Below are 72089 nucleotides of genomic sequence, written 5' to 3'. Positions count from 1 at the left end.
AAGAGCCATTACTTGGAATACAGAATATGCGATTGCTCAACATAATTGCTTCTGGACAGACAGCCCACTGTACTAAGTATGACCTTGTATACCATACATATTAGACTTAAATGTTGTTCTTATTTGAAGGTCATCTTGGTTTTTGATCTGAACTGTCCAGATGCTATTAAATTTGATTTGTGGCCAAACATAATTAGTGATTTTCCTGAATGTCATGGCTTTTAGAAGCATATTGCAAAAGCTATGTTGATGTTCTTAGTTAAATTGTTAAGGACTTGGAAGCCGGGAACATGAGACACATTTCTAAATTGCTGTCAGTAAATAATTCTGGTGAGAGAAATTTTGTTTATATCTCTTGTATCAATAAGATGTTAGAACATACATTCTTCTGGATGTAAGTAGGGGTAAAATATCGTGATTAAAGGTAAAGGTCTTCATTTTGAAGAAGACATGATAGTATTAGGGGTACCCCTTGTGTGCTAGTGAATGGAGATCACGTAATTTAGGATGGAGGATTAACGTTAAAAAAGAGAATGATTCTTGAAGCATGGATGCAATCAGTAGAATTTCTCACCCACAGGGCCACCTGGGTGGCTCAGTTGGTTAAGCATCTGACTCTTGGTTTCAGCTCAGGTCATGATCTCACAGTTTGTGAGTTTGAGCCCCACATCTGGCTCTGTACTGGCAGTGCAAAGCCTGCTTGGGATTCTCTGTCCCTCCCCATGTCTCTCTCTCTCTCTCTCTCTCTCTCAAAAAAAAAATAAATAAAAACTCTAAAAAATTTCTTGCCTCCACTGAAAAAATTTTCAGAGACATAATAATCATAATCACATCTCATTGCTGACTTCAAATTTGTCATAGGCAATCTAATGATTAAAAATCAATATAAAATCTCTCTAATCAATAAGAAATTCTCTATTAATATGAAAAGGCAGTTTAGGAAATATTTCATCATATTTGTGAGTACAATAAATATTCAGTATACCTGATCAATTTTTTAAGTCTAAGTCTGAATAAAAGCTCTTTTATATATATATATATATATATGTATATACATACATATATATATATTCAACAAATATAATTGCTGGTCTACAAAATGTGGACTAAGGTGAAGCTATGGATCTAACTATGGCTTTAGCTATGAACTTGGAGATTCTGAAGCTTAGTAGGGATATATTGTAGGTTATGTGTCTGCCAAGCACCTTGCTATGGGCTATGGGAGCTTTCTGGATTTTATTGTCCAGTTGGCTGGTAGTGGTACCATGATCCAGACAGATACTCAAGTCAGAATTTGTGGAGGCTTCCCATGTCTCCTCTCTCATCTTTGCAAGTGATTGGTAACTTTTGGGCTACCTCCTTAATATACATATTTCATTTTACCTATTTTCTAAAGTACATAGTCATCATTTGTCCCTTGGACCATGGCTAAACCTTCTCATCTATGGGTTTCCGAGATGCAAAGCCTCCCTTCACCCTTGAGTCTCTCTATTAAAAGCCTTTAATTAAAATGGCTCCCTATTGGATCTTGGGATGGCGCATAATGCTAATATGAGGAAAACAATGCAGCTCTCAATGTGCTGCAGTAGAAAGAAATCTAAGACAAGTCAGTTAAAAATCAATTTTCAAAAGAAAATGGACCATAGAACTTTCCACCAGACATGTAGCTCAGTAAACTTTGAATTATTATGTGTCATTATCTAAAAAATCCATAACCTCTCATAACTAGTTGCCTTTATCCTAGCCCCTCAGATGGTATGCTCCTCACTTTTCATCATGAGCTCCTACTTATCTTCAAAAATCAACTTCATTATTATGGAATGTTTCTCCTTATTGTACAAGACACCAGGTAGCATCATAGAGGAGTGCATCTTGTCACTTCCTGAAGACCCTACTGGCCTCTTATCCCTTATATTGCTCTTTCCTCACAACACTTACCACCAATAACTGTTATATACTTGCTTATTTGCTCATATTATGTCTTCCCCATGGAACGTAAAATCCATATGGGCAGGGACTTATTTATTCTCTTTTGCTCACCACTGAATGCTCGGTGTCTAGAGCATTGCCTGATATGTAGAAAGTATTTCATGAAATATGTACTGAATGAATCTATGATAGTACCAACCTATTAATTATTTATATACCAAATTTTCCATTGTATGAGGAGTCCTTTTATTATAATAATATGATTTTATTGATAAAAATTAAAAATACAAGATTTCATTTTTTATTTTAAACATCATACCGTATTCATCATTTCCATATATATATATTAACCATTTACAATATGCTAAGCACTCTGCTTGGTACAAAGGCATAACCACAATCAACGTCAAAATAACTAATAATGATCACATTTATTGTGTACTTACTTCATCTGACATTATTATACCTAAAGGGCAGAATTCAAGAGATAGGTATTGTTATTCCATTGTAATAGGTGAGAAAATTGTAGTTTGGAGAGCTTAAACCACTTATTCCAAATCACAGAATATTGAGTTTTGGGTTAAGAATAACCAATGAGGGGCGCCTGGGTGGCTCAGTTGGTTAAGCGTCCGACTTCAGCTTGGGTCATGATCTCACAGTCCATGGGTTCAAGCCCCATATCGGGCTGTGCTGACAGCTCAGAGCCTGGAGCCTGCTTCCGATTCTGTGGCTCCCTCTCTCTCTGCCCCTTTCCCACTCACACTCTGTCTCTCTCTCACAAAATAAAATAAAGACATTAAAAATTGTTTAAAAAGAATAACCAATGATATGTTACAAAATAGAGGATTCTCAACCTAAGCACAAGTTTGTGTACCTCAACACATGTAATAAAGATGGTTATAAGAATGCTTTCATGCCTCTACGATATTGCTGCACAACAACCACAAACCTCGATGCTATAGAATAATGTTAGATGCTCATCTGTCTGAGAGCTGGGTTTACTAACATGAATGGGGATCAGATTACTATAGGTGAAACTGTGTGACTTGGCTCTGCTCTTTATGTTTCTTTTTCTTTTCTCCTTTTTTAATGCTTTAAATGTTTATTTATTTATTTTTGAGAGAGAGTGCGAGTGGGGGAAGGGCAGAGAGAGAAGGAGAGAGAGAATCCCAAGCAGGCTCCTTGCTGTCAGCATGGACCCAGTGTGGACTGTAACTCACGAACTGTGAGATTATGACCTGAGCCAAAACCAAGAGTCGGACACTTTTCCAACTGAGCCACCTCATGCGCCCCTCTGCTCCACATGTTTCTTATTCTTCAGTAGTCTAGACCAGATGTGTTGTCATGGAGATGGCAGGAGTATGACAGCAAACTAGACGCCTGCAAGGATATTGGACACCCATATCTAGAACAGACACACCATTAATTCTTTCTCGTGTTATTGATCAAAGCATGTTACACGGCTAATCCAGAAGGCAGAATGAGAGAACACCACAACATCGTAAGGCAGAGTAGATGAGAGGGAGCAAAGCTTTGCATTCTATCATAGACCCCACTGTCTACTCTCTCCTTTGAAAAGTTTTTTATCTTAGGTAATGTTATCCATTCAAAGCAATCCATGGTTTCCTCTCTGCAAAAGGATGACTCTCAAACCTATATCTCCGATTGGTGGGGATTCCAGATACAAAATAGGACAACCTGTGAAAGTAGATTTCAGACCCAAAAAAATGTGTTTTTGAAAATAAGAATGTGCAAAGTATCATGTGGAACATACTTGCAGTAAAAAAAAGTGATTTGTCTGAAATCAAAATGTAACCGGCACTTTGTATTTTCATTTGCATGATATGATATCCTTCCCAATCTGGCATCTCTTCTGATATTTTTCTGCTTGAAGAATGTTTCCAAATGTGTGTCTATACAGGCAACTGAACCTCAAAATGTTCTGCCAAGAGATTATTCTCTCACATGTTACCCTTTCTGCCCCCAGACCTGCCATTCCAGCATTTCTATCCACCTGGTACTCTAAGACTGAAAAATCAGTAATGAAAATAATTCTTAATTTCTCTCCTATCTTCATTCATTGGTTGTTAATTCTCCATAATTCAACCACTTAAATCTTCCTCAAAGAGGCCCCATCTTCCTCATTATCAGCTATTTCCTATTTCAGCCTTTCCATGTTTTTATCACAATATTCTCACTTAAGGGTCTTCCTAACTCATTATTTACCCCATTCACATCTTAAGGTGCCACTCTTCCTCATGGTCATCTTATTGGTTAGAAACACAAAGTTTGAAGTCGGATTGCTTAGTTTGCAATATCAGTGTTGATTAACTCCAAGACCTTGGGCAATTGATTTTCCTTCATTAAGTCTCACTTTTGTTATCTGCATATTGAAGATGATTTCATTGTTTCTCCTGTAATGTGGACAGGATTACCTGAGCTCAGTTTGGTAAGGCATAAAGGAATGGCCAGACACAGACCAAACAATAGACATTATCTATAACTATTAGTATTACCTTAATGCTTTTATCTCCTTATAATAGCTTTTCTTTTCTGCATTTCATTCCACAAAAACACCTGTAGTCCTATAAGGACTAGATATAATAATTAAGCTTACATCATGGTCCAGAAAAAAAGAAAGAGCCTATCCGCAATAATCTTTTCACACATTTTCTTTTTTCCACAGCAAACTTTATTATACAATGTGATGTTTGATTATCGCTTTCCCCCTCTCAATAGTGAGCTTCTTCACTGAAATCTGGATTTACTCAGCTTTACTGCTTCTATGTTTGAAATTCATTATAGACTCATATAGTGAAATGTCTTAATTTCTTATTTCACTCCTGGATGTAATACTAGATGGCTATTAAACTTGATATGATCCTGTTGAAGTTGAGTTTCTTTCATGTTATATTTTTATGTTGAAATGATAATGGAAATAATTTGCTAAAAAAATTTAAGCATCCCATATAGAACACCAGATTGCTTCAGGGCAGATAGTAAATGTACAAGGTAAGTACAATAAATTATTATAACTCCCTTCCCAATAGTCATTTGTACCATACAAAGAAGCCAAAAGCCACGTTCTCCACAACTGTCTACTCCAAGGATCTGTTCAGAGATCCAAGGATAGCACCATTTAATTAGCAAGGAAGTAGTTAAAGGAAAGATACTAAACCAGTATCATTGTCTTCACTGTGTGCTTTTCTTTGGAGGTAGAGACTGTGAAGAGAAAGACGATTTATCAGACATGTTCTTCACTGAAAGAGATGGAAATCACTTGAAAAAACGAAACGTATTGAGAATGTGGGTAACTCGAAGAACCTGTTGGTACACCCAGAGATGAGGTTGACAAGCAGTACGGGACCCAGGAATGTAAAGACTGCTAGAATAGCAACCACACCAACACTGTAGCAATGGTTTTGTCATGATATCATTTTTATCAATTATGGCCACAGTTGCTTTTAGCCTCTACTGGATACCACAACTCTGGATGAATTCTGAATTATTCTTTTGTCTTTGCATCCCATTGTCAAAGATTGGAGACCAGGTGACATCCTAATACTTCATTCATGCATCTATGACATCACTACCAGGGATAATAAAAGGAATTGTCTAGTCTTCCTTGGATCTGTATTGGGAAATACAATACTTCCTTCCTCTAGAACAAAGCCTAAATACTGAGTAGCCCCCCACCAAAAGTAATGTCAATGACCCTCAGCTAAAATGAATCTATATGGTTTCTTTCATATCAGATTAAGCCAAGGAAATAAGTACATGGTCCTCTTAGCTAAGTGATATTGTAAGCTATTAATCCCTCAATCATACCTCCTGTTATGGTTTGTTATCTGTGTCATTTTGGCTGACTATGGTATCAGTGTTTTATCAAACATTAATCTAGGTGTTACTCTATGTTGTGTGGTCTCAGGCTACCAATAACCAAGGTTGGGACTGGACTAGACTTTGGGGTTCCTATTAAGATTGTAAGATGACTTCAGCAATAGCCATCATGAAACTTCGAGAATATAAAGGTTTATTACCTATAAGACCTAGAAATTACACAACACACCTGGGTCCACACATCAAGGTCATAGGTAGAGAGAAGGAGAGAGATAGTGCATGGGCCTGGGGTTCTGCTTTTATTGGGGTCAAGAATGGGAGCCTCAGGTTTTACACATTGCTGTTAGTAAACTTAAAACATAAGAGAGGGAATATAAAACTAGGAAGAAAAAATAAACCAACCAAATGGCCAAAATGGTCAGTTATTGAAATCAACTAAAATCTCAAAGACTACGAAGCCTCGATGTGGGAAGGTGGCCTAGTTTTTTATTTGGTGTGTGGCTGGCAATGTATTTATCCAAGATAACTGTCTTTGAAGTGGATGCTTCTTTGAAGTGTGGCAATCAAAGCTTAAGTCCGGTAGTTGCATTAGGAAAAGAAAACAACAACAAACAATTGTAAGGCCTTACACTACACTGTGATAGTATTTTGAAGACATGGTTAGTGTCTCTAATCAGTTGACTCTAAGTAAAGCAACCTGTGTAATGCAAGCAAATCTAATCCAATAATTAGAGGCCTTAAAAGAAAAAACAGGTTTCCCAAAGGAGGAATTCTACATCAAGACAGCAGCCTCAACTCCTGCCTGATTTCCAGTCTGCAGGCCATTCTTTCCCCTTTCTGATTTGCCACCCCCACAATCATGTAAACTGGTTCTTTAAAATAAAGCTCTTCATCTAATCATATGACATCACACACACACACACACACACACACACACACACACACACTATATATATATATATATCCATATATCCATTTTATACTATAGTATATACAGTCTAGAGTAGTAGTACGTACTACATACAAGAATATATATATATATACTAAAATAGTACACACACATACACACACACACACACAATATTGGTTCATTTTATCTCTGGAGACTCTGATACACCTTCCAAACCATTCCTCCAGTTTTCTGTAGTTGATGGAAACTCCCCTAAATCAAATCAAACTGCTACTTAGCACTTAAGGTTATGATATACAATCATGGTTAGAACTGTAACTAAGGGGTGGCTGAGTGGTTCAGTCGGTTAAACACTTGCCTCTTGATTTCAGCTCAGGTCATGATCTCACGGTTCATGGGATTGAGCCCTGCGTTGGACTCTGAGCTGACAGCAAGGAGCCTGCTTGGAATTCTCTCCCCCTCTGTCTCTGCCCCTCCCCTGCTCTTGCATGCACTCTCTCTCTCTCTCTCAAAATAAATAAACTTTAAAAAAAAGAACTGTAAATTCATTTCCTGGGGTTGAGAGGAAGACAGACTGTACCTTGCTCTCAACCTGTCCCTGGAACACGACACACAAAACTTTGGGAGGAAAAGCAAAGAGGAGAAGGAGAAAACGAAGAGACAAATCTGTAGCAAGAGATGGCATGTCAAGAGGAAAGGATCACAGGAAATGACACAGAAAGTGACCTGGAACCCAGGAGAGAGCACGTGGTGAGTAGCTCTAAGAATAGATATGACAAGGGCAAGGGGCAGATACCAAAAAGAAATGGTAAGGAATCAGCAAAGATCAATTATCTCTTCAAAAATTATGACCCAAGTTTTTATTGATCTAAATGTGTTGTAGATAACACCATCAAGTGTCTATCTTGCACCCCTTCTGGAGAGGTCTCTAAGTCAGTAGTTTAGGCTAATAGAAAACACAGAGGCTCTTGGGTCCAAGGCTCACCTAAGTTTATATCCAACCTATGTGCTGAATAGCTGTGATGCTTTGGGGCATGTTATTACTTAAATTCTCTATACCATCTGTGAATTGAGAGCAGTAACAATTTCTAGATCACAGAATAATTGCATTAAGTGAATCAGTACGTCTAAAGTTCCTGGCACAAGAGAAGTAGGAATAAACACCTAATATTCTTACCATTGTCATTACCCAGTTGACAGATGTGTCTGTCTCAGGTACTCAGTTGGAGCCATTAGCCCTTCAAAAGATGCTTGTTTTAAAGAATGGTGGACAGATCATGACATTTACACAACATATGTTCTTACAGAGAGTGTCAAAAGCAATCATATATAATTAGTGAACCAAAATAATCTTTTGAAATACAGTTTCATTACCTCACATAATGGAGTGAGTTTATGGGAATCTAAACCAAGGTAGGATACAAGCTAAGGCTTTGAGGATGGAAAAATTACCTCTAATAGGCACAAAGTTGATTAAAGGAAACCTAAATTAAAACATATTAACATGTAGGAGGCCCTCCCTTGCTGGAATCAAGGAAATATTAAAGGGTTTGGGGGTTCAGATGCCATTTGAACTGTGAAGTCTACAGGCTTTTCCAGCTTCACTTTTGAGGATTTGTAAAGTCCCTGTGCAGAGAGTGACATTTAAGCTCAAGTAACTCGGCTTTTACTATCCAACTGAATTCATTCCTGTAATAGAGAGTAAACTGAGACCAATGACAATCCAGAAATTTTGCAATGGGTATTGTGATCTCATAGTTTTGGTCACCACTCTCATTTTGATGGTGGAGATGAAGACTTTGGAATACAGAGTAAAAATAATATTCTGGTCTCTGTCTTGTCATGTTGGGGATATGTTATCAGTAATCAATTCAACACTCATTAACCTGATGCTAGCATTCTGTATTCACTATGTCTCATCACTGGGACTTATTTTGATCATTTGTAGACAAGGATCTTTAAAGCATGACATTTGGAAAACAAAGTCTATACCATTTAAAACATATCAGTCCAAGAAAACAATCAAATAAGCTGGTTTTGCAACATGTAGGACAACAGTGTTATCTATCTATCTATCTATCTATCTATTTATTTATTTATTTATCTTTTATATTTTCTATGCATCACATATTTAGTCTCTGGGAGAAAAAAATGGCCTATATGACAAAATACCTGTAAGATATGACATCCTAATCTCAAAGAAAATTTAAGAGAAGAACATATGGCATTGCATATAGCCTACTTGATCCATTTTTATTGTACCAATTCTTCAATTTAGAAAGTTGGCTTTACCCACAGCTCATTTGACTTTGTGGTTGCATTTGTGCAGTAACTTTGCAACGTTTGCTGACCTTGACCCCAGATACCTAGTTTTTATCTTTCACAATGACTGTGTGAGGCATTATTTTTCTCTTTGTATTTTCAATTTGAATCTACTCATTATTGTCATAAAAAAAAAACAACAGTGACTTCTGAGTATCATGCTTCAGTGTTGATTGGGTCTTCTAAATGAGCAATGATTTCTTATTTTTAGAGATAATAAGTGTTGTTCCCATAGATACCTGATTAAAATGAGCAGGAGGATACAAGTGTTTTTCAAAGTCAATTTAAATGATGTAGCTGATATAATAACTTTTAACTATTAAGAGAAACACATCTCTTCTTTCCATTTAGAAACAATAATAAATAGTCCACAGTAACTCTAAGTGTGACTTTATCTCTGGGGTTAAATTTTTTAGTTTTTATTCCAAAGAATGGCACAATACAAGCATCACACATCATTTATACATCATACTGACACTTGCATACTACTTCCACAGCTCACCCCACCTCATCCTCCTCATCTCTAAATACATGTGTTATACTACTTTCATGACCAAGGTATTTTGCCATTCTGTGATTCTTGATTTTACTATTGCTACTAGCAGAGTTTCTTTTGAATACTAAAATTTTATCTAGAAAATAAAGACAAATACCTTTAAAATACATATATATATGTATTTTATATATATTTTATTATTATTTATATATATATTATATATATTTTATATATATATATATAATTTTGGTTCATGGCAACTGGGTAAGAATTCTTATTACTCCTACATAATATATATGATTTGGTCCTTTGTTATTTTATCTTAACAGAATTTCCTGATGTATTGATTGTCTGTTTCAATTGGTTGTCCGATTTTCTATTAGGTAGCCTTTAAGGTCTTAAAGGAAAATGAGGCAACTTTCAAGACAAGTATGTTTTCAGCTTTACCTAAAGTTTTCACAAAGCTGTAAAAAAACAAAAAACAAAAAACAAAACCCTGCTCTTCAGTGTTGACTGAAGAATGTAGTGAGTATTTAAATTCATGACTTGAAGTGACGTGGGTTAACTGATTTTTATTTTCAAGACACTTTCTTTCGCTTCATAAATTGATGTTTATTGCTAAAAATAAAACAAGTGAACATATGCATGTTGATGAGTTTGGAGTTATAGTGCTCAGTGCTTAGTCTGGCTGGCTTCAACTTTAATCACCTGAGACCAATTTATTTGGATTTAATAAGAAATCCACCACTTAAAGCTGAATAATTTGCAACAATATGGATGAACCTGAGGAAATTATGCTAAGTGAAGTAAGCCAGACACAGAAAGACAAATGCTACAGAAAGAAAGAAAGAAAGAAAGAAAGAAAGAAAGAAAGAAAGAAAGAAAGAAAGAAAGAAAGAAAGAAAGAAAAATGATACATGATCTCACTCATATGTGGAATCTGAAGACACCAAAATTATAGTAACACAGAATAAAAAAGTGATTATTACCAGGGGCTGGGAGTGGGGGAAATGGGGAAATGTTGGTCAAAAAGTACAAACTAGGGGTGTCTGGGTGGCTCAGTTGGCTAAGTATCAGACTTCAGCACAGGTCGTGATCTCACAGTTTGTGGGTTCGAGCCCCATGTCGGGCTCTGCGCTGACAGCTCAGAGCCCTAGAATCTGCTTCAGATTCTGTGTCTCCCTCTTTCTATGCCCCTCCCCTGCTTGCACTCTGTCTCTCTGTCTCTCAAATATAAATAAACATTAAAAATTTGTAAAAAGTACAACCTTTCCATTAAAAGATGAAAGTTCTGGAGTCCTAATGTACAGCATGGTGGCTATAGTTAATAGTAATGTCTTGATTGTATACTTAAAATTTGCTAAGAGAGTAAATCTCAAGTGTTAACACCACAGAAAAAGAAGGTAACTGTGTAAAGCGATGGATGTGTTGGTTAACTTGGTCATGGTATTCATTCTACAATGTATGTATACACTAAACATCATGATGTACACCTTAAACATAGGCAATGTTTATTTGTTCATTACACCTCAATAAAGCTGGAAATCCACCACTTAAACATGCAGTTCTACACTAAACATTTCATCCTCATCATAAATTTAGAGAAGGAAGGGGAAGCCAGAAGGCCCCCTTGCTTATAAAACTCACCAGGTTTTATCCCCTTCACCACAAGGCAACAGCTGGCAAAATGCTTTGAGCTCATCTACTCTCTTTTATTTGTCTGATTCCTTTCTTCATTATACCTTTTTTATATCACTTTATCATATCACCTTGGTCCAAATTTCCTTTTTTCTCCTAATTATTTCCATTAAGCATTTTCTTTACTGAAACAGACAAAAAAGAATTATTTTCCAACATATTTGCCTCCTTAAATTCTTCCTACAGTATATCTCTAAATTAAAGCAATATAAAAATACACAGAATCAACTAATACATTTCTTGACAGATTAGAAACTACAAGTATCAAAAATAACTGTCTCTTTTGGTAAATATCAATTATGTGTTTGCATTTGAATGCATACATAAGTATGTTTATATTTGATTTTGAACTCCCTTTATGTGAGGGCCATCTCTTGCAGACTACTTAACTGGGAAATTTGTATTAATCTTCACCTGAATCAATATTAGAAGTATTTTGGATGGCTGCAATTTTTTTGAGACTCTAAGCTAAGCAGGAAAAAAAAAGTACTTTTTACATGAGTTGATAAAGTACTAAAGTTGATTGTTTCGGCTTGAGTGTTCTTCAGCTGGTGTCACTGAAATTATGAAGACATAATTTTAGATACAACCCCTTCTATGTCTTTTTTTAGAGCTTCTGAAGGAAGAGAAATGGGTCTTCAGAAATCAAAATGAGAAGTGCGGAGAAGACAGAAATGTTTTGGTAAATTGCTTTTAGTTTTGTTATACAAAGGTTGGGAATCATATCATAGTCGGAAGGAGTGTGTTGGTTTCTCGTATATATTTGATTGCTCCCCAGGAATTAATCACTACATTTATCTTTCATCTAGTGATTAAAAACCGGCTTCTGGTAAGTTTAATAAACTCCTGCTTATACAAGTGATGTTCTTCTGAAACTGCTAGGTACCATGACTGACACTTGAAAATTTGCGTACATTTCTAGACCTAAGAAGAATGTTATATATATCTGTCTGTCCTTACTTTGTGCAATTCTTCCCTCCTTTGTTACTTCTTTCTTTTTCTTTTTTTTCAAAACGTACTCTACTGAGGTATGACTGATATACAGAAAGCTTTATATATATGGTATACACAATTAGATAAGTTTGGAGGTAACATATCTATGAAACCGCACCCCAATCTATTCTGTCAACATATCCACAACCTCCAAAACCTTCCTCTCATCCTCTTAATGATGAAGATGATGATGATAATGATGATGATGATGGTCATGAAAGCCCTTAGCATAGGATCTACCCTGTTGTTAGCAAATTTTTAAGTGGGACAGTACAGCATTGTGATCTATAGGCATTATGACATATAGTAGATCTCAAGGATTATCACAGTGCAAAGCCACAACTTTGTACCCTTTGACTAATACCTCCTCATTCCCCGCTTTCTATAATCCCTGGCAATGACCATTCTCTCTTTGCTTCTATGATATTTACTGTGCTAGAGTCTTCACATAAGTGTATCAAGTGGTATTTTCCTCCTGTATCTGGTTGATTTCACTTAGCAAAATGTCTTCCAGGTTCATTCATGTTGTCACAAATGACAGTACTTCCTCTCTAAGGCTGAATAATGTTCCATTGCCTGTGTGTACCACATTGTAAATCCATCTGTCTGTTGATGAACATGTAGTTTGTCTGTGTGTCTTGGCTATTGTGAATAATGCTCAGTGAACATGGGAGTGCAAATATTGTTACTTCTATTTCTAAAGAAATGCATTAAAGTTTGCATGGGTGGCTTTAGAAAGCACTGACCTTATACAAGAAAATTAATGAGAAAGGTGTGGTTGCAGAGAAGAGGAATGAGATTAGCTAACATTAAAGATATTAAGAACCTCAGAATTTGTATGCATAATAATAGATATATAATATACCAAAATAGTGTAGCCATCACTTATTCATTACCTAATTTAAACCAGGAACTTTGAATACCTTACATAAACTCTGGAAACATTATAATCCTCAAATGCAAGGATAAAGACATTGAATCAGTGAGTTTAAGTGACTTACTCAAGACTACACAGCTAGTACGTGATAAATCTAGGATTTGAATTTGGATCCAAAATCCCATGTTTGTTCTTTTAACTACACCCTGCTATCATTAGAGAGCACAGGTGGGTAGTGATATTGAAATAAACTTTCAGTGTGGACAACTATGAGAGATAGTAGATGGATTTTAGTCATCATTGGTCAATTTAGATTGATCATAAACTAGTAAAATGTAATAGAGTTTTAGAAACCAGAATAAAAATAAAGAGAAAAAAAATGGGTCTTGCTTAAGATCACAAGTTTTTGATTGGAACGAATCTAGGTAAAATCAAAGAGACTCTACCAGAAGCCAACTATAAACTTCTCTCCATGGAATTCTGTTTTACCATCCCAAATTTTACATAAATTGGAGTAGATATCAATAATACTTTGTATAGGGATTTTGAATAAACCTAAATAGAGAATGGACAGAAAGATTACTTTAATAGAAGACAATTCTCTAGGCTAAGACCACAAAAATGGGACTCAGTCTAATAGGACATGGTGAAGGAAGAGTAGTTGATGCCAATCTTTCCTCATTCTCCTCTTGTCCTTCCCCCTTTCACCATGGAATATATGATATCTTAAACCCTTTCTGATACCTTTTAGGAAAGATAAGCATTTTGCAAAAGTGCTCCAGGAAAACAAGACATTTCATGGGAGATAGGCTAGGGGTTTGGAAGGAGGAAATTTAAAAGGATAACCCAGAAGGATGGAAAGTTCTGAAAAAGGAGGGAATCTCTCTTCACAGAACATTTTCCTATTTTAAAATATTGATTAACACTGAAGTCTAACTTCTCTATGCTAAATAAAGCTGATTGGACATTACTAGGCAGCAGATGATTTGAACAGCAGAGGTAATGTAAATGACATGCTCATTAGATAGGGTAATAAAGAAAACATTTAAAAATTTTAAAAATCACGAACCTGCGTGTAGAATCTGTATGATTTTCTCACAATTCAAGATTCTGTAGAAATCCTTGATAGGACGTTTGTAGCGTCCTTTTCAGTTGAGGAAGACAAAATAACTGCAGTGGTGCCTTTGTACACCAGGGGGCGTATTACAATTATTCCCTCTTTTTTGTTGTATTTATTTAATTTATTTATTTACTTGCCAGCTTTGAGATTTCTAAATAGTTTTCCGAGATCTTTCATTCACTCTTTACGTCCCTCCTCACCTCACTGATTATATTGATATTTTTTAAGACGTCCCCTTGCCTTTTCTGATACTACTATGGAGCCCAAAGACCTGATGCAGGCTGGGAGTTTCTACTTTAAGTATCATTTATAGGCCAAGGTAGAGTCATTTTAAGATCGGAACAAAACTTTTCGAACTTTCAATTCTTTATTTCTAAGTCCGAATTCTTTGTTCTATGAAGCCTGACATTTCTGTTGAGGTAGAAACTGGTGCAAATTAAGATGAACATGACCTAGTTTTCCGTAACTTCTCCTTTGGGTGGTTGTACTCCAATGCCAGCTTCCGGAGAATCTTTTGGACTTTACTTACAACAATTCTCGTTAAAAATCTATGCCAGATTAGGGTAAGAAAAATGCCCTAGAATGTTGCTTAATGGCTCTTAAATAAAAATTATTCATTAGCGAAAGTCCTTTCTTTGTAGTTTTTAAAAAGTGTAGAGTTTCAAACTATATGTATATATATAAAATTTATTGAAATATATAGAGTTTATCTACATAAGCTATATATATACAAACTTATATACATTGTATATAATTATTATGTATGGTTTCTATATGTTATAATATATATAGTTTATTACAATTTCAGGACACATGGCAAATATAAAAGTGAATACAAAAACTTATACTTTCTTGAAGAAAATTTTCAGTTTTAGTGTGTTGGACACCAATATTCTAGAGGGAAAGCTTTGTCAGCCAGTTGATGTTTTTTAACACTTGAACCTGAAGGAAACAGAGGTTATACCTCAATACCAGAAAACATGATTTCCTGTGTGCTATGCAGAGCACAGCCTTTGTAAGGCAAGTACCTCACACAGATCAGAATTAGGGAACATAATGGAGAGCAGTAACTGACGTAGTTTCTGAGGCATGTCATCAATCATACTCCATTTGCACTCTGGAAATGTCTCTGCTGGCCATGACCTCTGTTTTCAGAGGTCAGGTGGAACGCTCATCTCCTGTTAAATTCAATGCAAACTACAAAGCAAAGCTTAGTGGCTGGATTGTGGTTTATTTCTCAAGAGGCTGTGATAATTACAAGTGAAAAAATCCCGGACTGTTCCCATGATAGAAGGCTTTGGATAGAAATATACCAATGCACAAGTGTTGCTTAGCAACATGGTTTTCATAAGGGAAAGCCAATTGTTGAGCTTTTCAGAAAGCTATCGCAGTGAGTGTACCATATCCCTATTCCTTTAGTGAAAGGGTGAGAGAATTGGATAAAGGCCTAAGTCCTTTTTGACCCCATTATCAATGCTGAACTAGTGATGCTTACACATGAAGTTTTAATATTTATTTCCTTATGCAATACTTCACATTTTAGGGAACGTCTGTTACAAACTAAATAGGTACTCCAATGTGATGTCAATCCCAGCCTCACCAGAACATCATCCACTATCTTTTAAATAAGTAGAAGGTGGCAAGGAAGATGATTACTATGTCAGAGTATTTTCATACTTGTTAAGAATTATGAAGTTGGAAAGGAGAGTAATATTGTAGAGATCAGTGTTTAAAACATTGTTTGACTGGGAAGCCTTTTTAATTATAAGTACAATGCAATAAATATTAATGGATTATCTAGTATATGATTAAAAAACTGGGCCAGGAAAAAAAAGAGAAAAAATGGAGCACTTGGGTGACTCAGTTGATTAAGATCTGACTTCGGCTCAGGTCATTATCTCACAGGTTCGGGAGTTCGAGCCCCGCATCAGGCTCTGTGCTGACAGCTTAGGGCCTGGAGCCTGTTTCAGATTCTGTGTCTTCCTCTCTCTCTGTGTCCCCTTCCCCCACCCACTCACTCTCTCTCCCTCTCTCTCTCTCTGAAATAAACATTAAAAAATTAAAAATAAATAAAATAAAAATAAATAACTGGGCCGGATGTTGTATTTGATTTTTAATGAAGATGAAACTCAAACGGTAGGAAATAAACATGCATCAGTGGTCATGATACCAGAGAAAAATGGTAGGTACCATCTTATCAAGCAGAGGGACTCCTCAGAGAGGGTGAAAGTGTGAATAGGCTAAAAGTCCAGCATTTCAACATATAAAAACAGAGCAATATCCCAAAAAAAGCAAAGGCATATAATGTTGCTAATAGGACATTAATGAACAACTTGGAGTGTGTTAAGACATGAATCTGCAAAAGCAGCTTGGGACCATATGGAAGACTCTGTGAAAGAACAGTGCTGAATGAAAAGCAGACAGACCTAAGTCCTGGCTTCAAAAGTTACTAGGCATGTGTCCTTGGGCATGTGTCCTTGGGCATGTTATTGATTTTCTCTGATTTGGGGTACCTACCACAAAGAGTTGTGAGAATTAGGTAAGATACTTCATGCAAAGACCAGACTCTGTAGGCATACAGCAGTTAAGAGCCCAGCACTTTATGTAAATGAGTATGAGAGAGCCATATGAAAGGATTCAGGACATTTGCATTTCAAACACTATCTTACTCTTGTATTTGTTTTTTTGTTTTGTTTTGTTTTCTTTTCTTTTCAAGTTTTTATTTAAATTCTAGTTAGTTACCATACAAGGAATATTGGTTTCAGGAGTCGAATTCAGTGATTCATCACTTACATGCAACACCCAGTGCTCATCACAATAGGTGCCCTCCTATTCATACCCATCCCCCATCTAGCCCATCTCCCACTTACCGGCTTCCATCAACTTTCAATTTGTTCTCTGTCCTTAAGGATTTCTTATGGTTTGTTTACCTCTTTCTCTTTTATCCCACCTCCCATATATTTATCTGTTTTGTTTCTCAAATTCCACATATGAGTGGAATCATATGGTATTTTTCTTTCTCTGACTGACTTATTTTGCTTAGCATAATACATTCTAGCTCCATCTATATCATTGCAAACAGTAATATTTCATTCTTTATCATGGCTGAGTAATACTCCATTGTATATATATACCACATCTTTAGCCATTCATCAATTGATGGACATTTAGGCTCTCTCCATAGTTTGGCTATTGTTAACAGTGCTGCTCTAAATATTGGGGTACGTGTACCTCTTCAAATCTGTATTTTTGTATCTTTTGCATACACACATGAAAAGATGCTCAAAATCACTTATCATGGGAAATACAAATCAAAACTATGACGAGATGTTGCCTCACACTTGTCAGAATGGCTAAACTTAACAACACAGGAAATACCAGGTATTAGAGAGAATGTAGGGAAAGAGGAACCCTCCTGCATTGTTGGTGGGAATTCAAAATGGTGCAGTGACTCTGGAAAACAGTATGACATTTCCTCAAAAAGTTAAAAATAGAACTACCCTAGGATCCAGCAATTGCACTACCGGGTTGCATTTGTTATGTTTTCACACAGACACACTTAGTGTATTCAATATGTTGAAATAGTCTTCTTTCACAAGGATACGTGATCTTTTGTATTTTATTTTTAAACATAGAGCCCTCTCAGAATATTTTTTTTACTTTTAATGGAGACCAGTGTTCATGAACTATTTCATCACCTTTTGAACTTTAAGATAGAAAGTTGTGCAAGCTCACTGAAAAATTCTAATCACAATAGTGGTCAGTTTCAAAGGAAGTGATGAACTGCAGCAAAGTAGAGACCCTAACCCCAGGAAATGTCTGTAGGTTTCCTTCAGTATGCTGTTGTCCTGTTGAGGTCAGGATGTGCCTTACAAGATTTAAAAAAAAATGGAGTAGCAAGTTGTCTTTTAACCTCTCTATTTTACAGTCTTGAAGCTTGTTCAGGTTAAAAAAAGAAGGAGAAATATGGGCAATCAATATACATCAGTTGAACAAAACACAGAGCAGTCATTGACATTCAGGAGTTCTCAATAATTGAATGACTGAATAGCTGACTGAATAAATGAATGCAGGTCCAGTTTGGCCCCCAGTTTTTGGGCTTCGGAGGTAAAGTAGGAATCCTATGTCCCAGCACATAGTTGTCAATAAATATTTACCATTGTTATTCTCATCAGCAAACCACTGAATGTCTTTAAGGGGAGAAATGATATTATCTGAACTGTTTAGAAGAAGGCAACTCTGTTTTATTATTCAATTCTGTTTTATCAATCCAATTGTTTTATCCTATGCAGAGACTAGGTTTATGTGAAAAGAAATTAGACACAGGAAATTTGTTGCAATATTACCTCACAGGAGGTCACAAAGGCCTCACAAGACAGTAGAATAGGAGTGTAGAAGTGGAAAGAAACAGCAGCAATGTGGAACATTCTAGAGGTACAGGCTAATCTTATTGGTCATGACGGTTAAGAGAAAGATAAAAATCAAACCAATACCAAGATGTTGAGTCATGGTTATTGAAATAATGGTTTATTTTAAAAGTAGCGAGGAGATATAACCATGAGGTCAAATTTTAACAAGCTACACTGGAAATATTGATGGTTGATTTGTACAGTAAGGGAGGCTTGGGATTAGTTGCCATTCAGGACTTTCTTAGAAGAATAGTTACAATTTCAAATTCATATTTTAAAATTATCTGCAAAATTGATAGTGAAAAATATGAAAATAGATGCACTCATCCTTGGAGGGGTTATGGAGCATAAATAAGAGCTTGGTGCTCTTCCAAGATGGATGCCCACATCTGAGGACTGGATACAAGGAAATGGGGCCTATGGTGGGATGGATGGAAGGAAATCCATGGTAGTGCAGCATTAGATAAACATTCTCGCAGAAAGTTCAAAGTTCAAGAGAGTTTTAAGTTGAAAGTAATAAAATGGCCCCATGGCATGCAGTTCAGAAAGAGCAGGTAAGTTTAGGGAAGGAGAAGAAAGTACTGAGTTGGATGATTAGCATGGCATCAGTGGCCACTCACCTAGCGCTTCAGCAGAGTGGGCGTGGTGGTGTCCAGGAAAGAGTGAGCAGACACAGGGCACGTGGTGGTTCAGTCAGTTGAGCGTCCTACTCTTGATTTTGTCTCAGCTCATGAGTCCAGGATCATGGGATCTAGCTCTATGTCCACGCTCAGTGCAGAGCCTGCTTGAGATTCTCCCGCTCTCCCTCTGCCACTCTCCCCTGCTAGCTCTCAAATAAGTAAATATATTTTATTATATATATTAAGTAAATATATATATTTATTTTAATAATATTAAATAAATTTATAATAGAATTATAATAAAATGTGTTAATAATAAATTAAATTTATTTAATAAAATTAAACAGACATATATGTATATATATGCATATTAAAGAATGAGCATACATTAAAAATGAGCAAACATCAAATATAGAGTTTATGGGTAGATAAAGAGCCACAGAGGCAAACAATTGGGCTGGACTGTTGAACTAGAATGAAGGCAGGGAAAGGGACCAGAGCAAGCAGACACCATCAGTTTTTGTTGACTTATTCTCTGTCCCCATAGATCTACGTACCCCACTCTACACCACTTCGCTGCTGTTATTCTTGTTACGAGTTGATGGATTTTACTGTGAAAGTTCTTGGAATTTTCAACAACGATGGCTTTTTCTTTCCAATTATTTTCTGGAGTATGAGGTAGGATATTCTGGCTACATCTATGGCTACTGACAATGACTCAGGAATCTGGTCATTTAAAACCAGTGTCTCCGTCTTTCTTAAAGAATTAGAGGAAGGTCCTTTGGCAGAGGAAGTGACTTCCCAATGTATTAGATTAAAACTAGTGTAGTTCTTGAGGGTTCCTTTTTCTCCACAACCTTGTCAACACTTGTTGTTTCTTGTCTTTTTGACTTTGGTCATTTTGATATGTTTAAGATGGAAATGTAAATTGGTACAACCACTATGGAACACAGTACAGCAGGTCCTCAAAAATTAAAAATAGAAACACTGTATGATTCAGAAACACCGCTACTAGGTAAGTATCCAAAGAAAATGAAAACATTAATTTGGAAAGATATATGCACCCTATGTTTATTGCAGCATTATTTACAATAGCCAAGATATGGGAGTAACCTAAGTGTCCACTGATAGATGAATAGAGCAGTCATTGGGATGCAAGGGTTCTCAATAACTGAATGACTGAATAACTGACTGAATAAATGAATGCAGGATAAGGAAGATGTGGTACACACACACACACACACACACACACACACACACACACACGAATCTTATGCCACCTCAAAAAAGGATGAAATCTTCCAATTTGTGACAACACAGATGGACCCACAGGATACTATGTGAAGTGAAATAAATCCAGACTGATAAAGACAAATAGCATACGATTTCACTCATACCTGGAACTTAAAAACAAAACAAATGAATAAGTAAACAATCAAAAAGCAGAATGAGACCTGTATATACGGAGGACAAGCTGATGGTTGCCAGAATGAAGGGGGTTGGAAGCTGGGCAAAATGGATGAAAGGGAGCTGGAGATACAGGCTTCAGGTTATGGAATACAACCTCTGATTCTTCAAAGATAGGACATCCTTTGATTGCAGTTTTATGTTCCTGAAATGATGGATTTCTACAGATTACTTATGCATATTGTAGTCTTTCACCTAGAATTTTCTGTAAAACTAAGTCCAAATGAGGCTGTAGATGACCAAGAAAAGAAAAATGGCTGCAATAATTTGTTCTTTTCCGTTATCAATATTTTAGATAAATCAACCATAGTGGCTTTGGCTTTCTTGGCTGACTCATTGTTTCATTTATTCATTCAAATTCTTTAAATAGTAACTAGAGTTTTACTAAGGATATAAGTGGCATTTTCTCCTGAAGAATATATACAAAGAGCCAACTGGTATATGAAAAGGTGCTCAACATAGCTCATCATCAGGAAATGACAGGCAAGCAAAACCACAATGAGATAGCACCTCACACTGTTATGGTGACTTCTATCAAAAAGCCAACAGATAATAGGGGCACCTGCATGCAATTCTAGGTTTCAGTTCAGGTCATGATCTCCTGGTTCATGAGATCAAGCCCTGCATGGGGGCTCTGTCCTGAGAGTGCATAGCTTGCATGGGATTCTCTTTTTCACCCTCTCTCTGCCCTTTCCCTGCTTGTGTGAGGGTGTGCACTCTCCCTCTCTGTCTGTCTCTCGAAAGAAAGAAAGAAAGAAAGAAAGAAAGAAAGAAAGAAAAGAAGGAAGGAAGGAAGGAAGGAAGGAAGGAAGGAAGGAAGGAAGGAAGGAAGGAAGATCAAATAAACAAATACAACAGATAATAAGTTTGATGAAACTATGGGAAAAAGAGAAGCCTTGTACAGCATGGCTGGGGATGTAAACTGGTACAGGAACTATGAAAAACAGTATGGCGGTTCCTTAAAAAATTAAATATAGGACCAATATGTGATCTAGCAATCCCACTTGTGGGTATATAGCCATCTGTCTCGTTTACCCAGCACTCTGTACCTAACACTTGACTGATACAACAGGTCAAAGGGTGTTGACTGACAGGCTCACTGATGTGGAAATCCTTTCTGATACACCTGCTCTAGGGTTCTACTTGCATCTTATTTCCTTTATTCGATTCCAAGTATCTTCATGGTGGGGGGTATTGACTTTTAATTATTTTGGTTTCTCACAATTCCTTTGATAGATGTGATATTCTTTAAAAGTTTTCAAGGTGGGGGCGCCTGGGTGGCTCAGTTGGTTGAGCATCTGACTTCAGCTCAAGTCATGATCTCGTGGTTTGTGGGTTTGAGCCCCACGTCGGGCTCTGTGCTGACAGCTCAGAGCCTGGAGCCTATTTCGGATTCTGTGTCTCCCTCTTTCTCTGACGCCCCCACCCCGCTCATGCTCTCTCTCTCTCAGAAATAAAAATAAAACATTTAAAAATTTAAAAAAATAAATAAAAGTTTTCAAGGAAGGTGGGTGGCAGCTAGTTTAAATTATAGTTTTTCATCTCATAAAGCTATATTATCAGAGTATTTTTAAAGGCCTACTTTTTAGACCTCCAGTTAACTCTGGTTAGACATGGACTCTAATTCAGTGTTTGTATATTAATAGCTAAAATTATGTTGAACAATTTCTTTAAAAAGATAAAAGATTTCCAAAAATATTTTATAAGATTTATAACATATAAATAGGTTTTCTTACCACCAACCTGCAGGAAATTACACTAAATATTAATTCATGGAACATATTCCTGTCAGCAATTTCATGTGATAGATTCATCCAAATCATTATATTTAGATGTCACACATGCTAATAGCCCTTTATTGGTGAGAATAACAGGTATTAGACTCTATCTCAGATTACTTTGTTTTTCTTAATTTTTTAATTTTTAAAAATGTTTATTTATTTTTGAGAAAGAGAGAGCAGAGAGTGAGCGGGGGTGGGGGGTGTGGGCAGAGAGAGAGAGGGAGACACAGAATCTGAAGCAGACTACAGGTTCTAACCCATCAGCACAGATCCAGATGTAGGGCTCAAACCCAGGAACCCTGAGATCATGACCTGAGCTGAAGTCATGTTCAACCAACTGAGCCAGTCAGGTGTCCCTAAAAACACTTTGTATAAACAAATTCATCAGAGTCACTATCATCTGTTATTCTGGAAGCTCAGTCAGGGCCACAGGGGCTCTCTTTAGCTTCTCTCCTGCAGTCTTCCAATCCTAGCCACTTTATCTCTTGTCTTTCTGGTACCTTTCAAGATAGTTTCCAGTTCTGCAGTGACTGCCATGATTCTTTCTGTGATGCCACTGGCTCCCAGTATTTCCATCCAAGACTTTCTCCTCCTCTCATCCTTGGCAAAGAACGGATCTTGAGATTATCAGAGTAGGTTCTACCATCTCAGCATAGGATCCCCTGAGTTCCACCATTAAGTTATGAAAGCCTGTGATATCCCACCATGTGGAGAAACTGGTCATCTGTGACGTATTCCAAAGCATCCAGGATGTGCCACTGAATTTTCAGGAATTCTCAGTCAATGGCCTGGCTTTCTTTTGAGAAGTCTTCTAGTCATGGGTATTAGTAACCTGCAAGGTTCCTATTATGAGGAAATTATAATGCAATATCTTTGTGAAAGTAGTAAATACCTTCTATAATATACAATAGGTGGTGCTCATAAGATAATGTGTATGTGTTAAAGTCCATATACACTGTAAAACACTATATAAACGTTAAACTTTGTTGAGTATTACTTGAAAGAATTCGAGGTTGAATACTTACTCAATTAATATCTTTCTTGGATCACTACTGAGCAGAGATATAAGTGGGTTATTTTTTAAAACATTTACTTAAACTTGCATCAATATACTTTTCTAATTGTTATTTATCCCTTTAAGGGTAGAGACCCTGATTTTCTCCTCAACTATCTCTCAGTTCAAGGTTTGCAATTTTATCTTAAAGAAGTGTCCAGCAATCTAAAATTTCTTCAGTGGCCATCTAGTGACCTGTGCTTGAACCATGGGTTAATTGGAATTTTGTTTCACATACTAGGGGAGAGACAGTGGGCTATTATATAAAGGAATATAATTTTTTTTGAGCTAATTTCAACCAGGAAGACATGGAATTAGCTGCTTTAATAACTCCCATGTGGATAATCTCAATTGCAAAAGCTTCCAATATGTGAGTCTTGTATCATTAGTGGGTCACAAAATCTATTTATCGATGGTGATCAGTACTTCTTTTAATGAGAAATAATAGAACAGAACAGGCTGAGAGGGGATGAGAGACGATGGAGAATGTTAGAGTCACCTTATACACTTGTTTTTTTTTTTCTGAAAGTTTGGTTTTTGAAAGAAGAGTAAGAGAGAGAAACGCATAGGTTGTGAAGTAAAATCTGTTTCTCACTGTGGGACAGGATCACACAAATTCGAAAGCCTGTGCTCTATGAGAATCTTCCCTTGCGCCCATTGCCCCAACTGCATCGTGAGGCCTGCTGTGTCAGGGGTGGTGTGGACCTTAAGCATGAAGAGCTGTTCTGGATACAGTTTTAAAGACTCACATACACAGAGGGAAGAATAATAAAATCCCTATGCAAAGGGTCCATTTGAATTGTACAGCATTTGAAAACTATTTTCTTCTTTAGCAAAATAGAACGTATTATTTCTAATGCACTTAAATAAACACAGGGATTCTGTTTCTACTAGTTTATTTTTTTTAAACTGCCCTGCATTTTGTTTAAGGATAAGAACTGTCTTCTCATCTCTGTAGACCCAAGGGCAGTGCAGTGACTGCCACACAGTTGGCATTCAGTAAATGCTTGTTAACTATCCACGGATGACATCTCCATGTTTTAGGACCTGTAAATTAAACCTCATAAAACAATAGCAGGAAGAATTGAACATTTATCAACTGTCTTCCATCAGTTAACAAGTGTTGTTTTTTTGTCTTTGTTTTTTAAAACATTATTTTAACATTTATTTATTTTTGAGACACAGAGCATGAACAGGGGAGGGGCAGAAAGAGAGGGAGACACAGAATCTGAAGCAGGCTCAAGGCTCCTAGCTGTCAGCCTAGAGCCGACTGCGGGATCAAACCCACAAACCATAGAATCATGATCTAAGCTGAAGTCAGATGTCTAACCCACTGAGCCCCACATAATCTCTTCTTTAAGTCCCTTGACTAATCCTGCCAAATAGATAATTTTTTTAATGTTTATTCATTTTTGAGAGAGAGAGAGGGAGAGAGAGAGAGAGCATGAGTGGGGGAAGAGCAGAAAGAAAGGGAGACACAGAATCCACAACCAGCTGCAGTCTCTGAGCTGTCAGCACAGATCCCGATGCAGGGCTCAAACTCACACACCGTGAGATCCTGACCCGAACTGAAGTTGGTCATTTAACCGACTGAGCCACTCAGGCGCCCCTGCCAAATAGATAATTTAATCCAATGGTTAGAATGAAGAAAATGAAGCTAAAATAGATGTAAGTCACCAAAGCTCACCAGCTGGTATGCCAGAAAAAATCATCCTTGATAACTAAGTTTAAAAGGAAAAAAAAAACCAAGGTCATTTGGGTAAGTGTCCAACTTTCAGCTGAGGTCATGATCTCATGGTTCATGAGCCCACACAGGGCTCTGTGCTGACAGTGCAGATTGGGATTCTTGGTCTCCCTCTTTCTCTGCCCCTACTCCTTTGTCTAGCCCTCCCCCTCCTCTCCCTTCCCACATGTGCAAGCGTGCTCTCTCTCTTTCTCTAGCAAAAAGAAATAAAAACATTTAAAAAATGGAAGAAAAACAGTTTAGCAGATTTCTCAAGAATGTGTGGAAACTAAGAAATGGGATCTTAAGTCATCTTTCTACCACATCCCAGCTCATAGGATACTCAGGATCTGAGCCTTTCAATAAATACTCTCTGCTTCTGTCTGTCTCTTTATCTCTTTCACTCTCTTTGGTTACTTAGTCTTATTGGTTTTAGAAAACATTTTAAAAAATGAAAACAGTTTTCTTCTTAGTAGAGCTCAAGTCAAGTTTTATTCTTAATAGAGTCCATTGTGTATATTCAAATACAACATGGTTGTAAACATAAAGCGGTTGTATATGACTTCACTCATATGAGGACTTTAAGATACAAAACTGATGAATGTAAGGAAAGCAAAAATAATATAAAATCAGGGAGGGGGACAAAACATAAGAGACTCTTAAGTATGGAGAACAAACAGAGGGTTACTGGAGGGGTTGTGAGAGGGGGAATGGGCTAAATGGGTGAGGGGCATTAAAGAACCTACTCTTGAAATCATTGTTGCACTCTATGCTAACTAACTTGGATGTCAATTAAAAAATAAATTAAATTTAAAAAGTAATTTAAAAATGGTTGTATATGCAGTAGAATAAAAATATAAATAAATACTGAATAGTTATATTATATAACTATTGAAATACAGGGTGGTGTCTTTGAGGATTGAAGTGAACAGCGGACAAACTAAATAAATACTAATTTCTTATAATAGACTCTGTACATGGGACACCTGGGTGGCTCAGTTGGTTAAGCATCCGACTTCGGCTCTGGTCGTGATCTCACGGTTCATGGGTTCAAGCCCTGTGTTGGGCTCTATGCTGACTGCCATCTCAGAGCCTGGACCCTGCTTCGGATTCTGTGTCTTCCTCTCTCTCTGACCCTCCCCTGATCTCTCTCTCTCTCTCTCTCTCTCAGAAATAAATAAAACATTAAAAAAATTTTAAATAGACTGTACAAAATTGGCATATTTTAAGGAAACTGAATGAATTTAGAATTAATTGACCACAGCTTCACAGCAGCCTGGTACTATGAGCTTGAGAAATTTAGATTTATCAGTATAGACTTCCATTACTTTGTTTCAATATGCAGCAAAAATATTCTGAGCATGACATATGAAAGAGCAAAATTAAAATGTTCCTTATTCTTAATTTTCTTGCTGGTTCTTTTTGTGTTCCCTGTACAATTATGTAAAATCCAATTACTTAAGTCAATATCATAATAGTTAGAAATCTCTAATTTAGTAGTTATGAGAATGTGGTAACCAAATGGGTTTATTGAGAATGCAGTGTCTCTTCTGCAAGAAAGCCTGCTTTTTACTTACGTCTTCTGTATGAATGCTCCTGTCTTTGTGCAGAGATATAAACCTAGGTGGGACTTCTCTTCAATTGTATGCAATATTATTTATGTCTCCAGACTATTTCTTTTTTTTTAATTATCATTCCTTCATTTATGCTCCACTCACTCAAATAAACAATCTTAAACAATTTTTTAACGTTTATTTATTTATTCATTCATTTATTTATTTATTTTTAATGGCTTTAATATATTTCTGAGAGAGAGAGAGAGAGACAGCATGAGCAAGGGAGGGTCAGAGAGAGAGGAAGACACAGAATCTGAAACAGGTTCCAGGCTCTGAGCTGTCAGCACAGAGCCCGACGCGGGGCTCGAACCCACAAACCACGAGATCATGACCTGAGCCGAAGTCGGACGCCCAACCGACTGAGCCGCCCAGGTGCCTCTAACATTTATTTATTTTTGAGAGAGAGACAACGAACAAGCGGGGGAGGGGCAGAGAGATAGGAAGACACAGAATCCAAAGCAGGCTCCAGGCTCTGAACTGTCAGCACAGAGTCCAACACGGGGCTCGATCCCACAAACCATGAGATCATGACCTGAGCCAAAGTTGGACCCTTAACTGCCTGAGCCACCAAGGCACCCCTCAAATAAAAATTCTTACATACTTTATCATATGTCCTGCCACATCCATTTAAAAATGTTTTAGCATCCATTTGCCTTTTACAGAGAATAAATTTGTAGATATGCAATTTGCTAATGGCACAGATCCCTAATAACTAAATGCTCCCTTATTCAAGATTTTTGAAAAAATAATGCTCAGTTTTGACATCATTTCTTTGATGTCAAATGCTAATTTAATATTAATAAATAAAATATATACTACCTTATTACCTAGAAGATTGTGACAGTTCACCATTCTCAGAATGAGCACTCTCTTATTTATCTTTACTCCTCGTAGTGGGTTATATGCTTTATAAAGGTAGAACTGAGTTTATATTATAAACTGTGTGATTTTGGACAAATACGCTTCTCTGTACCTCAGGTGTCTTACAAATAGACAAACAAGCAAAGAAACAAACAAGCAAAACCAAATACCCAACCCAAAGCTTTGTATTGCTTTATGGATTATAAGAATATATTGCTATAACATGTATTATTAAAAAGAAAAGCCCACAAAATTTTGACAACTGCTTTTAGCAATAACAAAAGTGAATAGACTAACGATTTCAAGTTTTGTAACTAATTTTTATTTTTAGGTATATTGATGAATCAATTGTTAACATTTCATTAAACGATACTCTGAAAGTAACAAATGATGTGGAAGACAACATCCCTGTCTTGAGGGCCTCCTCTCAGACAAGCCAGCAAGAGTTGGAAAGTAGGATATAGCCCCAACCACAAAATAATACCAATGCCTTTCTGGCCAGAAGGATTCCAATAACAAAACATGAGAAAAGAAAAAAGTGAACTGTAAATCTTAAGCAAATGAAATATTTTCTAAAACAATCAAAGGAAAGTTCTCTTTTTAAGTTATGTCCCCAAAAAGCATATTAAATTTAGGTGACAGAATGAAATTCTAAAATTTCTACTCAGAAATCTCCACTGTTCTCCAGTTCCTTATGTAACATAACATAAATTTGTTAGCATGATGTTTACGGCCAAATTATCTTTCTGGTTCAAGTTCCTTCCTGCATGCAAAAGGAAAGAGACGGTCTTTGTCCTTCCTCAAACAAGTGCTTTGTACACTGAACGTCTCCTGTTTCCTTTTCTGTGCCTTTGTTCTTCCTGTCCAAATGCATTATCCTCTAAGTCCCAACCTGAGCTTTACATTTTTCTGGAAAAAGTCCTCTGATCTTCACTTCTTTTCTCATGAGATTATTCCAGTCTAACTAAAGTTATATCCTAATGTTGTTGATAGCTGTGTGTCAATTCCATTACATTGTTGCTTAAACTTGCATCCTCCAGGAACTAGCGTAAACCCTGGCTTGTAGCAGGGACAAATAAATATTTATGTAATGAACTTGTTTTCTTGTATTTGAAATATGAATCCCTTTAAGCAGATGCTTGTTAGCATGAAATATTTGGTAGACACAGCTGAAGAAGTTCACAGTCAGTAAAGTTCTCACATGATGAATTGAAATGAGGTGTTGAGATACTTAGAGAGTAAAGCCCGTGGTATCAGCTTCAAAGCTTCAAAATGAAGAAATGTAGCTTATGATCAGCTCCATCATTGCTGGTAGATACTGAAGAGTTGAAGGTGGTTTTTTGTTTTTGTTTTTGTGGAGTACACAAAATGGGTCAGACGAATTGAAGAATGCTCTCAGAATACCCAAAGATATTAAAGCAGAGTCCATAAACCAGAAATTGGTCTCAATTGGTCTTAATTACCTGAAATATGGTGAGAAGATAATCTAAGTCTTGCTATTTCTTCTAGGTCTAGGATGATCAAAAAATGGGTGTGAGCCTAACAGACAACTTAGATGTTCTGGAACTGAGAAGTTTGTCACAAAAAATGCCATTTTTTCCCTTCCAATTGCAGCTGAACCAATCATTGAAATTATAAACATCATCACAACTTACTACATTTGTGTGGAATAGTGAAATAATATTTACCAAGAGAGTAGCTCAACATTATTTTAGATTTATGGAATATCCATGCATTTTTTTCAGTACTTTAATACTTTATTCATGTAGGGAGTTAATACAATATTGCGTTTTCACTGTCCTATCTCCATCCCAGTTGGGAGATAGGTCCAGAGGTGACAGTTAAGAACTATCCCAGGCAGCTCATTTCCCAAATACCCATTTAAATCAGGGCTCTAAACAAAGAATAATTTTGCCTCCAAAGGACAATTGGCAATGTCTAGAGACATATGGGATTGCCACAAGGGAAGTAGGGTGTGTGTGGGGAGGCTGGGGGGGCGGCAGTTCTGCTGGCATCTGGTGGAAGAGGCCAGGGATGCTGCTAAGCATCCTATAATGCATGAGACAGCTCTATCCTAACAAAGAAAGATCCAGCCCAAATCTGAATAGTGCCAAGAGCCATGGAAACCATGAAGAGAGTAAATGCTTGGTTGAAGTGCAGGAAACATGGCAGAAAGGTAGAGAATGATAAAAGAAGGGCATGGTAAAAAGGGGATAGGGCATGACAAAATAAATGAACGAAGCAAACATGAGAAATATGAGGATGAGAAATAGCAAAGATGGGAATATAGATTAAAACTTATCTTGGGGGTCTCCTGGGTGGCTCAGTCGGTTAAGCGTCCAACTTTGGCTCAGGTCATGATCTCACAGTCTGTGAGTTCAAGCCCTGCATTGGGCTCTGTGCTGACAGCTCAGAGCCTCAACCCTGCTTTGGATTCTGTGTCTTCCCCTTTTCTCTGCCCCTCCCCTGCTCATGCTCTCTCTCTGTTTCTCAATAATAAATAAATGTTAAACATTTTTAAAAAAATTATCTTGGAAAAAAAATTCTCTGAACATTGCCCTCTGCCCTAATACATTTCACGTGCACAGCTAGACCCGAGTTGTGTTCTTAGAAGTCCTCTGCTGGAGAGTGTGGGGTGATCATTAGCAGAAAAGAAATTATTCTCATGAACACACATAGATGTGTATTAAGAGGTTTCAGTGTTCCAGTGAGCAATCATGAAACTGCTAGAAACCACTCTTACAAATCAGGCATAAGAATCTGAGAAAATGGTCTTTAAAAACTATAAATTTCATAAAATGAGAGGAAGATTCCTTACAAGTAATTTAATTTACCCTTGCTTAAAGTCTTGTGCACTAATTTAAACTATATATTTTATGAAATAGATATGTCAGCCCATATTTTCAAGAAAATGGAACTGTGGTGGTTAATTTTTTAAAATGTTTATTGGTTTATTTTAAGAGGGGGTGTAGGGGCAATGAAAGAGGGAGAGAGAGGATCCTAAGCCGACTCCATGCTGTCAGCACAGAGCCTGACCTGGGATTCCATCTCATAAATTATGAGGTCATGACTTGAGCTGAAACCAAGAGTCAGATGCTTAACCAACTGAGCCACCCAGGTGCCCCACCAATACATCTCTTTTAGGGAAAACTCTATTTGGCAGCTATTTATCAAAGGACTACAACTAACATATTGTATCAGCAGCAAGATTTATTTTTTTAAAAAAATTTTAATGTTATTTTTATTTTTGACAGAGAGACAGAGAGTGAGTGGGGGAGGAGCAGAGAGAGAACAAGGCACAGAATCCGAAGCAGGCACCAGGCTCCCAGCTGTCAGCAAAGAGCCTGATGCAGGGGCTGAACCCATGAACTGTGAGATCATGGCCTGAGCCAAAGTCAGATGCTTAACTGACTGAACCACCCAGACGTCCCAAGACTTTTTTTTTTTTTTTATGTTGAGTGATAACTTACTTTTTGGATTGTCAGTAATGAGTTTTATGTGATTTCCTCATGTTTTTTGAAATTGCTGTTCTTCTTTATTACTATTGAAACTTAATTTTTGTCCCCATTATTGTACATGCTACATGATGGTGAGTTAGAATTGTATGTGTATGAACTTCATGGAGGCATGGAATTTATGCCTTTCTTCAGCACAACAGCTGGTCTATAATCAGAAATCAATAAATCCTTTTTCAGTGAAAGTTTAACTAAAAACATTTTCTAAAGCAATTAGATGAACAAATTCACCTATGAGGGAGCATAAATCCTTTAACATGCAATATATGTCAAATATTTGAATTATTCTTTAAATTCCTTGATTTTTATTGAGTAACTTATTAATAAAACATATGAAACAAAGAGAATAAAACAAAACAAAAAGGTGCCTACTTAATGAAGACAGTTGAAGGTTTGGGATGCATTCAATACATGTACCATATAAATAAAAAAATAGAATGTCATAATTCATGGTAGAAAAAAATGTTTATTTTATTTTTTTAATTTTTTAAATGTTTTATTTATTTCTAGGAGAGAGAGAGAGAGACAGCGTGAGCAGGGGAGAGTCAGAGAGAGAGGGAGTCACAGACTCTGAAACAGGCTCCGGGCTCTGAGCTGGCAGTCAGCACAGAGCCCGACGCGGGGCTCGAACCCACGAACCGCGAGATCATGACCTAAGCAAAAGTCAAGACGCTTAACCGACTAAGCCACCCAGGCGCCCCAAAAAATGTTTATTTTAAATGACCAATTCTATTTGAAATTTAAGTGAAAGAATCCTAAGAGAAAATAAGAGGAAAATCTTAGAAAGAAAGTAACAGAAGGGATTCTGGGCATTGACATAAGAATGAAAATTCAAGACGTGTCTCATATGTCTGATTTAACAAAAGAGGTCACTTTGTCCACAGTGAATCACATCCTTCTGGGAGGACTGTGACGGCAAGTCCTGCCAAAGGAGATGGTCAGTGATTACAGATATTGGACAGGCTGCATGTTAAAGTTTTCTAAGGTACAGACATAACCATGAGATAATGGGGGGTATTCAGTAAGTTGACCCCCAAAAGCGAGAGCTAAAGGCTGGTTGGTAACAAGTTGAGTGGCAATTCCTGGAAGAAAAGTAAGTGGGATGACAGAAGCTGGACCCACAGCCCAGAGACTGGAAACCAGTGCTTCCACAACCAAAAGCCCCAAGGCCAATGTTTCCACATCCCAGAGATCCAGTATAATTTGTTTGGCAGGGACTGAAGAAGATGGAATTCTTTGGACGGAAGCAGGATGTCTGGTAGGATCTGGGCCCAGTACAGTACGTCCATCTGCTGGTGGGCTCGCAGCAGGTCTCCTGGCAGCCAGCAAAGAGAGGGGAGCCCAGCTGGCAGATGCTGGGAGGGTTGACTACATTTCTGGAGTAGAAAGAGTCATAGGTGGAAACTGGGTACCCCAGATAACCCCCAGGAAAGCAGGAGGAGAAGTTTGAAGAGCTGCCGTTGTCATGCATGTTGGGAGTTCTGGGTTCAGCTGAGTTGCAGAGAGGTGTGGTGAGTGTGATTGTGACCTTCTACTGGACGCTTATATACCCAAGCAATGGGTTAGTAGCATGTGCCTATTTTACTAAGAAGGCTTAATTAGGCTCCCGTCAAAATGAAATACATTAACCATCAAAGCCCTTTTTTATGAACACAGACATTTAAATGAAAGAATTTCATTGGTTTTTCAAAGCAATTGTTCATGAGGTAAAAATGTCACCTCTCTCATTCATCTAGCTTGGGTAGATTAATGTAATTGTATGGTATCCTACAAGATTGGTTTTTTCTTCATCCTATCCCTCAAGATATTGTATCAAATGGGTAACACAGTGAGAATTTTGCCATGTTTCAAGTTCTCAGAAAATTACTTTGTAGTCTGGAGGAGATATTTATTTTGTTCTAATTTTAGGAACCCAACTGAGAACAGAAAAAAAAATCCATATTCTGTTTTCTCTCCCAAATCTTGTGGACCTTATAAGAAATAACCCCTAAGCATTCCTAATCGATAGAAAAGCTAAATGAGTACCGACACATTTGGATTTTGGTGTTCTTACAACACAAGTACCCAGGCTGCTTTTGTGTGTCTAAGTATTTAATTTAAAAATGAAGGGTCCAATATTTGAAGGAGTACTTTGAAGATTACATTGTAAAAATACTGAAGTCAAGGAATCCTTGCCCTGAAGTTGACTTGCTTCCTGTTAAAGTCATCTATCAATTACCAAAAACTCTTCATCTCTGTAATGTTTAAGTTATTATTTGGTGGCGTTGATGTGATCAGGAACAAAAGAGTAAGCACTACACGTTAAAAAATGGGCCTTTTAGTCTCAGTTTCCTCTCATAGGGTGGAAACTTTTCCATAGAAGGTAAAGGAAATTAAAAAATTAGAAAAGTGTCTTCCTTATGTAGACTTCAAAGAAACATCAAACCTTTGAAGAATTCATCGTTACAAATGACTTTTATAAGTTGAAATGGAGTGGGGGAAATCAGAACAGATGATAATGTGAAATTAAGAACGAATGCCTTTGATGTGACACATGTACCAAGTGGCATATATATTCCACCGAGAGACTAGTACCATTAGTATCTTTCTAAATTCTCCTGCCAAGTTCATCATTGATAAGTGCAGGTAGAGTAGTGCATGGGTGCAGGAATCGGCTTAACAACCTACGGAATCGGCAAACGACCTAGGATGCCCATATTCTAAAACTGATATGTTGTGCAATGAAATGAACTGAGACTCATTCTAGAAAGAATTAAGATTACTACGTAGAAGATTTAAGGGAAGATTCAGCTAAAAATCTAAAACAGGCCACTTTTGTAAGTAATGAGACTTCCATCTCGAGGGCACTGGGAATATCTTATTAGGATGCTGCCAATGGTATTCCAAGCTGGTAGAGGAATGGAGATAATTGCTAAACTCCCTTCCAAATTGTCGACTTTGTGGGCCTGAACTTTTCAGTAAACAAATTGGTTTTCAAGCATGTTTCATTTATTACCTAACATAGTTTGTCCTCTCTAAAATAAACAATTCTTATTATATAGGCTTCTTAATTATGAATAGCAGAAACCATTCTACTATGTTCCAAACCTTCCTGTTTTATTTGTGTATAAAATATTGAACATTAGAGCTCCTGGGTGGCTCAGTCAGTTGAGCGTCCAACTCCTGATTTCAGCTCAGGTCATGATCCCAGGGTTGTGGGATCGAGCCTTGTGGCAGGGGCTATGCTGATTCTCTCTCTCCATGTGCCCCTTTCCCCCAATCACGACCTCTCTCTCTCTCTAATAAAAACAAAAATATGAAACACCAAAACATCCATATATTCAACTCACCTAAATTGAATTTGCTTGCTTATTTCAATGTCATCTGCTCTTATATAAGCTGTTTCTGTGGAAGAATATTCTTATCTCAACAAAATGGAGGGTTTTGTGCTCCAACACTTTTGTTCAGGAGTTGAAGGGGAATGCTCTACTGTGAAATGAACAAATCAACCAGCACAGAAGCCACAGGAAGATAAACTTTCTCAATCTCTCCACTTCCTTAAGGTATCAATCTTCATTACCTTACTACACAGAGCTGGAATACAAGTCATAGAAGAAGAAAATATATGACCATTATTTTAGAAATTTTGTAATACTTGTCAGAAACACCCGAAAACCATTTAAGTCAAAGTGATGTATGTTGCTTTTTGGGGCGAGGAAGAATCTTCTTAAGATGGCTCCTTTGGTCCAATACTTCAAGGCAATTACCTTATAAACTTTCTTTAGAACAAGAACGTTTTCCAGAGTCTGGGGAGTTTTGTTTCTCTTTTTTTAATGATAAACATTGCCTCTGATTAGAGAGAGAAATACATTGGGCATTTTTGCCATGGCTTATTTTTTTTTTAATGCTTTTTCAGCATCTTAGATGAATTACCTCTAACATTCCAAAATAGCATAAAGCAACTTATAATATTTAACTTATACCCCAGTGAACACACACACACACACATACAAACACATAAGAAAGAAAAACTAAGATTGCCCCCTCTCTCTATATATATATATTTAAGTTTTTTCAATATTTAATATATTAATATTAATATTTATAAAAAATAATATTTAATATATAAATAAGTATTTATATATTTACCTCTAAATATATATATTTTTAAATTTATTTATTCCCTCTCTCTCTATATATATTATATATATATATTTAAGTTTATTTAGAGAGAGAGAGAGAGCAAGTAGGGGAGGGGCAGAGAGACAGAAAGAGAGAGAGAGAAGAAATTCCAAGCAGGCTTTATTCTGTCAGCACAGAGCCCAACACAGGGCTCCAGCCTATTAACTGTGAGATCATGACCTGAGCCGAAATTAAGAGTCTGATGCTCAACCAACTGAGCCACCCAGAGGCCCTCAAGATTGACCCTTATTAGTCTGCATACACTTTAAGCAAAAACGTGGGGAATAAGGAAATCTCAGTTAATATTTCACCGAAGCCGTTCAAATTGAGATCTGAGTTTTAAAAAACCCTCATACATCTTGCATATTACCATTGCTGCTTCCTGATGACACTATTCATTAAGCAAACTTGCTTGGCAACAATCAATGTATGTTTTTGTTTAAAAGAAATGACTATGAATAGATCAGTTAGTTAGCAACTTTGCTATCCAGATGGTAACGATTTGAGACAGATTGTGAAAGGGGTATCAATTATTTTTAATTAAGCCAGCTTTCCTCATCCCAGGCACTGTCTACCTCTAAAGCAGTTCTCTGAGTGATCTGCTGGGTGACCCTTGGTAGAGAAGATGACTAATAGCTTTGAAGATGCAACACTATTACTGAACTCCAATCCACAAACATGACTGCACTTTCCAGTTGTAAAACCACAAACTACACGCGTTTGATTATGATGATCTTTTCAATTCAATTAAAAGCAGAAGGTAACCTGTTTTTATGTGTCAGGCTAATGACACACCCAATGATAAGGGTATATAAATGCCCCAGTCCAAGAAGTGACATTCAAACTCAGAATCTTCTTTCTGTAAAGCACATCTCCTGTCACCATGTCCTACAACTGCTGCTCTGGAAACTTCTCCTCTCAGTCCCTTGGGGGGTTCCTGCGCTACCCAGGATCTTCTTGTGTCTCTCTCTCCCCCAACAACCTGGTCTACAGCACTGATCTCCGCTCTCCCAGCACCTGCCAGCTGGGCTCCTCCCTCTACAGCGGCTTCCAGGACACCTGCTGCGAGCCCACCAGCTGCCGGAAGTCCTACCTGGTGTCCAGCCCCTGCCACGTGTCCTGCTACCGACCAGGGACCTCCATGTTTTACAGTCCCTGCCAGACGATGTACTCTGGGTCTCTGGGCTTTGGATCCAATGGCTTTCAATCTTTTGGTTATGGCTTTCCCTCTCTGGGCTTTGGATCCAGTGGTTTCCAGTCAATGGGCTGTGGTCCCAATGCTTTTTCATCCCTGAGTTGTAGATCGAGCTTTTATCGTCCGATCTCCTTCTCTTCTAGAAGTTGCCAGCCTGCTTTTTACCAACCAACCTGTGGATCCAGCTTCTACTAATCTTATGTTTGAACATAATACCTCCTATGTCTAGAAATTTAATGTAATACCTACTATATCAAGATCTATACTATCTATTGATCTCTTGTCCTATCAATTAGCTTATAAATTTGACTTGTACTGTTACCTACTATGGACTAGAAATAATTCCAATTCCAGTAATTGGAAAATACATTCATTGAAGGAAGATGTTGAAACAGGTTTCTTGTAGTGATATAGACATGTAATATTGAAGCATGTTCCTTTCTTAATGTTTCTTAACACCATTTATTTATTTCTTCTAGTACATTTGTTTCAAATTTTACAAAATGGAAAGATATGTTTAAATAAAAATATGTTATATGACATTCACATGTAAGATTTCATATTATTTGTTTACTCTGTCTTCAAAACTACTTTTAAACATCTAACTATATATTTCTGATATTTGTATTTACCATTTAAAAATTTTTTATTTTAAAAAGTAAAGTCAACAGGGCACCTGGATGGCTCAGTTGATTAAGCATCAGGCTCATGATTTCAGCTTGGATCATGATCTCACAGAGTGTGAGATCAAGCTCCATGTTGGGCTCTACACTGACAGTGCAGAGCCTGCTTGGGGTTCTCTTTCCCTTTCTCTCTCTCTGACCCTCTCCTCGCATGCTTTCTTTCTCTCTCAAAATTAATAAATGAACATTTTTTTTTAAAAGTAAAATCATCAACTGTCTTTTTGTTTGAAAGAAATTATTTCACCTTTAATGTCTACTCCATACTTTCATATGATAAAAGCTAGACATATATTTTTAAGATCACAAACAAACAAATGTGGTCTTTTGTTCTGTATGGAGTTAGAAATTTCAGTGTTTTTATATAAAATAATCATAAATTGTAGAGGATATTAAACATACTACAGAACTTCAGAAAGAAGATTACTCTAATAAACAATTTCCTAAAATAATTGAGAAAGTGGAGTGAAGCTCTCCAGTAGTAAGTTAGATATTAGTGAGGTAGATTTGGTAAGGTTTCCACTCAGCCCATTCTGCTGACATATAAGAAATCAAGTCTCAAGTGTTGAATCATTCCATTGTACATCCAAAACTAATATAACACTGTATGTTTACTACACTGGAATTAAGATAAAACTTTCATAATAATAATAATGGTGAAAAAAGAGATCAAGTCTCTAAATTAAATATCTGACACATTCTAACATTTATTAGTAAATAAGCCCAATAGAGTCAGTCCTGTAAAGTTTGGTGAAGTCCCAACTTTCTCCTGCTTTTGGGTTGTTTGGTTGATAACACTCACTGGAAAACAACAAAGACAAAACAAAACTCAAAACCAATGCAAATATTCTGTTGTTACAGTATTCAGCCAAACATCCAGGCAGGTGGTAACCTTTGAATCAGCACTTCTGCCCCAGATTTTCACCCAGTAAGTCAAGGACATTACTAAAGGCACAGATAGCTAGATTCGTGCCCACAGGGTAACTGTATATCTTGGTTTATTCTGTTTGTCTCAGCATCCAGACTCATTTGGTAATGGTCTTAGATTTTTTTACCTTTTATTTATAATGAGTGATCGTTGAATTAACTTAAGGGAGATTGGTTTGAGAGACCTTCACTTTACTTTGGTCATGCTTTCAGCTAGTGGGGTATAAGATGCATATATAGTGAACAGAGTCTGCTTTAACCTATGTTAAATCCGAAAGAAGACAAGACTTTCCTTATCCTTCCTTTGTTCAACTTTTTTGAATAAAATAGGATTATCGCTTTCCTTTCAAAGAGAGTGTGTGAAAGGAGAGCTAAAAAACAAATTACACTCAGGTACAAATGGTAGAACAGCTCACACATTCAAATCTTGGTGGAGGGTCATTTGTTTTTCTAACCAAGCCAGTAGTGCTTTGGCTCTCTTAACAGTTGGCAACATGCAATATAATACACCAAGTTACCAGTAGGTGGAGATGGTGAGAAATTTGAGAATCACTGATTAGTTGTATGTGAAATATGAGCATGAGACTGAGGCTGCCACACAAAATATAAGGAATAATTTACGTGCTTTTTTTTTTCTGTTTTTACAAATAGTTTATTGTCAAATTGGTTTCCACATAACACCCAGTGCTCATCCCCACAAGTGCCCTCCTTCATGTGCATCCCCTCCTCCCCTCTACGTGCTCTTTTTGCAGTGGCTGGACCACATATTATATTAGTTAAATCTGCAACTATTAGTTTTGTTTGGGAACACTTTGTTCTTTAAACTTTGCAATATTTTATTTTTAGGAGCAATTGCTAAAATGAAAAGTTCATATTCCATGAAAAATGTAGATACAGAATTTCTATTATTAAAGCAAGTTGATGATGAATATATAATCTGTACCATAATTTGATGCCATTGACTATCCACCATGGAGGCCAGCAATGTCACTGACCCCATGAAAAGTTAGAGACTTTTGCTGAAGAAGCATAACTACTTCAAAGTAAGGGGCAAGTTTTGTTCTAAGCTAATTTATACTTTTATTTATGTAATCTTTCCACCCAGTGTGGGGCTCAGACTCATGACCCTGAGATCAAGAGTCACATGCTCTTTCAACTAAGCCAACCAGGTGCCCAAAAGTAGTTTTTAAGATAATGTGATGAGAGAAAATTCTCTAAAGACCTAATATACAAAGGAAGCCATTTTAGACTTCTTTCTAAGTCAACCTGACTGTACATAAACTTTGTTCAAACCAAAAGTCTGATTTATGGCCACCATAATGCATTGTATACCTGCACTGTGAATGAGTAGCTTTAAGGGAAACCATCTTGTCCTTGAGATATCGATCATTGCTTCCACTTCCTGAATTCCTTGATTTTAAAACTCATGATTTCTGCCTGTATGTTAATCTACAATATTTTTGAGCTTTTCCAAGACATAGAAAAGTATATAACCCTATGGAGCACTTTCTTTCCAGTGAAGATTGTGTTTTCTGGGTAGCTGTCCTAATTGGGGCTTGGGTAAGACCGTATTTTCTTTCTATATTGGAGTTCTCGCTGCTAAATTTGCATTGCCAAGTACTTCCAAAGATGGTTATTTACCATTAGCAGTTGCAAAAGATGTGTTAATCTATCACTAGGATGCATACATTTTCATTTTTTTTTTATTTTTTTTTACTGTTTTATTTATTTCTAGGAGAGGGAGAGAGAGACAGCGTGAGCAGGGAAGGGTCAGAGAGAGAGGGAGTCACAGACTCTGAAACAGCCTTCAGGCTCTGAGCTGGCAGTCAGCACAGAGCCCGATGCGGGGCTCGAACCCACGAACAGCGAGATCATGACCTAAGCGAAAGTCAGACTCTTAACCGACTAAGCCACCCAGGCATCCCAGGATGCATACATTTTCATTTAGGTCAAATAACCATCTTAATGATCTTCACTCACTCACCTAAAACCCCAAGTTTTCCTGTGCATTCAAAAACAACACACACACAAAAGCAATAGCCATTGATGTGCTCTTCCATTAGCAGGAGAAAACCTTCACTAAGGAGTAGATGAAGGCAGTTTTATGTCAGTATTGTCAAATGCTTCAAATAGAAAACGAACAAATTTTAAAAATGTTTTGATTTCTTCATCCATTTGAAGGGGAATAAAATATGCCGTCTCAAAATCTGCATCCTTGTCCCATTGATTATTTTAAACTGGTTATTTTAAAGAAAATTCAGACACCAAAGAAGTTCTGAAAACATAGTCAAAGTTTTATAAGAGACATTTATATTTATGAGGGAAATTGCAGTTTGTAAGGACGTCTCCCATCCTGTACCAGGAAAAGGGGATTGGCTCAACAGTCTAGAAACTCTTATCAATGGAGAAGGTGAGGACTTCAGTCTGTATAATAACCTCATCTTGTTTCCTAAGCTTTTTCTGGTCACCTCCCATAATGGACTCCCTGTCCCCAACATTTTCTTTTGTCTTTAGCTGAAGATGGTATATAGGGTGATGGCTTTAGGCCATTTCAAAGGGTTAGACTCCTTTTTTGTTTTGTTTGTTTTACTGTTGTTCATTTGTTTCATATCAATTTACTTATTAGACCAGCCAAAGAACCTGAAGAGTAAGAGTAAAATGCTCTTCTTTTCAACACAATATGAAGAATCCAAGTATGTGAATGGGCGCCTGGGTGACAGTCAGTTAAGCATCCGACTTTCGCTTAGGTCATGATCTCGCGGTTCGTGGGTTCGAGCCCCACGTCGGGCTCTGTGCTGACTGCCAGCTCAGAGCCTGGACCTGTTTCAGAGTCTGTGACTCCCTCTCTCTGACCCTCCCTTGCTCATGCTGTCTCTCTCTCTCTTTCTCTCTCTCCTAAAAATAAATAAAACATTTAAAAAATAAAAAAAAAAAAAAAGAATCCAAGTATGTGAAGCTATCGAAAGTTCATGATGCTCTATTTGACAATGTTAATGTGAAGTCATTGAAAAAGTTCAACGTTGAAGAGAAAATTATTGGTTGATGCCTCAGTAATAATAAAAAGTACAAATCTGGTGAAGGACAACATCATGGTACAGATGAGTAAGATTCCTGTGGAGAAGAAATACAGTTGTAAGCATTGTAAACAAATAACTCATAATTGTATCCAACCAAGCTTTAATATCCTATTAATCAAACTGGAAACAGTAGTTTTAAAATTTTTAAAGCAGTAACATGTATACCCACAGTAGCTTAGTTCCACAATCAATGCTTTTCCTCATCTCATCTGTAACCTCTGTTGTATTATTATCTTTGTGCCTTTGTGTTGCTGGTTTTAAGGTTTTTAGTATGTTATTTTACATAACAAAGCATACACACAAAGAATTTTCTCCTGTTTCTTGCTTGGGCTATGCACTCTGCCATGCTAGATTCTAAAAGATACCCCACCCCCCCCTCCCGCACACACACCCTTATGCTATTTCTTCGTCTATAATCCTACTTTTCTCTACTCGAGGATTTTCCCATGATTTTTCTCAGATTGCTTCCACTCCTTCAACCTGACTCACCAAGATGGGAATTCAGTTTACAGTGTCTGGGAGATGTCACAAGAGTTTGGCATTTTACTTTTTTATTTTCAGAGAAAAATTTCTAGGAGTGACAGTATTTGTTTTGGGGAATTGGAAGGAAAGATAAGAAATCTGTCAAATAACATAAGAATTATCTTTATCTTCTTGTTTATTTTATCTTTTTAATTTTCAACAAGAAGCTAATCATCCCAAGTTTTTAGTTGCTGGTGTTTAACTTGAATATACCAAGTGAGATGTAAGGGGGCTTTTTTGGTTCTTTTTAAACTATTTAACTGTTCATGGTGTTGGGTATTGAGAAAGGGAACGTCATGATGTGACACTAATAGTGGTAATTAAAGTGAATTGTCATAGCACTCAGGATTTCTAGCGTTATCTTCCTGAGAGGTAATCAAATATTTCTCTCTCAGCGTATTATTAGGTGTTATAGTTAATACAAATATTTTTAAAAGAAATTAGCTCATCCTTCCTTCACGTTCTTCTCCTAAACTCTAAATTTATTTTCAGTTTTATTCTTTATTATGTATATCACTCATGAAGCTAATGAAACAAAATGTCATAGGAGTTGAAGTCTATTCATATAAAGCAATTTCTGTAGCACAAGTGGTACTGAGGTACTCTTTGTTGAGAAAGGAGTTGGATATTAAAGGGAAAAAATCAGAAAAGAACAATAAAAGATTCAGGAGATCAGATTCTGCTAGATCTTTGATTTATAAACTTTGGCAAGCTTCTAATCCTTTGAAGTTTTTATTCCCTTATGTCTGTAAAGGTCTATACAACATAATGTTTATCTTTCTCACAGGGATGTTTGAGCATTAAATGAAAGTGGTATATCTGATACCTCTGTGTCCTCCATTATATCCATAGTCTCTCACCTCGGATCCCAGGCACAGATATGGTGAATAGTTTCATGCAGACTTCAACCCTCCTTTCCCAGACAAACACAGATAGTCTTTCATTCTCAACCTGAGCTTCTCCAAGGTCACAGCCAGGAAAACAAATGGAGCCTACTGTGACTCCTTCTTTGCACAATGAATGAAGTTCTAGGAAGTTAACACACATCTGGGACAATCTTGAACCAAAGATAGAGATGGGAGCTGTTGAATAAATCCCACCTACTGATCAGATCCTGGAGTAGACAATTCCAAGAGTCATTCTATACATTTCTAAAAAGCCCCAGAAAGATGGAGTCCCCATTGCCCACTGTAATAACAACTAAAAAATATATGTCCCTTAATGAGATTTTCCTCTTCGATTTTTTCATCTTCCATGATCTCCCAAACCTGCTCCTTGGGATCTTGTATTAAGTAAACCACCTGCACTGAGGTTTCTGACATCAGCTTATTTTGGGTAGACGGGGATTGAGGCTGAGCCTCATAAACAGAGATGCTTGTTCAACATCGCTTGGGTGTGTTTCTCTTTGCCTGATTCAGGTTGAACCTTGGAGAAGCATCAGGAGATTATCCACACTTCCTTAATCCAGTTGCTACACACCTAAGCTAACTGAGAATCTCACACATGATTACAGGCACTTACCCTGTGGCAGGCAGGGATCATGGCACTTTTGCTAACCAGCAGAGAGCACACATAGCACCTGTCCTGGGAGTTCAGGGTCATTTGTTTTCCTGCTGAAAATCCACACTCAGATTCTAGACTTTGAGGTATGTGTCTATTGATATATAACCTCACCTTATAAATTATATCTTGTTGTTTGCATTATATCTTCTTGTTGTCTGCATTTCTAGTTTATGTACCAATTTCTTTTATTCCTTTATCAGCAAAAATCCATGTCCTTTATTCTCAGGCAAGTGTCACTGACAGTGAGTCATGCAAAATATGGACCTCCATGAAATGGCTACTCCCAACAGTAAACATAACAATATCAACAGCAATGTGCTCAAATCTACCATGTGGTAAGTTCACCCACCTGGTTTCAGAGTCATATCGATACTTCTCTAAATCTCCCAAATCCATAAAATACAAAAACTACGGGCAGATAAGAAGAAGGAGGAGGAGGAGGAGAAGGAGGAGGAGGAGGAGGAGAGGAGGAGGAGGAGGAGGAGAAAAACAACGTATTTGAGTGCCAAGTTACATAGATTTATTAGATTAAAATTTTCATTTTCAATTGCATTTCAGTGAAGCATATATTCCATCAATAGTACAGAATTAAGAACTTAATTTGAGAATACTCATTAAGTTCACAGTCAGCCAAAAGTTGGGGGATGAAAGAAACTGGTGATTTAGGAATAAAAGTTTAGTAGTAATTGCTGGAAATGAAAATGATGGTTGTGCCAAGTAGAAACGTTTACATCAATACTCAAAAGCATCTGGAGCCTCAACAAGTTGATGTATAGAAGCCAGCTTCACAGGTTGGCGTGTAACATGAGGACTGATAGCTCCTTGAGGTAAAGTAGGTTGGGCGGCAGAATCTGGATCCGTAGGCCAACAAGGGGAAGCCATGGACTCTATAACCCAGGGGTCTGAAGCCCTGGGATCCACAGCTCAGGGAATAGCAGCTTCTGGATCCAGAGCTCAGGGAACAGGTGCTTCTGGACCCAAAGCCCACACACCCAGGGTAAGCAGGCCAGCAGGGACTGCAGAGCGTGGAGGTCCTCGGGCGGTAGCAGGACTTGTGGCAGGGGCTGGACACCACGCAGGACTTCCGGCAGCTGGTGGGCTCGCAGCAGGTGTCCTGACAGCCGCTGTAGAGGGAGGAACCCAGCTGGCAGGCGCTGGGAGAGCAGAGGTCCGTGCAGTAGACCAGGTTGCTGGGGTAGGAGGAGCTTGGGCAGCGCAGGTAACCCCCAAGGGAGCGGGAGGAGAAGTTTCCAGAGCAGCAGCTGTAGGACATGCTGATGGGAGATGTGTGAGTTCAGCTGAGTGACAGGGAGAAGATTCTGAGGTTGAATGTCCCCTCCTAGACTGGGGCATTTATATACCCACAGCAACAGGTGTGGTAGCCGACATGGTCATCCTTCACGTATTTGTGCGCCTTCATTTACATATGTGTAACTCAGAAATCTTCTCTGTAATTGCAGTTGTATTTATGGGTGCTATAATTTTGGTGTTACAGCCAAAGCCAATGAACTGCTCCTATGTCAGAAATGCCGTGACTGTTTGACATTAATGATCATCCCACCTCAGCCAGGAAAGCCCTTCCTTTCCTCTTGTCAGAATCAGAATCTTCAGGTATTTTGTTTCTGGAAATAATAGGCACATACTTTTCTCAAATGGTAGGAAATAAAAAATAACTATTTTCCTTCTTTGTCAATTGATCAGAGGCATAGTTTTGGCTTTAATAGGAACATCGTAAATACTGACCTTACTTGTCACCATGTTTTCTCATTTTCCAAAATCATTGTCCATATATATCCTCATTCTATTACACAGTATGTCTCAGATCCAATGGAAAGGGGGAAAATGCCAGCCAATACAAGTTAAATATTATTGATAGTTAATGGAAGAGAGAAACCTGGACATTTATTTGGAGACATGGGAGAGAACCAAGACAGAATTGCAAGTGGAGATCAATGGGGGCCTTTAGGAGGAAAATCAAAGAATTAAGCAATATTGAAATGAGGGAAGAAAATAATTGGGTTTTAGATTCAGTGTATCTGATATGAAGCCTGTAGTCCTAACAGATTCTCATCCATATGTGTATCAGCCCTGGGAATTTCCTTCTCAGCAGGAGGCTTAGTTCACCATGGGCCACACTATACTACGATACAGCAGAGATATTAGAGAATCTAGGTCCTGGTACACATGAGATGTCTCTGATTCCAGTTACAAAAAAAGTACACTGTTAGACTATGTTGCATATGCCTCTTATACTCTTTCCTCTGTTTTCATTCTTTTTATCGCTTTATGCTTTCACTTGGGAATTTCTTTCTATCCCATCTCCCAATGCATTCAGTATTTGTTCTGCTTTGTTTCATCTCCTGATAAAACATATCAGTTAAGTTTTACAAGTCAGAGGTATTGTAAATTTCAAAAATTTCAGTGAGGTTCTGTTGTGCGGCTTTTAGTTCTCTGTCAGAATTCTCAATCTTACCTTTCCTTCTTTAAACATAATTACTCCTTAATAATACCTTCCTATCTCTTATTGTTCAATTCTTCACATAAGTATTTTAGTGTCTGATTTTGACATGTGGACCACGTATTTCACATTTTACTTTCTGGTGTTCTCTTCTGTTTGTCTTTTCTTCTCATATTCCCACCATATTTTGAGAGTATAGTAGATATACATATGAAGCGCGCAAGCGCACGCACGCACGCGCACACACACACACACACACACACACACACACACACACACATCCCAGAATGATTTACCCTCTTCCAGAGAGAATTTGCTTATGTTTCAGGCAGGCTGCTAGGGTGAGCTCACAAGCAACCTAGATCATTTATATCCAATCAATGACTGAGATAGTTCAAACCTGGGATTCTGTCCTTATGAAAAACTGTTTATTAGGAATTCAATTTTACTTCTAGGAATTGGCTCTCCAAGGTCTGGGATATTTGCCATGATCTCAACCCTGAGAGATGCTGAATTCCGATTTTATTTCTTAAGCCCAGTGTGTTTATGAACTTCTCTTAGCCTCTCAGTCAGTACTTTCAAAATCAACATATAATTTTAAGGGAATGGCAACTTCAGATGTAAGTTCATTTCTTTTGACTTAGTTCTAGCCCATATAGAACCTCTGAGACTCTGAAATATTTAGGTATTTCTTTGAATTTTTAAAACAGAGATGATGATGATGATGATGGTGATGATGATGATGATGTATATTCATCAGATTTTCTATCCTCATTGAGAGAAAAGATTCAATGTTTTAAGGAATGGTAACTTGCTAATTATATGTAATTTTGAAATATTTATTTTAACTGTATATAGGAATGATTCAGATAAGTGAGTTGCTACGGTGAAGGTGACCATTTAATGTCTTGTTATTGTAGTTTCAGTGGTCGTAGATGACACCTACCGAATCCAGGAGATTCAAATGCTACAGTTGGAGGCATCCAGCCTTTCTTTTCAATTCTGTCTTCCATTTCCATACCACATACACATAGTTTACCTTGTGTTACAATATGGCCTAAATTGACCATGTGTCTTCATACCTTTCTGCTTTTCTCATCCTATTTTATCCTCCCAGATCTTACCTTATTTCTTTCCACATTTATTGTATCTCTATTTTTCTAGTGACACCCCATCTCTAACAGAAGCTGTCATACCTTTCCTGTATGTCCTGGGTAATCATATGTACACTCTGAAGTGTACTGATTACTGGGGGTATCTATAAATCTCTACCCAAGGATTTTTTTTCACTCCATAAGGGCATGCTGGGCCCTGTGCAAGGAATTCTCCATTAAAGTTGAATTCCAGTTGTCCTGGCTTAGTAACCCACCTGTACTTCCTTCCTTTCATTGTCTACCACACTTCCCACTCCCCTGCAGGTCATTACCAGGATCAACTCCCAAATAAACAACTTGTATTTGAATCCGGGTTCTCAGCCATTGTTTTTGGATAATTTATAGAAAAAGAACGACACATACTTGGATACCTCGCTGATGTGCTTCTTGAGAAATCTTCAATGTTCCTCCACCTTATAAAATTTAAATGAAATGATCCCTAGGGAGAAATACCAAGAATATATTACAGAGAGAAATGTGCTTGAATACTGCTTGTAACACATATAACAAAAACAGCCATGATATTTTTGTCTAATGAAAATACTTTCAAGAATGCAGAATTCAGAGTCTTCTAATCTATGTTGGAAAATAGCAATACATTTTTTGGCTGTAATTAATAATAAGTAGTGAGTCGAGAGAATCTTTAATTAAGAAGTATTGGTTTTTGCTTATTGAACTTCTAACTTAAATAATTAGTAAATAAAAAGCTCTCCAGTGTGGGGGTGACTGGTAATTTGAAGGGCAGCAGGCAGGGGCCAAAAGTGGTAAATCTCAACTGCAGATGAGGTTCAGTTGGAAACATGCCTCAAATATGAAAACCATTTTGTTCATAGCTTCGTGATGGGACTCTGTTATCAAAGGATCAGAAGCCACTGCAGGTACAGCCCAGAGTGATACATTTTATATGAAATATGCCTATTTTTAATTATTGATAAATAAATCAGTTCAAAAATGGTAGAAGTCTATGTTCTATAAAACAAACAATATAATCTCTGGGTCCAAGGTTAAAGAATTAGTCTGAGGTTGGGAAATTGAGAAATCCTTTTGAATATTATATTAACTTAATGTGGATGAAGGTTTAGAAATTTAGAGGCAAAGGGCTAAGAAGAAAACCTCTTGTTGAGAAGAATACTTGAGCAAGGAACCTGGAGTGATTGAAGACAAATTCACTAAATTTTGCAATTTGCCTAGCACCTCTATGCTCCCCTTTTAAGCCACAAGTTTTATCTTCAAGATTATTTTATCTTTTCCAGCTTTATTGAAATATAAGTGACACATAAGTCATTAGTATTTAAGGCGTATGATGTGATGTTTAAGTATAAGTCTACATTGTGAAATGATTATAAAAAACAAAGTAATATATCTACCTTTTCACATGGTCACAATTTTTGTGGATGTGGTTAAGATACTTGAAATCATCTTTCTTAGCAAATTTTATATATATTAACATAGTATTGACAGTATTAGTAACTATAGCTACCATGTTGTACATTAGAGCCTCAGAATTTGGGGCGCCTGGGTGGCTCAGTCAGTTAAGCGTCCGACTTCGGCTTAGGTCATGATCTCACAGTTCATAGGTTCGAGACTCGCTTCGGGCTCTGTGCTGACTGCCAGCTCAGAGGTTGGATCCTGTTTCGGATTCTGTGTCTCCCTCTCTCTCTGACCCTCCCCTGCTCACACTGTCTGTCTGTCTGTCGCTCTCTCAGAAATAAATAAAACATTAAAAATATTTAGATCCTCACAATTTGTTCATCCCATGTAACTAAAACCTTGTACTCTTGGACCAATGTTAAGATAATTTTAAATAATTATGTTTAAAAGCAGAAAAATATTGGGAAGTAATAGTGTCCTCAATATTGTATCAATAGGATACTTTACCCACTTGCTGAGGCACAAAGCAAGGAGGAATTTTTAGTTTGAAGGACAGAAAATCAAGGACTCACAAAGTAGCTATTTGAGTTGAGGTCATTTACTCAGTCCTCTTCCTTCTAGAAAGTCTATATTCTGCTACTTTTAAAACTGCTATATGGGCCGCTTGGGTGGCTCAGTCGGTTAAGCATCCAACTTCAGCTCAGGTCATGATCTCACAGTTCGTGGGTTCAAGCCCCGCGTCGGGCTGTGTGCTGACAGCTAGCTCAGAGCTTGGATCCTGTTTCAGATTCTGTGTTTCCCCCTCTCTCTGACCCTCCCCTGCTCACGCTGTGTCTGTCTCTCTCTCTCAGAAATAAAAATAAAAAACATTAGAAAAAGTTCCAAAAAATAAAACTGCTATAAATTATTGAGAAAGTTCAATATTTTTATCATTACTGTTGTGAGTTTATGACAATTTTATTAGAAAGCAAAATAAGAAAATATTGACATCAACCATGACACTACATTCTCCTGGGTCTAAAATGTCATTTAACTGGTTTTATTTATTTATTTATAACTGATTTTATTTTAACATTGAACTTAGAAAGCAGTTGGTTATACTCTAAGAATATGATAAATTATCAAACTAAAAGAGCTTTCAATCTATAGTTAAGCAATGGCAAGAAAGAACAAAACAGGAAAGAACAATAAGGAAAAAATCAAACTTAAATGGAAAAAAAACAAGAATGAAAAAGGTGGGGGCACAGGTGCAGTTGGAGGCAGTGAGAGAGAGACATTTTTGTGCCCCGAGGAAAAGGGACTGAAAAGAAACATTTAGGCCAGAAAATGTAGGGAGGTACTTTGCTGTACAAATACCAGAAAACCATTCAAAGCCTGTACAGTGAAAAGCTAAGACATTCTAAGATGGTAGAAGACTGGGATGTTTATAAATGACGATGATAAAAAGGATAGTACATCAAAATTCATACAGTACGCTAATTTTGAAAGGTTCTGATTATAAAGACATTAGGATGTAACAGATCATCATTTAAGAATGCACTAGAAAAAAGGCTAAAATCCCTAAATTTTATCTGTTCCTCTTTCTGCTGTTCCCTGCTCTCATCAGACTAATGTGTCTCCCCTGACTGCCCAGTGGGGGACTTATATTGATCCTCCCTGGGATTGTTTCAGCTGAATCCTTTTGTTGTCATCTTATCTTTAGATATATGATAAGGTGTCCATCCGTGTCCCGCCAACTCTCTTGGTCTTCGTTTATCTTTTTTTTGTTTCTCTTCATTGGACAAGAGACACAAAGGGTAACTGGTACTTGGTGCATTCTCTTTCTGTTGTTGGCATAACAAGTTACCACCAAGCAATTTTGGAGCATGGGAATGACTGCAGACAAAGTAGATCATTCAAGAAAGGCTCCATCTAGGTAGAAACTGTGCCTTTGATCCACTGTACCAGAAAAAAAATTTTTTTTTAATGTGATCTCATTCTTCATTGTTACAAGGAAAGCGTCCAACAGTAAAGCCAGATGTTGATACCCAGGAAGCGGATGTAGGAATCATAAACTCAAGGAAAAGCTTCCCTGGCTATGGTGCCATCTTCATTGTGACGGGATGATCATTAATGTCAAACAGTCACAGTATTTCTGACATAGGAGCAGTTCATTGGCTTTGGCTGTAACACCAAAATTATAGCACCCATAAATACAACTGCAATTACAGAGAAGATTTCTGAGTTACACATATGTAAATGAAGGCGCACAAATACGTGAAGGATGACCATGTCGGCTACCACACCTGTTGCTGTGGGTATATAAATGCCCCAGTCTAGGAGGGGACATTCAACCTCAGAATCTTCTCCCTGTCACTCAGCTGAACTCACATCTCCCATCAGCATGTCCTACAGCTGCTGCTCTGGAAACTTCTCCTCCCGCTCCCTTGGGGGTTACCTGCGCTGCCCAAGCTCCTCCTACCCCAGCAACCTGGTCTACTGCACGGACCTCTGCTCTCCCAGCGCCTGCCAGCTGGGTTCCTCCCTCTACAGCGGCTGTCAGGACACCTGCTGCGAGCCCACCAGCTGCCGGAAGTCCTGCGTGGTGTCCAGCCCCTGCCACTTGTCCTGCTACCGCCCGAGGACCTCCACGCTCTGCAGTCCCTGCTGGACTGCTTACCCTGGGTGTGTGGGCTTTGGGTCCAGGAGCTGTCGTTCCCTGGGCTCTGGATCCAGAAGCTGCTACTCCCTAGGCTCTGGATCCAAAAGCTGCTATTCCCTGGGCTGTGGATCCCAGGGCTTCAGATCCCTGGGTTATAGAGTCTGTGGTTTCCCCTACCTGAGCTATGGATCCAGTTCCTGTCGCCCAATCTATTTTCCTTCTAGAAGTTTCCATTCATCTTGTTACTGGCCACTCTGTAGGTCTGGTTGCTACTGATTAGTCATGGAAGAGCCAAATCCATTTGAAAAATGCAGATTCTGTATTGAGATTATCTATTATCTTAATTTTCTCTATTTAAAAGCATCTAATGTTGCCTGATTGCCAGCCACTTTACCTTGCCCACCCTCAAACACTGGCTAATAGAAGAGCTGTCAGACTACAAGATTAATTAGTAATCAAATTGCATTGTTGATACAATTTATGGCTTTGAATTTCTCTCAAAAATAGATGAAAAGTCAAAAGATTTTATTTTAATAAATTCTTCTGCTGTGCAATTATGCTGTCAATGTTGTTATTTATTAGTAATGTGTCAACTAGGAATTGTGTTATCATTACTTCCGTTAAAGGCCTTTGGAACACTCAGATTTCAAGGGCTGTGCACCCATTTTGGTTGGGCTCTGGTATTTTCTCCTATTTAAGCAGGAGTTCCTTAGATGCCCACAGTTTCTAGGTACATCCTTTTCCTCATTGAAATCTCACGAGATTTTAATGTCTTGTTCACACAATAAATATAGACATAATAAAGACAATATGCATCAGAGAAATTTGAAGAATGTATGAACAAAATTTAGATGTACATGATGAGGCTGTGCATACAGGTTATTCAAATGAAAGGCTAGTGTGTGGGTATAAAAGCACCTATGAGCTTTAGCTAATCACAATGGAGGGATGTCACATATTTTTTTAATTGACTAAATCCTTGTACTCCAATTACTATTTTCAATCTGCTCAAATAATCTCCATTTGTATAAGAACAACTTTGATGGGAACAAACTTAGCTGGGAAGGAACTAGGCTCAGCAGGTGTGAACTTGTACCTGGGTTCTTTGCCAACATATGCGTGAATCTAACTGTACACAAGAAAACTTATTATCATTGAAAATGATTGTTTTCATTGCATATTGAAATGAAATAAGAAATCCTTTATTTGTACCAGAGCCTCTCCTATATCTGAGTGTCATAAAGGTAAGGTACTAGCATGTAACATAGATACTAACCATGCAGTAAATAACACAGATAGCATAACATACTACCACAGACAGCATGATAGCAACCAGAGACATGATATTCATACAGAATAAGCAATGTTTAAATATTTTTTTCTATTTTTATTTGATAAGATCCTCAAACATCCCTAAAATTAGGAAATGGATTGCAGGGTACTCAAAGCTTGGAATATACCCAGTCTGTTAAGTTGATCTCAATATATCTCACCATGCTCTACTTACTTCCTCCTTTCCTCCTTTCATAATAAAATATGAATGTAAATGGAGCTGTAGGGTTCATCACATTCAACCTACTTACTTTATAGAGGAGGAAACTGAAAGAAGACCCAGATGGAATTTTACTAGATGACATAGCAGATTATTGTAGAGTTAATAGAATTGCTTTTTTTCCGTGCATTCTCTCAGATCCTGTCTTCCCTCGTATGCTCCCTATCTGCTTCATATTCTTCCCTCCTCCTCCACCACGTTTAGGAAGTAGTCATGACAGTTACATGGCTAGAAGAACACACAGGAATAATGAAAGAAGATTTGGGGGAAAAGTTCATCGTCTATTGCGTTATAAAATTTAAAACAGAAAATTCTTCTGTAAACAGTACTGCTCATGAATTTTAACGATCCAAGTTGGTTTCATGCCCATAATCTTCAACCAAGAGAAAGAATTCAATTTGTACCCCAAAACCTAAGCAAGGGCACAGCGGTCATGGGGAACAGCCAGAGCTTTTTGGACAAGCTGAGGCCTCCTCTGTTCATGTCTCCAGATTTTAGATGTAGCAGTGGAAAGTTTTCTGGTTTTTGGAAATATACTAGTATCTTAGTTTTTCTACTATTGGTAAAACAAAACTACATCAAAGCAGTGGAATAAACAATATTAATTAATTACCTCATAGTCCTGTAGGTGACAAGTCAGGTACAGTCTCTCTGGGGCTAAAATCAGTATGCTGGCAGAGCCACATTCCTTTCCAGAGGCTCTAGGGGAAAACCTACTTTCTTGCCTTTTTCAGTTTCTGGCGGCCCAACGCCTTCCTTAGCCCATTCTCTCCTTTCTCCATCTTCAGATCCAGCAATGATGATGGGTCAATCTGATCTTACTTTGTGTCACTCTGACCTACTCTTCTGCCTCTCTCTCTTTTGTTTCTAAGGATGCTTAAAATTATGTCTCACCCATCTGGTAATGGTCCTGTTTTAAGATCAATTGATTAAAAACTTTAATTCCATCTGCCACCTTACTAACCCTTTCTACATAAGTAACATATTCACAAATTCTGAGGTTTAGAATATGGATATATTCTTGGAACCATTATTCTGCCTACCAACACCAATAAAAAAGCAAATTTATAGATTTTAAAAACACTCAAAGGCTGATTGACTATAAATACACAGTCGTATTATGAAGTACTCAAAAATAGCAAAATTCAAGGGTGAGGACAGCATACTTGCAATACCACAATTACACTTGAAGTTATAATAATAGCCCATCACTCTGATAGCCAAGATAAGGAAACCGTAATATTCTACAAGAAACATAACTTCTTTTTTTTTTTTTAACATTTTAATTTATTTCTGAGAGAGAGAGACAGCATGAGCAAGGGAGGGTCAGAGAGAGAGGTAGACACAGAATCTGAAACAGGTTCCAGGCTCTGAGCTAGCTGTCAGCACAGAGCCCGACGAGTGGCTCGAACCCACCAAACGTGAGATCACGACCTGAGTTGAAGTCAGACGCTTAACCAACTGAGCCACCCAGACACCGAAGAAACATAACTTCTGAGCTGATTTCTTTCCATGACCATTCAGGAAAGTACCCTCTCCTCCATTCCATGTCTATGGCACATACTAAATTTCCCAGATAGTAGTGAATTGTGATCAGTAGTATAGTGAATTATGATCTTCCAGTTGTCACCACATTAATCCTACTCCACACAATGAACAGAGACCAGCTGGCACATATCTGGCTTCCTCTTGCTGCTTCCTTTGACAGACGCTTAACACCTCAGAAGGGGTTTAGGTTCCAAGCTTTTGCAGCCTGCACAACTATAATTCCAGAAGGGGCTGATCATCTCTCTGCCAACTGGTTTCCAATCCTGACTTCCAAGAATAAGTGTAACTGGTTTCCAACTCTGACTTCCAAGAATAAGTGTAACCAGTTTCCCAGGAAATACTTCCATGAATCATTTCTAGGCACTTGATTTCAACCATTTCTATTTATTAATGTTTATGTCATTAGGGATTATAGAGAGTAGCTTTATCCCCCCCAACTCCTTGCCCTCGTATTTGTTTTTTTTTTTTTTTTGTCTGATTAGTCATGCCTCAGAACACATTGCCAAACATTTTGTCAGTATCATTAGTTTACATGACATTTTCACTGAGCCTTTACCATGAGTCAGAGTCTGTGGAATGGAAATGCATATTGCTGAATAGATTTTTAAATTAGATTATATTTGTGTATTACTCCATAATTTAAAAGATATTAAGAAAATGAGTGGGGTCTCTGTTCTAACTGGACTGAAAGTTAATAGAGAAAGCAAATAATAAATAATTATTTGACTATAGTAATAATGAGGCTATGAGTGAGTTTTTGACACTAAAATAACATCGAGGGAAACTCACCTAGTCTTAGAGATCAAGAAAAGTTCCCCAGAGGAATAGAATTTGAAATAGCTTGAAAAAGTAGGGGATGGATAGATAATGCTTAAGAAGAGTACTTTGAGGACCCAGTCTTGAGATGTGCATTATAACACTGAATGGCATTTTGTCTTATCAGTGGGGGGAAATGAAAGAATGCCTTGAAATTAAGCTAGAAAGATTTGGGGGCCATTCTTCATTTGTCTTCAGTGGTCTAGCTCAGAATTGCACTTTCTTCTGAAAGCAGCAAAGGCCATTGAATGGTTTTAGGCAGATGCATGAGATTGTCTGATTTGTTAGTTTTTTAAAATAATTTTTGTTATTCAAATAATATGAACACACAATGAAATGGACATATTTTAATGGTAGACTTTTGATGTTTTTGACAAATATATACACTTATGTTCAAGATACGGAACATTATCCCACACCAGACAGTATCCTTATGCTTCTTTTAAACTAATCCCTGCCAACTCAAGTCAGCTATTGTAATGACTTCTGTCATCATAAAATGATTTTGCCTCTAGAATTTTCTAAAAATTAAACCATGTATGTTCTTAGGTGTGTCCAGCTTTTTTGGTTCAACATAATGTTCTTGAGATTCTCTATGGTACTTATGTTTTATTCATTTTATTTCTGTGGAGTTTTCCCTTGTTGCGAATAGATGACAATAGTGCTTCAACTGGGGATAAACACTGAATTGTTTCAAAATTACAGAACTTTTTAAACCAATTAACATTGATTGTTTCAGTCTTTTTGTGGATTTATGATTTCAATGTTTTGGTTTGTTTGTTTTTTTGTTTTGTTTTTGTTTTGTTTTTTGACAAAAACCTACAAATGGAATTTCTGGGTCATAGAGTGAGCATATGCTTAACTTTATTAGAAATTGCTGGTCAGTTTTTCATAGTTAATCATTTTATTCTACCACCTGCTATACTCTAGATTTCTAGGAGCTTCACATTCTCATGAACACTGATATCATCTTTCTCTTAACCATTTGTTGGATGTGAGTAGTATTTCATTGTGACTTTAAGTTGCATTTACCTGGTGGATAATGATTTTGAGCATCCTTTCTTTGCTCATTGGCTATCCTCGTGACTTCTCTGTGCAGAGTTTATTCATGTTTTGCCGTATTAATTGTTTTTTACTACATGTTGGGATTCTTTACTCTGGAAATAAGTCCGTTGTTAGATTTATGTATTGCTAATAATCTCATAGTTGTGACTTCCCTCCTTTAAATGACAACTTTGGATAAGAAAAAATGTCATCTTGATGAAATCATATTTATCAATATTTTTTCTTTTATTGTGTGTTTTTTTTTCTATATTCTCCAAGAAAAGTTTTTCCTCACTTAGGGTGGAAAGGTATTCTTATTTTTTTGCTAGAAGCTTTAAAACTTTAGTCTTTATATATAGGTCTATGACATATATCAACACATATATTTTCTTAACTTCTTTACATGTATCCAGTGATTCTTTATTATTATTACTATTATTATTATTTTAGAGAGAGAGAGAGCATGAACAGTAGTGGTGAGGGTGCAGAGAGAGAGAGAGAGATTCCAATGCAGGTTTCAATCCCTCAACCCTGGGATCATGACCTGAGCCAAATGTAAGGGTTGGGTGCTCAACCAACTGAGCCACCCAGGTGCCCCAATATCCAGTGATTCTAATATCATTTTTGAAAAGATGTTTTCCCCCAAAAAGATATTTTTTACAAAGATGTTGCTCTGACATCTTTGTTAAAAAAAATTGGCAGTATACATATGAATCCATTCTAGAACTCTATTCTGTTTCACTGATTAATTACTTCAGTACTACAATATCTTAATATACATTTATATATCTGTTTAAATGAAATAATGAAAGTCTTCCAATTTTACTCCTGTTTTTCAGATGATTTTGCTTATTCTTGCTTCTTTGCATGATATAAATTTTAGAATCAGTTCTTCAATTTTTATAAAAATGCCTCCTGGCATTTTCATTCAGAATGTGTTGAATTTGTAAAGTAGGCGTAATAAATGTCTTTCAATCCATGATATGTGTCTCTATTTATTAGGGTCCTGTTTCATTTCTTTCTGCAATATTTCATAGTATTAAATATGCAAATCTTCAATCTTGAAATGTAGCCAGTAAAATATATGCTTTGTTGTTAATATAACATACTTTAGATTTGATTTTTCACATATTTTTGGTTATTATATATAAATAAAACAGATTTTAATAGTAATTTTGTAGATTCATTAGATTTTTTAAATGTCATTGTAACTCTGAATACAGAAAGCTTTCCTGTTCCCTTGCTCATATTTATGCCTTTTATTTATTTGTTTTTATTGCCTTATCGGTCTGGCTAACACCTGTAGTTCAATGGTGGCTACAAATGTGGAGATATGTTAATGTGGCTGATTTTGTGTGCATATGTATGAGTATGTAGTGTGCTACCTTCTCTGGTCACAGCATTAATAAATATGCAACCTTTAAGTTTTAAGAGCCTGTTGTTTATGGTATCAGATTACATCTAACAATGGAAATGGGGTGAAATGAACTGATCATTAATTGAGTCAATGTAGAGGACATTTGCAACAGAATCCCCTGCTTTCTCAGCTTTGGTGAGCCTGGGAAGTTCATTTTCAAACTCTCCTCAGATCTGGAAATGGGAAATTTACATATAGAAATTTACTAATTGAACTTCTAGTTAAGACTGGCATACTCATGATACCATCCCATCCTTGTTACCTCTCTCTTTAAATTTCAATGTAATTCAGTTTAGCCCAATTTCAGAAGATGGAACGATAATCTGTATTTGGCGAGGGAAGCACCATAAAGGAAATAGCATTTAAAAATGAGTCTGGGGCACCTGGATGACTCAGCTGGGTAAGCATTCAACTCTTTATTTTGGCTTAGGTGATGATCTGATGGTTTGTGAGTTTGAGCCCTGCGTCAGGCTTCACACTGAGCATAGAGCCTGCTTGGAATCCTCTCTCTCCGTTTCTCTCTGTCCCTCCCCCACATGCATGTGCACATGCCTTCTCTCTCAAAATAAATAAACTTAAAAAGAAATGAATCTAAAAGGTAGGATGATCTTAAATATCAAAGACACAAGAACTGTGAGGACACTTAAGAGGGAGTATAAGAAGAGGGTGTAAAATGACCAAAGCAGAATGGAACAACGCATACTGTGTGTTCAGGGAAGAATTGAAGTTCAGCTGGTTTACAGCAAAGGGAAGATTTATGTCGAAATCAGGGACAAAGACTAAAAAAAAATACGGGATGTATACATGTGGATATGCTGACTATTGGACCTCATTATCATAGATTTTTCCCATTCTTGCTCAGATTAGTGCAATCATCATCCCGTTGGAAATCCTTGCTTCAGTTTCTACCTTGACCAAGCAGTATTTGTTCATTCTCCTGCCACAGCTTGTAAAATATTTTCTCTTGGAAGCTTTGTTGACTTTTAAGATAGTCAAGTTCTCATTGTTAAATTCACTTATACGTTGAGGATTTGCTTGTTTACAGCTGTAATCGCTGTTATTTGGTTAACCTTGCTACACGGTAAGTTCAAAGAAACAGGAACTGGATTTTAAATATTGTTTTTAAATTTTCTCACTATACAGTAGCAGACGAATGAGTGCATTCTTTTTTGAAAAAAAATATACTGGAACATTTGTTCATCATGCATTCCCTAGGAGCAGAGTTGAATGAATATTATTTTGAGAACTGACTGGTATCAACAAGATGTTTGACAACATACTCCTGAAGCATGACTTATAAAAAATATGGGAGTCAAGGTTGAAGGGGGAACAAAGCAGTTATCTGCAATTACCAATGTGGCAAGAATAAATAAATAGGAATTGGTGAAATCAATTGCATAGCAATGACTCATGATGAGTTTCCTGGGAAACTAAATACATCAATCCCTAGAAATCAGAACCACATGCTGGCTGGTAAAAAGATGGCTGGCAATCCAGGAAATAGAATTGCTTAGGCAGCAGGAACCTGGGAACTGAATTTTTGAGTTTAAAATATACAGAGTCAGTGAGTGTTACAGATGGGCAGGAAGTACAGCAAGAGAAAGCTGGAAGTCTGGTAGGGACAGGACCTATGGGAAATCTAGTAGGACTTTGGTAGACAGAGCAGGGTTGCCTTTGTAGGAAACAAAACCTAGAATAACTGTTGCTGGGATATAGAGGGAACCTTACTTTGACCCTGGTAAACTCAGAATGTTGCAAAAAGACTTGGGGATGGGTGTTGGCTGTTTCTGGAGCAGGTTTTATATGGGATTGAGACAATTCTTTGATATGTAATGACAGTTTTTATCCTTTGATGCTGATATCCTTAAATGCGACATTGTATTAAGTATCCCTTGTGATATTACAAATGTGCTGCCTCCAACATTGTAATTGTAATTGCCAGTTGTGTGTATTTCATTGTACTGCGGTGTAGAATGAATGACTTTGAATCTATCCCTGATTTGCCTTTAAAAGGTTCTTTGTGTGGCACCTGGGGGCTCAGTCATTAATCACCTGACCCTTGATCTCAGCTCAGGTCATGACCTCGCGGCTTGTGAATTCTAGCCCTGTGTCGGACTCTGAGCTGACATCACAAAACCTGCTTGGGATTCTTTCTCTTTCCCTCTCTCTCTACCCCTTCCCTTCTCCCCTGCATGTTCTCTCTCTCTCTCTCTCTCTCTCTCGCTCTCTCGCTCTCTCCTCTCTCTCTCTCAAAATAAATAATTAAAATTTAAAATGCTATTTGCTTTTTTATCTAGAGTATATCCTGGAGCCAGAGAACCACTTTTACATTTTTAAACAGGTAATGTTTTTAATCACCAGAGAGAGCTCCAATGTAGCCAAAAAATATTCCTCCATGTGAATGCTATTTTGTCTGTGTTCTGTATCTCTAAGATGACTGCAGCCCCCTTGTGGGAACGTGCATGTGGGGATCATTTGGATTATTCTAGTTTTTAAAAAATCATGGAAGGTATAAACCAAATAAGATTATGTTCACAGACATTGCCATTTCTATTTCTGTCAGGGAAAGTCGAATGAAATGTTTTGTATTTTCTCTCATAATTTTAATCCCTTTAGGTTTCCCAGTAACAGTGCAGAAACCATGGTAATTTCTCAAGCAATCTAGTGGCAATGATAGCGAGTTGCTTTTGTTTTTGTTTTGTTTTAACTCTTCTATTCTTCTGTCCTCAGAATGACGACTTTGAGTCTTGTGTTTGTTGCCTCATGGTCTTGCATGGTCACGGCATTGACCAAAATGGCTATTATGAGCTGATTTGTACCCCTCCTCTCAACATTTCCATGTTGGATTTCTAACCCCTAAGTACTTCAGAATGTAACTGTATTTGGAGATGGGGCCTTTTCAAGAGGTAGTTAAGGTAAGATAAGGTTAAATGGTTAGGCTCTAACCCAACATGACTGGTGTCCTTAGAAGAAGAGATTAGGACCCCACATGGCGCAACTGAAATTGCATTAAAATGAAACTGAGGAACCAAGGGTCTACCCTTAGCATTGCCATTAACTTTCTGTAAGACTTAGAAACTAACTCCTCTAGGTCTCAAGAGCCACATCTATACAAGTTTAATGTGATGATCTATTCAGTCACTGTGTCTCTCGTATTTAATGCATTCAGGAAGAGAGGGGGACATTTGTATTTCCATAAGGAAATGACACCTTTGGCAAGTCTGTGTTTCTCTTCGAGCTTCTATTTTCTCAGATGTTAACAGGACCTTAGACTATAATGAATGAATTCCACACTCGTCTGCCTGTGAGTATGATGAAATAATGCATAGAAAATTTCTTTAAAGATTCCCTGGCTCTGTGCAAAGATTTCATTTTATTTTTAGGTTGGGCTCATGTACAACAAACCCTATTTTTAACAGCTTATCATTTCCTGAAATACTATGTTTATAAAAGTTTAGAAAGGAAGCATAAAAAAAAAACTGAACCTCAGGTTGAGATACAACGGAAACAGACATCAAGGCTTCTGGAGAAGCCCATTTCCGAAGGCACCAAAATGGAATCCAGGTCTTCTGAACAAGGACCCTTCTCACCCGGCTTCAAGGATAACCTCATACGCTCTTAGAGGAATAAAACAGGCTTGAAACTGTTGGGATGCAAAATGCAGATGTCTTTAACCAAAATGAGGTAAATTCAATTTTAGTTATTTAAAGCTCTTAGGAATCTTTCTCTCAATTTTACAAACACATAGTAGTTTTCTATTTACTTTAAAACCATTTTTTAACATTTATTCATTTTTGAGAGACAAAGAGAGACAGAGCATGAGTGGGGGAGGGGCAGAGAGAGAGCGAGAGAGACATAGAATCTGAAGTAGGCTCCAGGCTCTGAGCTGTCAGCACAGAGCCTGATGCGGGGCTCGAACACAGACCCCAGGTCATGACCTGAGCCGAAGTCGAACATTTAACCAACTGAGCCACCCAGGTGCACCCTACTTTTTTTTTTTTAATGGACCAAACCATATAAACTTATTTCCTTGCTTTCTATATTCCTGGTCTATGTATCAAGTTCCTAATTCCCTGACTCTGCCAGCACAGATACATGGTCAGTAGTTCCTTGAGTGAATTCAGCTCTCCTCTGCTCCTGAGATTTATCATCAGAGAAACCTGCACCTTCAAACCATGAACTTCGAGGAAACTACTATGTTAAGAGGATGAAGACTCTACAGATATCAGTTAAGACCCTGCACACACAACTGTTCAAAGTCCTTTCACAGGAAAATAGAATCTTTCATTTCTAATCTCACAAACATACAACAAAACAAAAGTTAAAAATAAACAGATAATAAACCATCACATTATTTATGTATTGAGGAGTTTATTACACTTAAATCATGTGAATTTCATTTGAGGAAGAAAGTCTGTTGAAATAAATTCTGTCATAAAGGCTGGCTTTAGACTTTAAATTTGGGTTGTTCAGTTTAGTGCTGAAATATGTTTTTAAACAGTGAAAAATCAGTAGATATAAGGCACAAATAAATTATAAATTATTAACTTAATAAACCTCATATGATTATAAATTAATCAATTCCATTCATTATAATCCAAACGTCAAAGAAAGAAACCCAGTGGAATTTGAGAAATATTCTGAAATGAATAATAACGACGATATAACTCAGTAAAATTGGGGACATACAGCTGTTAAGAAGGAAACATTTAAGGGGCACCTGGGGGGCCTAGTCGGTTAGGCATCCAACTTAGGCTCAGGTCATGATCTCACGATTCATGGGTTTGAGTCCCATGTTGGGCTCTGTGCTGACAGCTAGCACAGAGCCTGGAGCCTACTTCAGATTCTGTATCTTCCTCCCTCTCTGACCCTTCCCTGCTCATGCTGTCTGTCTCTCTCTCTCAGAAATAAATAAAAACATTAAAAAAGAAAGAAACATTTAAATTTTAATATATATGAAAATACAAGAAAACTTGAAATAAAATTTTAGTACTCCATGTGAGGAAGCTTGAACAAAGAATAGTAATTTAAACCAAAAGAAATTTTAAGATTGGATATTATAAAGACAAGAATAGAAGTCAATGAAATAGAAATCAACATGAAACAGACAAAGCCAACAGGTTAAAATTCAGATTTTGTGAAAATCAATAAAGTTATTTATTTCATTTAAAAATCATATGGGGAAATAAGTGATCAATCGCTTCAGAAAATTTATATAATCATTGGAAGAATATTTATTTTCATACAGAATTATGAAAGCAGAATTAACTTTTCCTTCCTCTCTCTCCAGCAACTAAGGTATGTGTCCTTGTCTCCCTCATTCTTAGTGATTTCCAAATACTTTTTTCAAAATAATCCTCATGAGAAACTTAAGAGTCACTCACCACAAGATGAATAGGCTGCAGAACCACTCTTAGACAAAATGGAAAGTTAATAAATATGTTTTCAAAGAGTACCAAATCTTAATTCAGATCTTCTGCACCAGTCAAAGAGGGTTACAACCTCATTCTCTTCCAGCTAATTCTTATCTCTAATTCTACTTCATTTAACAGTGACTACATGGGATCCAGTTGAAGGAGACTTCCTATGCACTCAGGTCCTGGTCGGCATAGCCCAAACTTGTTTATTGATCAGGTCTGCACACTACAGACCTCCAGAGGTTGTTTTTTGTTTAAAAAAAAAACAAAAAACCCTAAAATTTATCCACATTATACAACTGGACAGTTTCAAAATATGTGTGCTGTTTACTATGGAAATATTGACTTGCATTTTTTGTTTGTTTGTGGGTCTGTATTCTTTTTGTTTGTTTGTTTGTTTTCTGGGACTGCATTCTTGAGATATGGAGCCAAATGTTTCTGATCTGAGCAGTGTCATCCACTAATTATAGTACTTACTTTTTCAATTGCACACACTTCTAGGAATCACTTATCAAATCATCCAGGGTCAAATTAATGATTTTTTTCTAATGTTTATTTTTGAGAGAGAGAGAGAGAGAGAGAGACAGGCACAGTACAAGCAGGGGAGGGGCAGAGAGAGAGGGAGACACAGAATCTGAAGCAGCTCCAGGCTCTGAGCTGTCAGCACAGAGTCCGATGCGGGGCTCCAACTCATGGACCATGAGATCATGCCCTCATGCCCTCAGCCAAGTCAGACACTCAACCAATTGAGGGAGCCACCAGGCACCCAGAAATTAAATTAATGACTTTATAGATACTTTTGGGGGATAAACATTTTCTGAATATGTTTATTTTTCTTTCATTTTTTAAGGATATTTTGAACTGATATAAATTCTAGAAGACTGAATTTTCTTTTTCTTTTCAGCCTTTTAAAAATATTCCAGGGACACTTGGGTGGCTCAGTGGGTTGGATTGGGACTCTTGATTTCAGCTCAAGTCATGATCTCATGCTTCATGGGTTCAAGTCTGGAATCAGTCTCTGTGCTGTATCAACTTGAAATTTTCTCTCCCTCTTTTTCTGCCCCTCCCCTATTCATGCTCTCTCTCTCAAAATTAATAAATTTAAAAAAATATATCATTCCATGTTCTTCTGGTGTTAAGAACATTAGCTGTATTTCTTATCACTATTCCCCATATGTAATGTTTCTTCTTTCCCTTAGCTACTTTATGGTTTTCTTTTTATCTTTGCTTTTAATCAGTTCATTATAATGTGCCTACTGTGGATTTCTCCTGATTCAAGTGTCCTAAGATTCTTGGGTTTGTGAGTTGGAAGTTTTATTGATTTTTTTGCTGTTGTTTTGTTTCTTGTTAGTCAAATGTACAAAAGTTTTTACTATAGTTTTTGATTTTTCTGCTCGTTTTTTTTTTATGGTACTTCTCTTACACTGTTTTTAAATTGCTTGATGTTTTTCAACAAGTTTCTAAATCTTTACTGTCCCCTTTTTTAATCTTCACTGTGTAGCTTAGATTGGATAATATATATTTTTAAAAAAACTATTTTCAAGTTTATTTATCCTTTCTTCTGTTTTGTCAAATATTGTCATAATCCTATTTTAATTTTATGTCTTTACTTAATTTTAAGTCTTAATTTTCTGTTTAGGGATACGCATTAATTTTTAAAAATTATTTCCATCTCTCGGGGCGCCTGGGTGGCTTAGTCGGTTAAGCGTCCGACTTTCGCTTGGGTCATGATCTCGTGGTTCGTGGGTTCAAGCCCCGCGTAGGGCTCTGTGCTGACTGCCAGCTCAGAGCCTGGAGCCTGTTTCAGAGTCTGTGACTCCCTCTCTCTCTGACCCTCCCCTGCTCACGCTGTCTCTCTCTCTCCTAGAAATAAATAAAACATTAAAAAAAAAATAAAAATTATTTCCATCTCTTAAAATTCCCAAATATTTATTATTATTAATTTCCCAATTATTTATTAGTTGTATCCATATTTTTCTTAAATTATTTACATGTTCATCATAGTCTCTTTAAAGTCTGTGCCAACTAATTCTAATATTTGTAGTAAATGTGAATTTGCTTCTATTGATAGTTTTGATTGGGTAACATTTACTTGCTCTTTAAAATTTTTTATAATGCTTTATTAAATTATAATATTATAAACAAAAGATCAGTGGATTTTGAAATAGAAATACTTATATTTACATAGTTATAATTGTAGTTATAAACACAAAAGATTAAGGGCGCCTGGCTGGCTCAGTCCGTTGAGCATCAGACCTTGGCTCAGGTCATGATCTCACTGTATATGAGTTCAAGCCCCACATCAAGCTCTATGCTGACAGTTCAGAGTCTAGAGCCTGCTTCAGACTCTCTGTCACCCTCTATCTCTGCTCCTCTCTCACTCACACTTTGTCTCTCTCTCTCTTTCTAAAAAATAAATAAAAATTTAAAAAAAAACACATGACCAATACATATACACACAAAAAATAAACATACGCAAATATATTCATTTATTGTTTTCCAGAGAATGTAAGTCCTTCCCTCTGCATGTTAGAAAAGCAAAGGGCGGGGCACCTGTGTGGCTTTGTCGGTTAAATTCTTATTCAGCTCAGGTAATGGTCTCATGGTTCTGGGTTCAAGTCCCACATCGGGTTCTGTGCTGACAGCCAACTCAGAGCCTGGAGCCTGTTTCAAATTCTGTGTCTACCTCTCTCTCTGAACTTCCTTTGCTCACGCTGTCTCTCTCTCTCAAAAATAAATAAAACATTAAAAAAAAAATAGAAAGGCAAAGGGCATAACAGTAAGATTCCTTAAAGAATTGACTTAAGCAGGATTGTCCCCACTTTAAACCAGCTCGATGGCATCTCCACTTCTCCGATACTCCAACCAGATACGTTGCCACTCTGATCCGAGCTCATTATTTTATTCTCTATTTCAGCTGAGAGCGAGGCTGGCCCAGAGTTTCAGATCATTTTGGTTTGCCTTTAAATTAATTTGACTTTGTTCGTTTTAATTATTGTGCCTTACAGTTTTAATATTTTTATTTTCCTTTTTATATATTCTAGTACATTGTAAAAACTCTTAACCCTTGTCTTTAATTTCTTAAAAGTAATAACCACAATTATTTTTCTGTAACATTTCTAATATGTACTTTATCTAGAAAGTTGGTAAGTTGGTTTGTGTTCTGTGTTGTCTCTTGGTTTGCTCCTGTTTTGGCTTTTTGTAACCTTGGTAAATTTTAATCAATTACTGCAGATAATTGGAGGCTCTGAATGGCTCTATTTTCAGGAGGATTTATTTCAGTTATAGCAAGCTGAGGTAAGATTCCTAATACTCTCAATATCATCAAGATTGATGCAATTCAGATGTTGACTTCAGTTCCTATGAAACACACTCTATGTTTGCATACTCATAAAATTCTGGTAGAGTCTTTAAAAGCCTAGAATGTTTACCTGTATTCCAACCTCTTTATAAATGAGGCCCTGAAATCTGATTCTACTCATTCACACCAGTACCCCATTAACATTTTTGGAATCAGTGGACAACTCAGGAAGAAAGTAGCCCAAATACCATTTATTTTGACTTAAAACTTGTTGTAATTTTGATCTAGCAATTCTTAGCTGATAGTGATCCAGAGTTTATATATAGATTATTTTTTTAAGTCCTGCTAAAGTGTTTACTCATAAGAGTGATTTAAACAATCGAGTCTAATGCTTTCAAAAGTTATAATTGATATAAATATCATGTTAAGTTTCTATATATGAGGGTGGTTGGTAAGAATATTCATTCTGTGATAAACGCAAAATTATTTAGACTAGGCAACAAACATGGAAGATTATCACTAGAAATCTGTTCCAGTAAATTTCATAGGTGACTATGAAACGTAGGATTATTGTCATTCAAAATTCAGGCTTAAAAATGACAGAATAATGTGCAGCCATTATTAATATCTAACTCTATTTACCAAATAAACCCTCTATTCGTTGTAAATTAACTGCCCAAATGTTCCCTAAACATACTAGCTAACTTTGTATCTCTTTGATTTGTTCATTCCATTTTATCTTCCCAAACTTCCTCTATTCCAACCCATACTATTTCCATTTTCACTTCTCATATAGGCTCCATCTTTCAGGAAATTGTGAACATTGATTTCCCCATAAACCTGGGATATTTGGCCAGAACTTGACTCACTTTGAACTTACATTGCCTCCTGTTTAAATAAAATTCAGCACATAAAATATATCTCCCTCTAAGCGCCATTCAAGATTCTAAAGAAATAATGACTTTAAAATCTATGTGAACATTTATTTAGCTTAACACAAAGATAATTTTTTTATTATTAGATTTGTCCTTTTATCAAACTCTGTCTTACATAGCAACATATTGTTTGCTGGCATGCATGGCCTAAAAAACCTTAACATATGTCTATAAAAAAATAAAAATAAGGGATCTCCATTTTTTGCTGACATAAAGGCTGTGGTCCTCAATGTTTAAGTCATTGCAGAACATAAGGGTAAATACCCACACAATCTGATCCCCAAATCTTTACACCAAGCATAATTGATTTCCTTCTTACATACCATAAAGAAAGGAATTCCATCAAAATGTATTCACTGGGATTCGAGGGTTTGGTTACTTTTCGCAACTAATATTGGATGAGTCTAATGGAAGTTATTCAAGCTTTATATTTAGTATTTTCTGATAATATATAGTCACAAGTTAAATTTATATTTAATTTTTTTCATGTGCAAATGTACCATTATACCCAAATTTTATTCTTTCCTTCTGTATTTTGTATATATCTACCATTTTTTTGTGATTTTCTTCTCCTATGATGAGAGATACAAAGACTCACATGATTTAAAGGATTAGATTTTTCTAGTTCTTGAGATTTTTTTTTACACAAAGTTTATATAAAATAGAAAAAGTCTAAAGACAAAAAGTTAAAGTATTTTTTAAAGTTTATTTATTTATTTCGAGAGAGAGGCAGTGAAAGCAAGCAGAACAGGGGCAAAGTAAGAGGGAGAGAGAATCCCAAGCAGGCTCTGCGCTGTCAGTGCAGAGTCCCATGTGAGAGGCTCAAACTCAGCAACCACGAGGTCACTGGAACTCTCCCCAATGGCAAGATCATGACCTGACCTGCTGAAGTCTGACACTTAACCAACTGAGCCACCCAGGTGCCCCTAAAGCCAAAAATTTTATTTCAGGTTCCCTAACTTCTATCTCCTATGCCTCTATGATTTCAAAGCTTACTTTGTGAAGCAAATATGTATATATATATATATATATATATATATATATACACACATACACCCAATATATTAGATATATTTGTATCCAATAAATAGTAAAATAAATTCCTAGTCAAGAAATATGTGATAAGCAATCATCGAAATGACAAATTTGGATGCTGGAATAAATGTGTTTATTTACTTAAAATCATTCAATTTTTCTAATGTTTAAAGGCTATGTAATAACTGTTTGATTTCCATCACCAATGGAGCTATATGATTGAAAGCTCACATTTATTGCTTAGTTTTACATACTGTAAGAACCAATCTGAAAGCTAAGCTGGGTGGCCATAGAAAGGGTGAACAATTAGTCTTTGGAGACCATAGAGAGTTATTTCTTGTGAGAATAAAAATAGTTAGCATTCTGTAAAAAGATCCAGACATTCAACAAGTTAATCTATAGAAGCCAGATCCATAGATTGGTTTGTAGCATACTGACTGGAGATTCCTAAAGCCAAAATAGGTTGGGTGGCAGAATGTGGATCCAGAGCTCAAGGTGGGGAAGCCACGGACTCTATAACCCAGGGGCCTGAAGCTGCTGGGCCCAGCATAAGTCATCCAGCAAGGACTGCAGAGCGTGGAGGTCCTCGGGAGATAGCAGGACATCTGGCAGGGGCTGGACACCACGCAGGACTTCCGGCAGCTGGTGGGCTCACAGTGGGTCTCCTGGAAGCCGCTGTAGAGGGAGGAGCCCAGCTGGCAGGCGCTGGGAGAGCAGAGGTCCGTGTTGCTGGGGTAGGAGGAGCCACAGGAGGAGCTTGGGTAGCGCAGGTAACCCCCAAGGGAGCGGGAGGAGAAGTTTCCAGAGCAGGAGCTAAAGCACATGTTTATAGGAGGTGTGAGTTCAGCTGAGAAAACACTGAGAGTCCTGAATTCACTCTGAGAATATTCTGAGGTCTATTCTACCTCCTAGACTGTAGCATTTATATAGTCTCAGCTGCAGGTGTCGAAAGTGACAATGACATCATCCCTATGTTTGTACATCTTCATTTGCATAGTACTAACTCAATCATCTTCTCTGTAATTGCAGCTGCATAGTTTCCCACCTATTGCATTTATGAGGACTATAATAAACTTTGTTATAAAACAAAGCCAATGAACTATTCTTATGTCAGAAATGTTATGACCGTTTCACATTAATGGCCATGCCATTTTGGCCAAGAACGCCCCTCCCTTTCTTCCTGGTATATGCTGTACCTGTATCTGATCCTGGTTTTGCTGGGGGTATGAGTTCCTTGTAAGGGTGGAGATGAAAATGACATCATCTTTCTTTCTTCCTTTTTTTGGTTATTTGGTTAGAGGCATAGCTTTGGCCTTGCCAAAAAGCCTTCTAAAGATTGAAAACCACTTGCTTTCATTCATTCATTTTTATCCAAAAATTTTTTTCAGGTATTAATATTACTGCAGAATATCTCATACCAGATAGAGAAGGCCTAACAACGTCACAAACTGACTGGAGAAAGGCTTGGAACAGAGGGAACCCTGGACAAGTATTTGGAAGCAAGATGTAAGAACAGTACATTGAAACAGAGTTGCAAATGGAGACCAATCTAAGCCCATGAGAAGAGAATCAAAGAGCATGTATCAGTTGAGGTGAGAGTAAAAAGTAAATGATCAGTCTTATGAACCATGAGATCATGACCTGAGCCAAAATCAAGAGTCGCATGCTTATAAAGTAGTGAAAATGATAGATAAAACATTTCCAAATGTTGGCAATTTGAAAATAAACATATAGATAAACTCTTTTAGTCCATTCCAGCTGCTATAACATAGTATCACAGACTGAGTCACTTATACACAACAAACATTTATTTCTTACAGTTCTGGAGGCTTTGACATCCAAGATCAAGGCACCATCACATTAGGTGTCTGATGAGATCCACTTCCTAGGTGCTCATCTTTTCACTGTAACATCAATGAGCAGAGTGTTGTCCTGGGTCTCTTCTTCAAAGGGCTAACTAATCTCATGTACTAAATGCAATCCAGATATCGTATTGGCACAATATACACTTCCATGATTTTTTCCCTAAAGTAGAATTATCTATCCACATTTAAAATTATTGGGAGATTTTATATTAAAATGTTGGCTTTGCTAAGTGTCCATCAACTGACGAATGGATCAAGAAGGTGTGGTTTATCTATACAATGGAATACTACATGGTAATGAGAAAGAATGAAATCTGGCCATGTGTAGCAACATGGATGGAACTTGAGGGTGTTATGCTGAGTGAAATAAGTCAGGCAGAGAAGGACAGATACCATATGTTTGCATGTATAGGAGGATTAGGAGGAACTTAACGAAGGACCATGGGGGAGAAGAAGGGGAAAAATAGTGGGGGAGAGGGAGGGAGGCAAACCATGAGAGACTCTTGAATGCCGAGAACAAGCTGAGGGCAGATGGGGTAGGGGAAGGGAAGGGGTGTGATGGTCATGGAGGAAGGCACTTGTGGGGATGAACACTGGGTATTATATGGAAACCAACTTGACAATAAACTATTTAAAAAATAAAAATAAAAAGATACTAAATAAAAAAAAACAACAACAATTAAAATGTTGACCCTGAGTTGGGGAACTAATGGGTTACAAATGGGTATATGATTCCCATCTCTGTTTTCTACCTATTTTTTTTCATCTGGTTTGTGGAACCAATAAATTCCCATTATACGCTTTAGATCCTACTTTTGCCACCCATCGAATTATAGGAGTTGCTCTTTATCTGGTCACTAACCATCCGGAAGATTCAACTCTAATTAATCATCTTAACAAGTAGCTAGGCACTTAAAAGCCATGACTTGGAATATTAAGATTGATGCCAACAGACGATGTGTTGTCTATTTGTTATCTAGAAGGTATTTGACTAGGGGTCATTTGTATCCCAGAAAATGGTAAATACATCCACTGGAAAGCCATACCATAACCGCAAAAGCATAATGGTTTTAAAAAAGGGAGAAGAATGTAGCTCTGAATTTCAGATTTTTTCCTCCTCATTAACAGACAACATTTAGTACATATTTTTTGCCAGTCTTCTGCCTAGATATTCTCTCTAATTTTTTGTTGTTCGAAATTATCTTCAATTTTGAAGCACACATTTATTGAGCATAGCATTCTGTTGAACAAGCATCTGTGTTCTTTCAGAAATTTGAATATTTCATTCAATTATCTTTTGTAAATAATTCATAGTTTAGCCGCATCATCACTTTTTTTGCCCCTTTTAAAAGGAAACCAGCTTTCTTTCTCAGATTTCTTAGAAACATTTCTGTCATTGGTGTTCATGAGTTTTACTAGTGTGTAGATGTATTTTCTCAGTCTTTATCTCACTTTTACTTTTTACCCTTTATTGGCTTTGGTTTGGAAAAATTTTTAGCAGGTTCTCCCCAGTATAGGATCTCCCCAATTCTCTCTCTTACCTGTTTTAGGATTCCGAGTACAAGTATGTTAAATCCTTTCACTATGGTCCATATTTGCATAAATTCTTTTCACCTGTTGTCTCCATATATTAGTTTAGGTAAATGGTTCTTTGATCAAGAGCAGTTGTGTCTTCTATCCTCCAAGGAATATCTGGTAATATCTGGAGAGACAGTTTTGGTTGTCATGTCTAGGGGAAGTCTCTGATCTGTTTTGTGTTCATTTCCTCCTTGTTAAAACACCTGAATTTTAAAATAGTCTTTTCATAGATCTGTTTGAGGGTCTAAGGAAATAATGAGTAGGACATTGTTTGAACCTTGATTATAGCACTAGATAAGGATAATGTCTTTTTGTAACTTGTTTTTATTCCTTGGTGACCTGCTGCTTATCTTAGTCTCATATGGGCTTCTTTACCTATTAGCCTGTGAAAGCTGAGAATGTTACCCAAAGAGTAAACATATAGCGCCCCCAAATTTATAGTGACATCCAAATGAAATAGACAAGCCTGCTGCCATAAAAAGCTTTTTGTTTTCACTTATATTTAGTTTGGGTTTTAGTAAAGCCCTAAAGGGGAATCAGCCACATTCTCCCCACTGAAAATATCTTTCCATACATATCAAAAAGTGAATTACATTGGAGA

General features: G+C 37.1%; 5 protein-coding genes across 5 annotated transcripts; 2 read left to right on the top strand and 3 right to left on the bottom strand.

The window, feature by feature from the left end:
• Window positions 1-32249: 32249 nt before the first annotated feature.
• Window positions 32250-32702, bottom strand: LOC120229268 (keratin-associated protein 15-1). Its single transcript, XM_039228138.1, has one exon. It carries the CDS (start codon window positions 32700-32702, stop codon window positions 32250-32252), a length of 453 nt encoding a protein of 150 aa, XP_039084069.1.
• Window positions 32703-36266: 3564 nt separating this feature from the next.
• LOC120230265 (keratin-associated protein 13-1-like) lies at window positions 36267-36782 on the top strand. The gene has a single exon (XM_039229812.1). It carries the CDS (start codon window positions 36276-36278, stop codon window positions 36780-36782), a length of 507 nt encoding a protein of 168 aa, XP_039085743.1. The 5' UTR covers window positions 36267-36275.
• A 7331-nt stretch (window positions 36783-44113) lies between these two features.
• LOC120230300 (keratin-associated protein 13-1-like) lies at window positions 44114-44682 on the bottom strand. The gene has a single exon (XM_039229867.1). It carries the CDS (start codon window positions 44627-44629, stop codon window positions 44114-44116), a length of 516 nt encoding a protein of 171 aa, XP_039085798.1. The 5' UTR covers window positions 44630-44682.
• A 5989-nt stretch (window positions 44683-50671) lies between these two features.
• On the top strand, window positions 50672-51256 carry LOC120230272 (keratin-associated protein 13-1-like). Its single transcript, XM_039229822.1, has one exon. It carries the CDS (start codon window positions 50723-50725, stop codon window positions 51254-51256), a length of 534 nt encoding a protein of 177 aa, XP_039085753.1. The 5' UTR covers window positions 50672-50722.
• Window positions 51257-68428: 17172 nt separating this feature from the next.
• Window positions 68429-68890, bottom strand: LOC120230015 (keratin-associated protein 13-1-like). The gene has a single exon (XM_039229379.1). The coding sequence runs from the start codon at window positions 68867-68869 to the stop codon at window positions 68429-68431; it is 441 nt and encodes a 146-aa protein (XP_039085310.1). The 5' UTR covers window positions 68870-68890.
• Between the last annotated feature and the right edge of the window lie 3199 nt (window positions 68891-72089).

Source organism: Hyaena hyaena, unplaced genomic scaffold (assembly GCF_003009895.1).
Source record: "Hyaena hyaena isolate Hyena2069 unplaced genomic scaffold, ASM300989v1 scaffold_2, whole genome shotgun sequence".
Lineage (NCBI taxonomy): Eukaryota > Metazoa > Chordata > Mammalia > Carnivora > Hyaenidae > Hyaena > Hyaena hyaena.
The sequence above is the reverse complement of the archived record's forward strand: the minus strand, read 5'-3'. Positions and strand labels throughout refer to the sequence as shown.

What these genes read in the sequence shown, in the direction of transcription:
- LOC120230015 (XM_039229379.1), bottom strand. Translation starts at nt 68,869, where the DNA reads ATGTGCTTTAGCTCCTGCTCTGGAAACTTCTCCTCCCGCTCCCTTGGG.
- LOC120230300 (XM_039229867.1), bottom strand. Translation starts at nt 44,629, where the DNA reads ATGTCCTACAGCTGCTGCTCTGGAAACTTCTCCTCCCGCTCCCTTGGG.
- LOC120230272 (XM_039229822.1), top strand. Translation starts at nt 50,723, where the DNA reads ATGTCCTACAGCTGCTGCTCTGGAAACTTCTCCTCCCGCTCCCTTGGG.
- LOC120230265 (XM_039229812.1), top strand. Translation starts at nt 36,276, where the DNA reads ATGTCCTACAACTGCTGCTCTGGAAACTTCTCCTCTCAGTCCCTTGGG.
- LOC120229268 (XM_039228138.1), bottom strand. Translation starts at nt 32,702, where the DNA reads ATGCATGACAACGGCAGCTCTTCAAACTTCTCCTCCTGCTTTCCTGGG.